At 41.9% G+C, this 72,089-nt stretch overlaps 1 protein-coding gene, 1 non-coding gene and 1 pseudogene across 3 annotated transcripts; 1 reads left to right on the top strand and 2 right to left on the bottom strand.

The window, feature by feature from the left end:
- Positions 1 to 21,074: 21,074 nt before the first annotated feature.
- On the bottom strand, positions 21,075 to 21,181 carry LOC136151960 (U6 spliceosomal RNA). Its single transcript, XR_010660122.1, has one exon. It is a non-coding gene; the product is annotated as a U6 spliceosomal RNA (small nuclear RNA).
- Positions 21,182 to 23,985: 2,804 nt separating this feature from the next.
- On the top strand, positions 23,986 to 43,964 carry MYLIP (myosin regulatory light chain interacting protein). 2 transcript variants are annotated; one of them, XM_065912824.1, is made up of 7 exons: positions 23,986 to 24,298; positions 25,359 to 25,549; positions 36,553 to 36,738; positions 38,018 to 38,215; positions 38,683 to 38,847; positions 39,749 to 40,169; positions 42,438 to 43,964. In XM_065912824.1, exons 1-7 carry the CDS (start codon positions 24,212 to 24,214, stop codon positions 42,525 to 42,527), a joined length of 1,338 nt encoding a protein of 445 aa, XP_065768896.1. In that variant the 5' UTR covers positions 23,986 to 24,211; the 3' UTR covers positions 42,528 to 43,964. The 2 variants fall into 2 exon arrangements, with proteins under 2 accessions (XP_065768896.1, XP_065768897.1); XM_065912825.1 differs by lacking the exon at positions 42,438 to 43,964 and adding an exon at positions 40,234 to 40,275 and having other exon boundaries at positions 39,749 to 40,190.
- Positions 43,965 to 52,075: 8,111 nt separating this feature from the next.
- On the bottom strand, positions 52,076 to 52,481 carry LOC136151755 (mitochondrial import receptor subunit TOM6 homolog pseudogene; annotated as a pseudogene).
- Positions 52,482 to 72,089: the final 19,608 nt, after the last annotated feature.

Genomic DNA, 72,089 nt, shown 5'->3' with positions numbered 1-72,089 from the left:
GCCACTTGCAAATTTGGTTAGCCAATGTAAACTAAGAAGTTTGGAGTCAAAATGAAGATTCTTGTTTCCATTATGTAGGCAATAGAGTGATTCGGTGTGGGGGTGTCAATTTGATTACTTCATTATCTGTTACCTAAATATCTCAAAAAGAAACAGAGTCTGTTTCAGTCTTATCTTGTAGACTGTTACAAAACCAAATGAGATCATGTCTGTACACTGTTTTGAGCTTTTCAGTGGAAAATACATTATAAACAGTGTGTCTTCTTATTATACATAATAACTTGTTGCTGGTAGAGAGCTCAAAATTCCCTTAAATGGAAAGTGATTAGGAAATTAATGTTAGTCTCCGTTGCACTTGCTTTGGAGATGGCAAATTTTCTAAAATAAGAAATGGAAAGTTCCAGGGTCAAGTGTAGACTATTACAATAAAGTTTTCCTTTATTTAAAATTCTTCCCTAAACTAAAGAAACAAAAGCAATTCTGCGTGTTGGGGGAGGGGGAGTGCCGTTCTCATGAATAAACTAGGTCCATTGATTTTGAAAACTATTCAGTCCCTTTGTGATGGAGGAAGGGGAGGGTTACTGCTGTTCTCCTTGTGTCGCTGTTATTTCTGAAGTACTTACTATACTGTATTCCTATCCCGCACACTGATACCTACCTCGAGTTTCTTTCTGCATTTGCAACAGGAACTGAGGAGCGAGCCACTCCTGAAGGAATCTGAGTGAGAGTAGTGTGACAGAGATGTCACAACTTTGTAAGCATATCAGATCTTGGCACCCTGGGAATAGGCAGAGGCCAGGTCTGGGTCTGCTGGCTTGGTCACTAGGATCCAAGGTCACCTGCAACCATGGCAGCAATGTCATGAGCAGAAGCCTAGAAGCCATGACTGATCAGGCAAGGCCGCCTCCGGGGGCCCTACCAGAGCCTTTTGAGGGACCAAAGCCCAGGAGGAGGAACCGGCAGAATGAGCCAGGACCTGTCATAGAGAGGCCTGTGTGGACTTAGCAGAACATTCTGTGGCCATTTTAACTGACTTCTGTGACTTCAGGCTCGCGCAGAGGCTTCCAGGGTGAGGCAATTCACAGGCACCAGATGAACGCTGGCCAGATACGTTGGGCAAACAGAAGCAATTGTCCAGATTAGTATAGGAATTGTTCTCTTTATATGGCTGACTAGAACCTGGGACCAGAACTTTGTTCAATAGAAATAAGGTTTTTCTTCCAGGATTTTCTGAATTTGTGTCTCTATCAATTTCATGAACCCAGAGCAAAGTCCCTCAACAGGGCAGATATGAGAAGCAGCTGATGTGAATGGAAAATCACCCACAACACTGTCTAGTGGATATCGATAACGCCAGTCCAAGGTAGGCCAAAGGTCTGTGTGTCCGGGCAAGGCTGAGGTCAAGCGCTCAACACAAGGTCAGAGGAGTGCTGGACTTTAAGTGACCCTGGCCATCAGGAAGGATCATTTTTGTCCATTTCACAATTTGACCTTGGATCTAAAGGGTCTGGGTGTGGATGGCCCTAAAAAAAAAAAAATTGCATTTCCTTTGCTTTCAGGCAAAGGTAGACACCTTTATATGTATTCTGAGGCTGGGAAAAAAAACTGACCTTAACCATACAATTAAAAAAATTTTTTTCACCTTGTAGAATAAATGAACTTGATTAAACCATGTGAAATTATCGTCTGTGACCTTAACAGATTCATATTACTCAAACTAATATTCCTATTCATCATCATGTTTAGTCACTCAGTCGTGTTTGACTCTTTGAGACCCTATGGACTGTAGCCCGCCAGGCTCCTCTGTCCATGGGATTCTCCAGGCAAGAATACTGGAGTGGGTTGCCATGCCCTCCTCTAGGGGATCCTTCTGACCCAGGGATCGAAACCAGGTCTGCTGCAATGCAGGCAGTTTCTTTACTATCTGAGCCACCAGGGAAGTCAGTATTCCTATTGAGTGTTGTTTAATCATATTGGTATTACTTACTGCATCAATGAAAGAAACAGAAACTAGTAAATGTAAACACATCAGATGTAATGGTCCCCAACCTTTTGGACACCAGGAAGCGGTCTCCAGAAAGACAATTTTTTCATGGAGTGGGGTGGTAGAGATGTTTTCAGGATAATTCAAGCTCATTACATTTATTGTGCACTTTATTTCTATTTTTATTATATCAGCTCTACCTCAGATCACCAGGCACTAGATCCCAGAGGTTGTGGACCATTGAGTTAGAGGATGTTTCTGACTCAAGGGAATTATTAGTAGAATGACCTTTTAAGTTGTAATTTTAAAGTCAGACAAAGTCACACAAAGAATCTGTTCAGTCAAATATAATGTCGTATGGTCCTAAAACATAAAAGACGGAAAGACTTCATCAAATTCCAAGATCTTTAAAATGACATTTCTTGTGATTGCATTAAGTTCAAGGTGTAGAGTTAGGAGAATGACCCTTACTTGTCTTAAGGACTTACCAACTTGAGTGGGAGCTGAAGGCTCTTAGGGTTTGCAGAAGAACATTTCGAGTGCTTAACGAATCCAGGGGAGGGGCAGGTGATCACCACTCCCCTCCCCCTTAAATTTAAGGTACTATTGACAAAACAACTGTAAATAGGTTTAGGCACCTTACCTTGGTGTCACAAGAGAATCCAGTCAGCCTTCCACCTAAATCTTTATTAGCAGATATCATCAGTTGCAACAAAACCAGCTGTTAGCAGCCTGAGGCCCTTTCATGTATGATGATCAAGAGGGCTACCTTTCAAAGAACTCTGGAGCTCAGCCGGGAAGGTTTTGATTCTTTTTCAGCTGATGCCTTCCAACACCTGGAGGCACATGCTATTATCATCAACATCACTTCTATTCCAAGTCTTTTCTATGCAAAAGTGTGGACTGCCAGGCCAAGCGTGGACTCTCACCAACACAGCCTTACGGGCCAGGAGCGCGTGTGTGCTGTTTTCTCCAGCTCTTTGCAACCCCATGGACTAGCCCAACTAATCCGCCAGGCTCTTCTGTCCGTGCAATTTTCCAGGCAAGAATACTGGAGCAGGTTCTCATTTCCTACTCCAGGGGATCTTCCTGAGCCAGGAATTGAACCTGCGTCTCCTGCTTTGGCAGTCAGATTCTGTACCACTGAACCACCCAGGAAGTCCACCAACCAGCCAGGAGATATGACTACAAAGATTCTGGGGAAAGATTGTCTTGGTCCCAGTGAACTGAGACCTGTGAAATTATCTTGACCATCCTCAAAGACACAAATATGTCATTGTGAGCTGTTTCTATGCCACTTTCAGACACACTTGAATGATAAGCTCCAACCACATCCAATTTACCATCAAAACTAGATGAGGCTAGTATCACAAAATATTCAAAAAAAAAAATGAACAATCTGGCCTTTGATATAAATAGGCTTATTTATTTTATTTCAGTTGAGAAGATAAGCTGACACACATGATACCATTAAGGGGTTGACAAACCCTCCTAAATTTGTAATATGTGCTTAGAACATTTCTCAGTAATCTGTGAGGTCCATACCAACTGGATCTAGAATGTCCTGCACATCAACCTATTGATTTTGAAATAGATGAGAAATAACTTTGTTAAGGCTTTTTTCATTATTCCTGTAGGGAAAAAAAGATGAGGCTGATTTATACAAATTTTGGAGGTCATTTAAGACCTCAGAAAAGTCCCAGAGGCTTTTCCACAGCCTTGTGGCAGCTTCAGATAAGAGGCAAAGTGACTGAGTAAAGACCACAACCAAACTTTGAAGAACTGGGTAAGAAGGCAGAAGGCATGATCTCAGGGCTATTAGCATAAACAGGAAAATCACCAAGCTGATACCAGTGGTGGGTGCACAAGTCTTGCTTACAGCTGTGGTTTGCTTTTCCCTACATGGAGGATCTACTTATGCACATCCATGCATAAGTGCATGCCTGATTAAATTTGCAGGGGGTCTCCCAGCATGTGCAGGGAAACTACTCAGAGACACATTGTTCTGCTTCTCACTTTTCAGGGCTGGCTGCTTTGTAGACAAGCCCACAGGTGTACAATATTTATATCTATACACATGGCTTCTACTTTTTGGCTTCACTGGCCATCCTGCAAGGGTCAAAAGCCTATGTTTTAGCATGAGTCAACTTGATGGCTCTTTAAGGCCAAACTAGGAGTTCCCTGAGAAGTACCAGACCATTTCACTACAGCAAAAGCACAGAGCCCCCCAAAATGTTCAATGTAGTTTTAGACTTACTTGTTTTACATGCATTCACTGCCAAGGGAGCCTCTTGGCTCATTACTTTTAAGTGCTCCAGCTAAATCATTTACATTTCACAGAAAATGTAATGTGTCATTTAAAATGTCACCAGAAAAAAGATATGCAAAAATATCACCACTACTCTCTGTCTCCTCTTTATTCTTTTTTTTTTTTTTTTTTTTTACTGAATTTAACAACTACTTTCCTTTATTACCTTTCCATTTTCTCTGCAATTCCCTAAAAAATGAAGTCAAAGAAAATGCTTTTAAGGGTCATTGGTTTAAATTCAAACATGCAAGGGAAACGTTGCCACCTGCTACCCTCAGAAACCACCTCCCCGTGTCTCTGTGTGACACCCCATCAAATATTCCAGTAGGATTGCTAAGGTGATGGCAGCCTTCTTCGGAAGTGCTGAGTCAGAGTGCCTGTCCCAAGCTTCTCCATCTATGAGCTCTGTGACCAGAGTAAGTTACTGAACCTGAACCCCAGTTTCCTGTTCTGTGAGATCCGGGCAGTCTCACAGGGTTGTTGTCTTAAATAACACATAGAACCCTCAGACAGAGCCAGGCATGGAGCAAGCACTGTGGCTGTAGCCTTGGGGTAGGAATACATGCCAACATAGATTTGACAACCCAAGCCCCACTCTGTAGTCCTTAAATAACAAAGCAATACGACTGCTCCCATGAAAGAAAGGGAGCAAGCTGAATGTGGTTACTCCCTTGCTGTATGGCAGGGAATATTCATTTCCTGCAGCTACACGCAGTGGTAAAGAAATTGCCTGCAACACAGGAGATGCAGGTTCGATCCCTGGGTCAGGAAGAGACCCTGGAGGAAAAAATGGCAACCCATTCCGGTATTCTTGCCTGGGAAATCCATGGACAGAGGAGCTTGGGGTCGCAAAGAGTTGGACAAACCGAGCAACTAAACAACAACTGGGTTGTAACAAAACACCACAAACTGGGAGGCTTAAAATAAGAATTTATTCTCTGCTATTCTGGAAGCTGCAAGTCTGAGTCTGAGGTATTGACAGGTTGCTTCCAACCAGAGCCTCTGAGAGACAATCTGTTTCATGCTTCACTCCTAACTTTTGGAAGTGGTCGGTAATCCTCAGCATCCCTAGGGATGAAGACCAGTGCCTGTAGCAGCTGTCTGAATTTTGTTGTGATCAGCAATGACCCAAAAGCCTGTGGTAGTAACCCTTACTGACATGTCTTAAAATATATGACATTTAAGGGACTTTACCTCCCCAAATTCATCTTGGGCACTATTTTAATTGAGGTTAAACTGATCTTACATTACAGATAATCAAAGAAAGGAGACCATGGGGTCTGCATTACTGGCTTGTTGAATGTAATTGTGCAACTTTTCTTTGTAATTATGAAAGGAGAATGAAAGGCATACAGCACAGAATTCTCTGGAAGCAGTAATGCACTTCTATTTTATCTTATTGTTGGTGGTTTAGTCGCTTCTATTTCCCATATGTATCTTATTAGTGTCTGACTCTTGCTCCCCCGTGAACTGTAGCCCACCAGGCTCCTCTGTCCATAGGATTTCCCAGGCAAGAATACTGGAGTGGGTTGCCATTTCCTTCTCCTGGGAATCTTCCCAAGACAGGGATCAAACCCAGGTCTCCCACATTGCAGGCAGTCTCCTGCATTATTGCAGGTGAATTCTTTACTGATAGTCACCAGGGAAGCCCCATGTAGCTTATTGGATTCTTTTAAACTGCTCAGAACCCTCAAGAGGCACAAAGTGAAAGTGAAAATCTCTCAGTCATGTCTGACTATTTGTCACCTCATGGACTGTAGCCGGCCAGGCTCCTCTGTCCATGGAATTCTCCAGGCAAGAATGCTGGTGTAGGTAGTCATTCCCTTCTCCAGGGGATCTTCCCAGCACAGGGATGGAACCCAGGTCTCCTGCATTGCAGGTAGATTCTTTACCATCTGAGCCACCAGGGGAGTCCTAAGAGGAGCAACATCCACATCAAATCAGTTTGACCAAATAAAAGTATAATGAATACTAATCTTTCAGCCCAGTTTGACAATAATATCTGATCTAAAGTCTGAGTATGAGGTCAGCCTACAAAAGATTAAAGCCAATGTACAATCTTGCTTCACACATGAGACCATGTCCAACAAAAGACCAACAGGTTTTTAAAGCCTGGTAGGTTAAAGATCTTACAGTAAATATAGTATTGAAAAAGTCATAGCCAAAGCTGTGGTTCAGACGTGTTAGTTAAGACAATAAGAAGTAAGAGTTGATTTATGATGTTGTTGTACTGTCTTAGTCTTTTCAGGGTACTAAAACAAAAATATTAATTCCATAGACTAGGTAACTTCTAAGCTCAGAAATTTATTTCTCCCAATTCTGAAGGGTGGGAAGTCCAAAACTAAAAACCAAAGTGCGGACAGATCCAGTGTTTGGTGAGGAAGGCTCACATCCTGGCTCCTAGGCATCTTTTCGCTGCCACCTCACATGGCAGAAGGCACAGGAGCATCTCTGGCATCTCTCTTACAGACACTAATCCCATTCATGAGGGTTCCAACCTCATGACCTAAGCACCTTCCAAAGGCCCCATCTCCTAATACCATCCCCATCTCCTAATACCATGGGGATTAAGATCTCAAAATAAGAATTTTGAAGGCACATAAACATTCAGCCCATAACATGTCCCAAGCATATTCTAAGAAGTCACTTTGTTTTTGCTAAGGCTCAGAGATCTTTAAGAGAATATCAGTATGGCTGACACATAAAGGGACGTGTCTATGTAGATTAGATCAAGAAAGGGCATTTTCATATCAGGAATAATGTACTGGAGAACATGCTGTTGTTTTGTATAATAAAATTTACTCAAACAATGAAAGCAGGACTTTGACAAGAGCAAATAATACAACATCTAAAAGCACAGGCCTTCCCCCATGGCTCAGCGGTAAAAAATCTGCCTGCAATGCAGGAGACGCAGGTTAGACCCCTGGGTTGGGAAGATCCAATGGAGGATGGCATGGCAACCCACTCCAGTAGTCTTACCTGGAGAAACTGTAGACAGAGGAGCCTGTCAGGCTATAGTCCACGGGGTTGCAGAGTTGAACACGACTAAAACAACTTAGCTCGCATGCACTAAAAGCACAGACTCTCTTGCCTTTTATAAACATCCTTCTAAGTTAGGAGACTTGATGCTGTTTTGTCAAAACTGAACTGCTCCTTCTTTTAGTCTAACATGTTATTGAAATGTACAGCTTTATCCTAAAGTAGGACTGATTAAAATTTAACATGTAGAAAAAGTATAAAGATTTTTAAACTAAGCATTTAAAAATCTAGGCGCTTAGAAGTTTCTGAGTCAGATATTTCACTATGGTTAGGGAGTTAAACAGTAGGCAATGAGGGGAAAACATTCCAAGGTAAGTTCTAGGTGATATCTTATTTCCTCATTGGTTTTAAGCAAACATGTGATGTATAAGGACAAATTTTTTCCATTCATTTGTTTTCATCATGAGAATATTTTCCATTATAGTCCAGGGAACGGTGGAAGAACATCTTTTTTTGGCAGGCCTAAAATGCCAAATAGTATCTACAGTCAAAACTTATTGTGGTACAAGTATACAGATCATAGACACACAGTGTGTGGTCTCTTCTATTTTTATTTTGTGTTGTAAATGGAAAATAACAGACTAGACGGTCTGGTCTTTACCCCCACAGATGCTCTGCTATAGATGTCTGAGAAATACATGGTAGATTTGCTACCTATGTTGTTGTTCAGTCACTAAGTCATCTCTGACTCTGTGATCCCAAGGACTGCAGCATGCCTCGTTCCTCTGTCCTCCACTATTTCCTGGAGTTTGCTCAGATTCATGACCATTGAGTTGGTGTTACTATCTAACCACTTCATCCTTCTGTCCCCTTCTCCTTTCACCTTCAATCTTTCCCAGCATCAGAGGCTTTTCCAGTGAGTCGGCTCTTCACATCAGGTGGCTAAATAAAGTATTGGAGCTTCAGCTTCAGCAACAGTCCTTCCAGTGAATATTCAGGGTTGATTTTGTTTAGGATTGACTGGTTTGATCTCCTTGCTGTCCAAGGGACTCTCAAGAGTCTTCCCCAGCACCACAGTTTGAAAGCATCAAATATGTTACCTAGGGGTTAGCATCTTTCTGGTGTCCAGTGTTTCCCTTTGTTTGTGGCCCTGGGTCTCTGAATCTGATGACACTGTGTTCCTATTTCAACTGGTGGATGCTGGTAGTGTGGATGCTAGAGGTTTTGTGAATTGCCATAGCAGACAGTACATGGTTCAATCTTCCCCAACAAGGACTGAGTTTTTTGCTGGCAAATTGAAAACAGATCAATGCGATAATCACTGACAAGGAGCTTCCTCCTCATTCCAACTGCTGTTTATTCCAGCATCTGTAAGCGTTCATTTCCTTCAGCAGACTGGGAATCACTGGTTATGGGTGGCAGCAGCAATGATAGAAGAACTTTGTTGACTCCTTTGGATCGTGGTAAGGAAATCCAATGAGCAAAAACTCCTATTGTGTTCTCAATCAGTGCTCGTTCTTCCTAAAGAAGCAAAAAAAAAAATTCATGCTAATTTCTGCCTTATTCTGCTCCTAGATGAACATCAAGTTGATGAAGGATTGTTTATTGTTGCTGAGTTGCTTAGCCGTGTCCAACTCTTTGCGACCCCATGGACTGTAGCCCGCCAGACTCCTCTGTCCATGGGGTTTCCAAGCAAGAATACTGGAGTGGGTTGCCATTTCCTTCTCCATGATTGGATTATAACAATTTTTTGTTGGAAAGGTACTAGTCTGAGCTGATGGAGTAGGAGGAGGAATGGGATTGATCCTAACATGAAACCAGAGGTTTGTTCTGAAACACACTGAACCTTTTTAAAGAAAGGGTCATTTTATGGGATTTCCCTGGTGAACCAGTGGCTAACACACATTCCCAATGCAGGGGCACAGGTTCAATCCCTGGTTAAGGAACTGGATCCCACATGCTGCAACCGAAGATCCCACATGCCTCAGTGAAAAGAGAGGATCCTGCGAGCCATAGCTAAGACCCAGCACAGTCAAATACATAGATAAATAGATATTTTTAAAAAGGAGACTCATTTTCTCATTTGCAGGTGAAGCTAGGAATAGGTTCACATTCTGCTACGCTGCTAAGGTTGTACTCAAAGAGTCGACTTATACTCACCGGGTACAAGGGAAACACAAGCAAACTTTGAATGCCACCAGCCATTAGGTCCCCAGCATGGAGTGGACTAGAGATTCTGTTTTTCACTGCTCTGTAGGGGGGACACTGAACATGCAAGGGGGTGAGAGAGGGAAATATCACTGCAGGCGTATCTCAGGGGACACACAGCTCTCCTACAACAGGCCCTAACAGTGGCTCTGACTGGGTAACTGCTGCATCACATTGGTCTGCTCCAGAGAGGGGGGCCGCCAGTTTCTGTCTATGGAGTCATTGAGAATCCCCAAGCACAAGCAACCAGTTTTTTAAGAATATATTGTAATATGCCGCTAACGTCCTTTAGGCTTTAATATAGCATTTGCAAGTAAATTAAAACTACCATTCTAAATTCAAGTTGCCTGGACCAGCTGTTTATGTTAGGGTCACCAGCTTCAGCTAACTCAGGAAAGTCAGCCAAGTAAGGAGGGAAGGAAGTCTGTTACAAAGTGGTATTTGAGAAAAATACAGATTCCCCCACCAGAGTTCCAGGATTCTTCTGCCAAAAGGCAGCCTTTACATCCACGTCGTCTGAGTTTCAGTGGACATTTGGAGAGTACCAGTTTCCATGGTAAATCCAAGGAATATATAGTTTCCCCAACTGTTTACTCTTTGAGTACAACCTAAAAATGGCAGCACATAGGAAAGCCTAACCCACTTATGTAAGAGGCATAAGTTCACTTTCTGATGAAAGCTACACTAATTTAGAGCTTCCTATGCTATTGTATACCTAGTAGATAATTAATGTTTGAATTCCTTTCCATAGAAACTAAAGGAAGCAGTAGAATATCCTGGAGAAAATTCTAGGAGTGGAAGCCAAGAGTTCTTCTGCTGGCCCCCAAATTTGTTGTGTGATCTTAGGCAAATGGCTTTAAATCTCTGGACCCAGTCTGCACGTTGAAAATTATGTCTGGGTCTCTAAGATCAGACTCAGTGCTAAAACTAGGAATGTCTAGTTGTGCTATAGCCTAGAAAAACTGTTCAGCATTCATTTTCAAGTCTTATATCTAGAAATACACTTTCCAAGTTTCCTTTACTTGTTGAATCAATATTTGCATAGGAGAGCTTCCACAATAATATTTCAGAGATAGTCACTCTATGAAAAGCTGCAGAACTCTTGTTTCTTCACATTACATTTTTGTGTGTTTGCATTATGTTTTTCGCAAGACTGTGTCTTCTTTTCACTCTTGAAGATTAAATATTAATAACTGTGTCAGCCACAAGGCACAACTGTGAACCAGAGTGACGTTTACCTGCATGAGAAAGGGTTAATGTTACCCTTCAGGAGAGAGTGTTTTACTCTCTGCAGTCATAATATTTGGATTTTTCAACAAGGTAGGATTAAGTAAACATTTTAAACCATCATGGGACGTTAAAATATACACACACATACATGCACATGTATGTATATAGGCACAAAAGTATATATTGGGTTGGCTGAAACTGTTGTTCAAGTTTTTCAGTAACATCTGACAGAAAAACCCAAATGAATGTTTTGGCCAAACCAATATGCCTATGTATGTATAAAACCATGCTAATTTTCATCAGAATTTAAAAGTTAATTACCAGATTTCACTTATATAATGCTTTAGAAATATCTATCAGACAAAACATGTAATTTTTATGAAAAGAAGCTTTATTGGACAAAGTTCATAAACCACAAGATACAATATTCAAATAAAGACTAGAAGTACATTTAAATCTCTACTTGTCTCATTTCAGATCACAGTAAACCAGCCTTACTCTCACTGGTCTTTACAACTTGCAAAATGATTTGGCTTGAGTTTCCTTGGGGATTCTGTCCTGAGAAATCTCTCCACGGTCTCACCATTACTGTGAAAGTCTCACATTTTAGAAGGCTGCTGCAAGCAAATCTCCTTACCCCAACCTTACACAACTCCAGACAGTTTTTAAGGGTGTGTGTGTAAGGCAATGGCACCCCACTCCAGTACTCTTGCCTGGAAAATCCCATGGATGGAGGAGCCTGGTAGGCTGCAGCCCATGGTGTCGCTAAGAGTCTGACATGACTGAGCGACTTCACTTTCACTTTTCACTTTCATGCATTGGAGAAGGAAATGGCAACCCACTCCAGTATTCTTGCCTGGAGAATCCCAGGGACAGAGGAGCCTGTTGGGCTACGATCTATGGGGTCCCACAGAGTCAGACATGACTGACGTGACTTAGCAGCAGCAGCAGTGTGCACACACATGTGTTTCCCCCTCTCCTTTTAGCTCGAGGAAACAAAAACAATACACGCCAACTATTTATTTACAATTCCAACATACCTAAATAAGATTCAATAAAAATATTTTAACCTGTTTTATCACAATAGCTATAATAACCAGTCTTCAAGTTGTATTTAGCATCTGTCACAAATTTTCTCAAATAGGAGTTGAATTTTATTTACATGCCCATAAAACAGAACAATTTAAAATATCTATGGTAGTATACTTATGCACTAGGCAAATATTTATGTAGCTCTTCATTTATGCTAGGTACTTTGCTAAGCATTGAGCACTCAAAAAACAAAAATAAAATAAAATAAAGATAATACACTAAAGATGTTACACTTCCTGACCCTGGATCCCTGGCTCAGGAAGATCCTCTGGAGAAGGGAATGGCAACCCACTCCAGTATTCTTGCCTGGAGAATCCCATGGACAGAGGAGCCTGGCAGGCTATAGTCCATGGGGTCAAAAAGAGTTGGACACGACTGAGTGACTAAGCACACACACACTAAAGCATCATCTCATAGATGCTCACTTCATCTAGAGCTTGCTTCTCATCCCCTTCAGAAACAAATCTTTAAGTGTATAGAATCCAAGCAACGCTTGAAGTTCTAACCATATCTTCTTTCCTTGCCAGGCTACTTAAAAAATATGTGAACTGTGTTGAGAAATATAAATAAGCTCACAATCTATTCAATGGGATTCCAATTTGCAAAACTAGAAACTTTATTTTCTTTAATGGATATTATCTTGCTCTTGAGCTCAAAAGTGCTCCATGTTTGGTCAATTAAAAAGTGACAGATCATTGTAACATACTGTTCAGGAAGAGTTAATGTGGCAGGCCTGAGACTGCTCTTTAGAAAGGATAGTTTGCAAGGCTAGCCCTTGCCTGGGGTCTGGGAATTTGGATTTCGGGAGGGTTCTCACCAGTCCTGGGCTTCCCCGGTGGCTCAGCGGTAAAGAATCTGCCTGCCTATGCAGGAGACGCAGGTTCAATCCCTGGGTGGGGAAGATCTCCTGGAGAAGGAAATGGCGACCCACTCCAGTATTCTTGCCTGGGAAATCCAATGGACAGAGGACCCAGGTGGGCTACAGTCCATAGGGCCACAAAGAGTTGGACACAACAGTGACCAAACAACAACTCAGCAGTACTAGAACTGACAGGAATAATTCATGGTACCCAGGCTGTCTGGGTAAAACACGGCTTATGCATCACACCTGCTTTGCTTTGGGGAGTCTAAGGTTTTAAATTTTTTTGCTATGCCACAGAGCATGTGGGATCTTAGTTCTTCAACCAGGGATTAAACCCACTCCCCTACATGGGAAGGACAGAGTCTTAACCAATGGACCACGATGGAAGTTCTAAGTCTTTAGCACCTGCCAGGCAGAGAGTGCTTATGTGTTGCTCTTGTTTAGTCACTAAGTCATGTCCAACTCTTTTGCAATCCCACAGACTAGAGCCTGCCAGGCTCCTCTCTCAGTGGAATTTCCCAGGCAAGAATACTGGCATGGACTGCCATCTCTTTCCCCAGGGGATCTTCCCAACTCAGGGATCGAACCTGAGTCTCCTCGATTGGCAGGCGGATTCTTTATTACTGCGCCACCAGGACAGCCTCTGCTTATGTGACCAACTTAAGATAAAAACCCTGGGCTGCAGGTCTCTAATGAAGTTTCCTGGTAGACAGCACTGTGCGTGCGCTGTCATGACTCCCTGCTGGTTGAATTGTGTTCTGTGCGACTCCACTAGGAACAAACCCTGGGAAGCTCATATCTGGTTTCCCTAAACTTCACCCCCTGTGTTTTTCTCTTACTGAATGTACCAGGTAGCCTTTCCCCATAAGCAGTCTTAGCTGTGAGTGACTGCTGCCAGTCCTTCTAGAAAATCACAGACCTGGGAGTGGTCTTGAGGGCCCCCAACACACATGTAATTAATGAGTATCTCCTCTCTGCCAAGCACTTTCTAACAGCTGAGGATATTTCAGTGAGCAAAACAAAAGCACCTGCTCCAGGGAGCTTACATTTTATTTGGAACAGTTAGAGGGAAGACAGGGAGAGGAAGAAGGAGTCAGGCAACTAAAAAACCAAACAAATTATATTAAGAAAATATGCTTGATGGCAAGAGGTGCTATGCCAAACAAGAAAGCGAGAAAGAGCTTCCGTGGGGGTCCAGTGACTCAGAATCTGCCTGCCAATGCAGGGCACACGAGTTCACTCCTTGGTTCAGGAGGACCCCACCCACCACAAGGCAACTAAGCCCGAGTGCCACAACTACTGAAGTTCTTCAACGGGAAAACCCACCATAATGGGAAGTCTGCAAACTGGAAATAGAGAGTAGCCCCAGCTCACTGCAACTAGAGAAAACCCCTGAGCAGCAAGGAAGACTCAATGCAGCCAAAAACAAGTTTAATAAAGGAAGCAAACAAGAAAGAAGGTACGGAGTTTAGTCATGGAAGGCTTTGAGTTAAGAACGGAAGGAGGTATGGAGTGAGTCATGGCAATATCCAGGGACAGAGCTTTCTAAGTAGCGGGAACCGCTGGTGCAAAGGCCCTGAGGCACGAGCATGTTCAGTTCAGGAATAGTAAGGGGGGCGGTGTAGCTGCAGGGCAGTGAGCAACCCCCAGGAGGGGTAGGAGATGGGGTGGGGAACGTGGAGGCCAGACCAGATGGGCCATTACCAACTTTCTGGCTTTTATTCTGAGTCAGACAGGAAACCATCAGAGGGTTATGAGCAGAGGAATGATTTGATTGTAAAGCATCATTGTGGCTCTTTGTGGCAGATACACTGTAGATTACTGCAATAGCCCAGAATTTGTGGGTGACTTAGATGCAGAGTGTGTGAAAAAGAGAGGAACCCATGGTTCTCGGGCTTCAGTTGGTGAAGTTACTGTGTATCGAGATGGGAAAACTGAGGAAGGAGCAGGTTTGGCAGATGCAGAATCAGAAATGTAATTCTCTCCTCCAAAAGGAAAATTTCATTTCTCTCTTGTGCAGATCAGCAAGGGAGATGGCAAAGCTTCCTTCAAAAGCCACTGATGCTTCGATGGTCATCACACAGAGATCTGGCAGCAAGGATCCCATATTCTACATGACTCTTAAAAGAAAACACATGTGGCTTGTGATATCATTGCATGGCACATTGTTTTTATAATTTTATTTCCATTATGTTATGTACTTTAATCCTTCAAACTTTAAGAAACAGAAAATTAAGTATATCTCCCATTGTGCATAAAGGAAAATATATCTTACTTCATATTTTGATAGTGCTTATATGTAATTGATCTCATTTAAATTGTATAACAACCCACTGTACCCAATGATAGGTCTTACCCCAACTTTACAGCTCTGAACACATCCTTGGGATATGGCTTTGATGTGATTTACAAGGTCAGCATTAAAATTGGCATGAGTATCATTTTCTAGCCTATCAGTCTGAAGACTGGTGATCTTCACTGACCATGTTTCCATTTTGCCTGTGTGGATGTTGCATAAAGGACTCTGAATGAGAACTTATAGCGGAATGAACTTATAGGGAGGAAGAGGAAATATTAGAAGTTAGTAACAAATGACCTACTGCTTAACTTAGCTCATAAGCTTTTATTTCTCTCTGGAAGTATCTCAGACATTATCATATTAAAATATGTACTTGGTGTATATATATACACATAAAGATACCTCCTTCCATATGAAAATCTCTTTGGTGTGGTACAGCTTGTTTCTCAAGTTAAATTGGCTGCTTCCTTTGTATCTGAAACTACATGTTGGTGTTACAAGAAACACCATCAAAAAGGTCTGCCTTAATAGTTGTCCTGGAGCAATGAGATAATATTATTATAATTAACAAGGTTCAAAGGACTTCCAGGTAATGAGAATGTACAATGTTTTAAAAAATAAGAAACATGGGCTTAATAGAATTTAAAGACTACAAAAACTCCCTACTACTTTTCCAGTAACCTACTTGTCCAAGCATAAATACCTGCTAAACAGTATTTGGGGAAATAACCTGAATAGTTAATGAGTACCTTGAATTGACAGAGTGGGTAGAATAATATAAATATTTATCCTTTGAAGTGTAACTAATGGAGCTTCAGTGTATTCATAGCAGAGCTCCATATCAAAGTTCCATTTCTTTGGTTAGTTTAAAATACCTCATTAGTATTTTGAGTAATGCTGAGGAACTACAAAACTATTTCTAACACTATTTTTAGATAACAAAAACAGTGGCGACTCATTTATATAAAGTTCTAAACTAAAGAAAACTAGGTGGTTCTTTCACATTTCTTTTTATACATTCTTGCTAACTGAAACAATTGCAGCCAACACTTTGGTATATTTCCTTCGAGGTTATTTCAGTTTGTAGATTGGGTGTGTATTTTACGTTCTAGTTATATTACCCCATGGGTTCCTTATTTATGTATGTATGTTTTTGGCAGGGCTAGGTCTTCATGGCTGCACGGGGTGGGGGGGGCTTTTCTCTAGTTGCAGAGAGCAGTGGCTCCTCGTCATGGTGGCTTCTCTTGTGGGGAACGGGCTCTGGAGCATTCAGGCTTCAGTGGTTGTGACTTATGGACTTAGTTGCCTTGAGGCACGTGGAACCCTCCTGGACCAGGGATTGAACCCATGTCCCCTGCATTGGCAGGCAGATTCTTAACCACTGGACCACCAGGGAAGTCCCTCCCCAGTGCTTCTTACACTTTACTCAGCAGTGAAGTAAGGAGGGAGGGGTAGTAAGGCCCTGCTACCCGGACAGATTCTGTCTGCTTTTTGTTCGCCTGTTAATTTTTGCTGAATATGGCGGATGCTGAGCCCCCAGTTGTTGGTCACCCTCAGAGGCCTGCAGGAGAATCTTCCCCTGGGGTGAAACATGCAGACAGAAGTTGAGAGTACCTTGAAGGTGAAGCACCTAAGGGCTAGACTGGACTGAGGTGTGATAAACCATTCACACAGGACTTGCCTGCTATGTGCCACTTGGCGCGTGCATACTTTTCCTTCTCCCAGGTGGATGTGACACTCATTTTCCATTGCCACAACGACGGGAAGGAGAGCTGAAAACAGGAGTGCCAGCAGGAGAGCTGCAGGGCAGGACGCAATGTCATCAAGTGACCGGAGTCTCGTTATTAGGAAATGTGAAACGGTTACTGAAACTGGTAGGCAGGCCACAGGAACTGAATAGACCCAATGATGAGGGAGGCCCTGGTGAACACTGAACCCTTTTTCATAGTCTGATTTCTTTTGATAACAGCATCCAGTGAAGGCTTTATAGTTCTGAAAAACCTCGAAATGAAGGTTAGTCTGGCAAGGGATGGCCAACCCCTCACAAAGCTATTAACCCATCTAATTGGAATTTGATCACGACAATTAAAGGCACATGTCAGTCTTTTCTTTTTATGACCTTCAAATAAGATCTATGTCTGAAAGCACTGTCTATGACGACAATTGATTTAGAAAACCTAAAAGTGTGTGAGGGGCATTAAAAAGAAGGTCTGGCCTTCAGTAAACCTTTTACCCTTCTTTGGAATAAGTGTGTTACATTGCGTTATCTTTGCTTTTACTTTTAAAATGATTATTCTCAACTTCAGGCATCATCTACAAGATCTATGCTCTTCAAAATACCAATGTCATAAAAGACAAGTAAAAGCTGATGAAGTATTTCAGATCAAAAATGGGTAGAGTGACAAATGAATGCAAAAAACAACCCCGGGTTTTTCTTTTGCTATAAAAGACACTGATGGAAAAAGTGGTGAGATATGAATAAGGCCTGGGTATTAGATAATAGTATCACATCAATATTAATTTGCCAATTATGATAATTGTGTGTGATTCTGCAAGATAATATCCTAATTTGGGACTATGTGGCTATTCATTTCAATTAATACTTATCCTTGAAGTATTTAGGGTTAAAGGTAGCATCATGTATGCAACTTACCCTCCAATAGTTCAGGAAAAGATTACATACACAAAGAGAAAGAAGAATAAAGCAGTGTGATCAATATTTGAGGATCTGGTATGAAATTGTTTGGAAATCATTGTATTATTCTTTCCTGTAAGTTGAAAATTATGTCAAGTAAAAAATTTAAGTAATGAAAGATAGCTTTTAAAACTTAAAACATGTTTAACATGGTCTTATTAACATTATATAAATATTGCAAGGCACCACCATAAACACTTAGGATAGTGTTTTTTCCAAAGCTTTTTATTTTGTATTGGGGTAAATCTAATTAACAATGTTGTCATAGATTCAGGTGAACAATGAAGGGATTTAGCATACACAGTCATGTCTCCATTCTCCCTCAAACTCCCCTCCCATCCTGGCTGCCATATAACATTGAGCAGAGTTCCCTGTGCTATACAGTAGGTCCTTGGTGGTTATCCATTTCAAATACAACAGTGTGTACACATCCATCCCAAACTCCCTAACTATCCTTTCCCTCCATCTTTCCCACCACCACCACCCCCTCAACAACCAGAAGTTCATTCTCTGTCATCCTGTTTCTGTTTTGTAAATAAGTCATTTAATTACTGATAATATGTGTTTTCCTTTTCATGACATACACTAAAATCCTAATGGTGAAAGATGATTTTGCATTTATAGTAAGAAATGAGATAACTAGTCTTACTATTATATATATATCACCAGGAGCAGCAAATCCTGCCAGTCATCCAACAGCAAGAATTGTCCCCTAAGAGAGCTGATTTACACAGCAGGACATCAAATAGATGATAAAGGCACAGAATACTGGTGAGTAATTTAAAGGAATACTATCATTTTTACCACTGTATATTTGAATATCACTTTTTTTTTCTAAGTATTTTTGCCCATATTATCTCATTGTATACCCTGCCTTATATTTAAAACTTGCCATTTTTCAAGTGGCCATTTTCACAGCTAGATGGGATTTTTAAAAAATCTATGTATATTTGAAGCTGGTTAAAAACAACTATAATCTGAGAAAGACCTCTTATTGACTGGCGCTAGAAAAGGAAGAAGGGGATTTTATTATTCTCAAAACACCTGGAAATTTGATGTTGCTTATTCTCAGTCTATATCACAATGCTGAAATCTAGCACTTGCCTTGGGCAGTCTATCTATGATAAATAATTTTTAGTCATGAAAAGAATGGGCTTCCCTGGTGGCTCAGACAGTAAAGAATCCGATTGCAAAGTGGGAGACCTGGGTTCAATCACTGGGGTGGGAAAATTCCCTGGAGGAGGGCATGGTGACCCTCTCCAGTATTCTTGCCTGGAAAATCCCCATGGACAGAGGAGCCTGGTGGGCTATAGTCCACTGGGTCACAAAGAGTTGGGCACGACTGAGTGACTTACACTTTCACTTTCACCCCCACCAAGTTCTGTGTCAAACCCATCCACACAATATATCATGTCAGCTACCTTTTTTTTTTTTTTCACAGAAGGTCATGTCCAGACACGGTGTGAAGGGCCAGGAAGAGGGGTGTCATTACAGATCAGCTGGTTGGAACACCTACCAGTTAGGGCAGGTTTGTGAGTATGAGCCTCAGGCACACTGGATCTGTTCTCTGTTCCATGGCTCCCAACTACATCCCTGGCATCTACTTACCCACTCAATCAAGATCAGAATGGCTATATACCTTATTGTGGGTGGATCAGCCCTTGCATATCACCAGACTTGAGAAGCAGTTGCCTAATCATTGATCATCTCCATAAATAAAAGACAGGTATCCAAAGAATGAACAAACTATTTTTGTTGTTACACAAAACTTGCCAAATTGGAAATTATTTCCCAGTTCTAAGCATCTCTCAACAAAATGATACATGCATTTCCGGGTATATTAGGAGTAAGAAGGAAAACAGAAGAAAGGGTAATATTTCAGAAAAACTTTTTTAAAAGAAGAAAGCTGAGAAAGAGTAATAATTGGAATTTTTTGTGGAGGTTATTCTTTCTGTTTATGAAAGTGAAAGTGTCAGTCGCTCAATTATATCTAACTCTTTGCCACTCCATTGACTGTAGCCCACCGGGCTCCTCTGTCCATGGAATTTCCCAGGCAAGAATACTGGAGTGGGTAGCCATGCCCTGCTCCAGGGGATCTTCCCCACCCAGGGATCAAACCCAGGTCTCCCACATTTCAGGCAGATTCTTTACCATTTGAGCCACTTATAATTATTTATAATTTTCCTAATATTCATAACACTAGATTTAGATTTGAAACTCCCCACCACAAGTGTCTCTTGATCTTTCTCCAGAACTTCATATGCAGTATTTGATTATGCAACAATCAAAATTTAGAGCACATTGCATGCAAAGTACAAAAGTAAAACATCAACACTAACTGGAAATGCCTGATAAAATACAGGTACTTCGTTCTTCCCTTGTACCTTTCAGTCTTTTCTAAGGAGACCACCATAAACATAAACTACTCTCACAACTAGGGGAAAAAACCATTTAAACCACCTGCTAGTTAAGACAATGCCATTTTATATGTTCCAGAGTCTGTAATATGGGCGTTGCTTCTCCTCTCCTTCTTCCAATCTTCAGACAGCCAGGTTTGGAAATGAGACGCTCTACTTTGATGGCAGGCAAACATCAAATTAAACTACTCCTGAATTTCACAAGTCTAACATTTCAAATGAGAGATTTCAGCTCACTCCACACAGTTTAACACGCTTGTGCTCGATAAAGCATTGCTGATAGAAAAATTAGCTTGAATAATGTGTGAGAGGGTAAAGACAGCTTTTTAGGCAGTCACTCTGTGCCCTTACAAACGAACGTTTGAGAGGTAAAGAGGGAGAAGGGCCTTTCCTTTGGCCCAGCACAGGATCTCTGCAGCGGTGTGTGCAGTGTTTAGAAAGGAATGCACACGGGGAGGTACCCAGCCAGCCAGATCAAACCTCATGCTCAGCCAGAAGAAATATTTTGAAGCCAGAGAACCATCGTATCGCATCTTACAAATCTTATCTAGTGCTCTGTCTTTAGCTTCGTACCTGTGACAGAAAGAAAAGGTGTGGATGTTGGGTGTATCTGAACAGCCATTTAAGCTATGGTTTCTATTAGTATTTTATTTTGCCATTTCCTTCTCTGGGGATTTTCTTTCTTTTTTTGTGTGTGTGTGTTTGTTTTTGTTTTTTTCCATTTATTTTTATTAGTTGGAGGCTAATTACTTCACAACATTGCAGTGGGTTTTGTCATACATTGACATGAATCAGCCATGGAGTTACATGTATTCCCCATCCCGATCCCCTCTCCCACCTCCCTCTCCACCCGATTCCTCTGGGTCTTCCCAGTGCACCAGGCCCGAGCATTTGTCTCATGCATCCCACCTGGGCTGGTGATCTGTTTCACTATAGATAATATTCATGCTGTTCTCTCGAAACATCCCACCCTCACCTTCTCCCACAGAGTCCAAAAGTCAAAAATATGGAACGTTTCACAAATTTGCATGTCATCCTTGCGCAGGGGCCATGCTAATCTTCTCTGTATCGTTCCAATTTTAGTATATGTGCTGCCAAAGCGAGCACTCTATTAGTATCTTTAAAATCTACCTTCCTGCAACCAATCCTTTTACTTTGCTGGTTAATTTTAACACCATCTTTAAGAGGTGATAGCTAATGGAGAGCATAAGAGAGCAGACACAAGTAAAATGTAGCACTTCTCTGGCTAATCCGGAACTGCCAGTCACAGCTCAATCCAATACAGTTACCACCCCCAGGCCCGGGTGTGCAGGCTTATTTTGGAGTTAGACCCAGCTGGGGCTTGAAACCGGCTCCAGACGTTTCATAGCATTGCCAGATGGTGGGATCCTCTAGGAAGCAGTTCTACTGTGGGCTTTTTACTCCCTAACCAGGTCTTTGAACATAATCTGCTTTCTCACCCAGGCACCAGCAAGCTCAGCCTTCTCATTCCTAACTAATCTGCTCTCTATATCTCTACTCAACGAAGAAATGAGGAAAGAAAAACCAGGGAGAGACAGAGAAAGAGAGGAAATGATTAAGGTCCCCTATTTCCTGGACATGCTAATAGAAGCCAGTGTTCTTTTTCTTCTTGGTCATCATGATTTCTACCCCCACCCCAAGTGCTGTTTTTCCTATTTTTAGCTTTGTTTTGTTTTAAGAAATCCTTCTCTTCAGTCTTATCTGATGATTCAATTTCATAACCCACTGACATCTTTACCAACCATCCCACAGTCAAAGCATGGTCTGGGTTTATATTAAGAAATATCCCTGGCAAACCAAAAATGTGCTATTTTTAAAGTAGTTTCTCCACAGCATGAGTATTTTGTTTCAGTGTTTGGTTGTTTTATGTTTAGGTTTTGGTGTTTGATTTTTGTTCTTGGCCAATTGATACGTCTCCCTTTCCATTCATTTTCAAGCCTCGTCCCCACTGATTCTGTGAGCTCCCCCAAATTTTTGCACTAAATTCTCTTTTGCTTTAATTAGACAATGGTTGGTTCACTGGCATTGGTTTAGCCAGTGTGGTCACTCAATAAGCAAAAATGTTTACCAATACACTTGGCCTCTGTCTTGCCCCTCACCTCTTCTCCCAGTTCTAAAATTTCTATAGATTAAACACAGATTAGATGACAATTACCCAAATGTTATCTCCTAGATAAATTTCCCAGATCACTAAACTGAAATTAACTGAATCAGGAACAAGAGTTGATACAAGACAGGACTATTTCAGCAGCTTATCTTGAGATGTATTATATATATACATACCTGGCTGTGTTTGGTCTTAGTTGCGGCACAGGGGAATCTTCCTTGCATCACGTGGAATCTTTCCTTGTGGAGCAGGGACTCTCTAGTTTTAGCGCTGGGGCTCAGTACTTACAGGGCTAGGCAGTTGAGGTGCACTGGCTTCTTAGCTCACCAGCATGTGGGATCTTAGTTCCCCCACCAGGGATAGAACCCATGTCCCCTGCATTGCAAAGCAGATTCTTAACCATTGGACCACCAGGGAAGGCTTGTGAGGTGTATTCTTAAAAGACACAAAGAAAGATATGCGTGTGCATGCCTTTCTGCAGCACTGGAGGTTGGGACGTGGTTTAGTTTTAGCCCATCGTGGGCTTTAGTGAAAGACTGTGGTAGGATCCTAACCAGTAGCCTTCTCCTCTGACAGTCTTACTTCTTTGTAAATAAATGTCAGTGGGACAGAAAGAATTGGAACTCCGAGAAGGGGAAAATGACGGAAGTCATCAGCAGGCGGTGACAGAGCTGGTGATATAGATGTCCTTACATATACCATAAACCAGGTCATTCAAATGCTTTCTTGAAAACTACCTCTGCTGCTCTTTCCAGCAATGCTTGGGAAAGGCAGTACAGACACTATAGTTTCCATCTGCCTGAAGAAACACCTGCAGAGAGAAGTCAGCTTTCAAGGGTCCGAGGCTGAAAGCCACATCTCTGGCTTCTCCTATAAAGAGACTAAAGATGTAGGCTGAGTAATGTGTTGGCTAAGAGAAACAAGTGGTAAATGAGGGAAGAGTTGGAGACCTTTAATCATTAATAGCTTCTATAGCGGTTCTGAGAGGAGTCCCTTACCCTGAAGTTGAGGATAACACCTGGTTGTCTGAGAGAAAGGGCTGGCATGGGGCAGGTGCTCAATTAATGTCTAATGAACAAATGAGACAGGGCAGAAACAACGATGGGCAACCTGAGAGAGGGCCTTAGTGCCCTGAACAGTGTTTTGATTCAGCACAACGGGTAAACAGAAGCCTTTGGAGAGGGTTCACAGAGAAAGCGATAGATGAGAAACTCCATGCCTTACTGAAGAACAACTGCACAAACTTTTACACTCAGATTTTTTTTTTCAACGACGAGATCTAAAATAATAAACAAAAATTCCGCCTAATAACCAGTCACTGTGGCAAACCCCAGAGACAAGAGTTTTTTCAAGCTTTGGAGCTGCTCTGCCTTCACCCCCGGAAACGTGCTATTGGAGCGACCCAAGGCTTCAAAAGAATAGCAGCAGCTTGCAGACGGTTAAATCACTGTAAACTCAACCCTGTCAAAAAGGCTTGCGTGCTCCGGGCGGTCGCGGGCTCGGAGCAGCGTCGCCCAGCGGGCAGACACACAGCGGCTGCGCTCCGGGGCCTCCCTCCTCTCCTCAGCGTTCCGGCGCCCGCGAGCTGCCACCTCCCGGGCGGCCGGCGTGGGGGTGGGGGGACACTCCGCTGGCGATGGGAGGGCGGGCGGCGGCCGAGCGGGCGCCGCTATTGGCTGGCCGGGCGGCGGCGGAGGGGCGGGGCCGCCGTGATTGGCGGGGGCCCCAGCCGAGGGGGGCGGGGCCGTTATATCTGAGGAGTCCCCGTCGCGGCGCAGGCAGTCGGGCTGCTGGAGTGCGGCGCCGCCGCGGGACCCGGGCAGCCGGCTGACGCGCGGGCTGGCGAGGCAGAGGGGGTTGGTGCGCGGGGCGCGGCGGCTGCGGGGCGTAGGGCAGGGGTCTACAGGGCTGCCGTCTCCTGGGGGCCAGCCTCGCCGATCCCGGAGCTGGGTCTGAGCCCCGCACACACCAAAGACGAGGCGGCTGTGGCAGCAGCGGCGGCCCCAGCCATGCTGTGCTATGTGACGAGGCCGGACGCAGTGCTGATGGAGGTGGAGGTGGAGGCGAAAGCCAACGGCGAGGACTGCCTCAACCAGGTGAGGACCGGGGCCCCCTGCCGGTCCCCTGAGGCCGGGGTGGGGGGGGCTCGCGGTGGTGCCGGGAGACGGCGGCGGTGGGGAGTGCGCCTCAGGCGCCCGGCCTGCGCCCCCTCCTTCCCGAGGCCGTAGGGGCGCGCGGCCCCCTTCCTGGCGCGCGCGAGGGTGGCCCGTTGGTGGGGGTGGGGCGGGGGCGCGGAAGACGGGCCGCGGGCCTGCCACCCGGTCCCCCAGCCCGGCACTTTGCCCGAAGAAAGCGGCCCGGCACACCTGCTGCAGGTGGTGTGTGCACGAGGCCGCCTGTCGTCCCCGCGGGGCCCGGCGGCGCCACCTGCGTCCCGGGATGTGGTGGCCGGAGGCGGTCGCAGGTCCCTCGGGTTGCTGGGCAGACAAGCCGGGCCCCTTGCCTCTCGCTGCTTCTCAAGCGGACGGTTCCCCGCCCTGCCTCTCCGGATTTGCTGGGGACGTGGGTTTGGGTCATAAACTCCTTGGTTGTCTGTCAGCACGCGCGTTTCCTTAGGAGTAAAAAACCGTTCCAAACAGCGCCTAGTGGTGTGGCAGACGGCAGGATTTGCTCTCAAGTGTGCCCTAACCCCCCTCGACCTGAGGTGTTTGGAAAGCCTTCTGTAAAGCTTAGCAGACACTTGTGGCGTGTTTCCTCACTGTGTTTATTTTTTTGGAACCCAGATGGTTAAAATTGTCCAAATAATAAGCTGCCAAATCAGCTGTGCAGATTGTGCTGGTGGAGGGAATTCCAGTGATTGGAATAAGAAGGAAAATACCCCGTGGATTCCCTTCCTCAGGCTTTGTGGAAGGCTACATTTTGAGAACTCCTTTTGTGCCTGCCTCTATACCACGTCTAGTGGTTTAGCATCACTGGAGCCTTAGAACTTTTTTCTTATAGCCTACAACAGGAATCATAACACCATTGTTGAACTTTGTGTTGTGTGTTTTTTTTTTTAAAAAAACAAAACATATGCAAGAATCTTAGATGGAGTCTTAGTTTGCTTTGACCACATGGACCGCTTGCTTATATATGCTGCATTCATTTTTGTTTTAGGTGTGCAGGAGATTGGGAATTATAGAAGTTGATTATTTTGGACTGCAGTTTACGGGTAGCAAAGGTGAAAGTTTATGGCTAAATCTGAGAAACCGGATCTCCCAGCAGATGGATGGGCTAGCCCCTTACCGGCTTAAACTGAGAGTCAAGTTCTTCGTGGAGCCTCATCTCATCTTACAGGAGCAGACTAGGTAAAATGATGCTAAAAAAAACCAATGTCAAATAGACCTTTGATTCCCTTTAGGGAGAGCCACTGCTTTCCGGAGATGCTCACGGGCATGTTTGTTTTGATACAGAGGTGGTTCATAACTTAGAAGTTTTCCATAGCACAGTTTTTTTGTTAAGGTGAAAAGAGAGCAGCATAGTTGGCCAGAGGTATATTTTCCAGCTCTTGCGGTATTTTCTTGTCTTTATAAACAATGGGAGAGCAAAGATGAATTCTTAAAAACATTTGAGATCAGCGTCACAATTCAAAAAAATTTTAAAAAGAAAGAGAAAAGACCCAACTGACTTCCTGATAACAGCGTCTATTGCCCGATAGTAACCTCTGCCTCAGCAGTGTTACTATAGGTCATTGCAGACTGTTCTAACAGAAAGCAGGAAACAGTTCCTCTTGGGTTACTTAAACTTGGTCAACTTCTTCAGCCTAGTGTCAGATTACAGTGTGTAGCAAAGAGCTCTTTCCAAATTTTTTAAGTTTTTCAGTTTCTTGCAAATTCAGTTAAGAAAACTCATCTAATGCCAGTAGTAACATGCTACCCCACAAATACTACCCCACAAATACATTACACATGATTGTTGAGTTTAGATTGTTAAATTTCTCTCTCTACTTCTAGAAAGCTACCAGTAGTGCAAGACAATTGGAGTGTGTGGTTTCCTTTTTCAAACAGAAAATGGATTCTCCCCTGGACTAGACGTAATACTTTTCTCAAGGATGAACTAAGCTAGGAAACTGGTGTTTAATATTTATTGCTGAAATGCAGGAGAACTAAATCTTAGAGTGGCATATTTATTTAAAAAAAAAAAAAAAAGGAAAATAGGTACTTTTAAACACAGCAAACTTTGGATCTTAATTTTAATGTTTTCCTACTTTGGCTTGGAAATTTGCCATGCCCATAAAAAATGTGAGTGTGACAGTTTTGAGTAATGATGAGTGAGCCATATTCTTTAACATTTTTTAGCGTGTCATTTTATTTTTTTGGTTGTTTACCAGAGGATGGCTAGACACATTTTGAAATACTGTTTATTTAAATTTGAAATCTCTGCTTTGCCTTGTCATGGAGCTTTAAAGGGTGAGGGAAATGTTCAATTTTGTATTTGAGAGAAGCTAGTATATTGAATTCTTACTGCTTCTAAAAATGTCTTGCAAAATATTCAAGTAATTCCATGTTTAGGAATGTCTTAGCTGTCTGTATGACATCAGGATAGGTTGCACTTTTTGTTTTTTAAAGCTGATTTGTGAATGCTTCTACTTTACAGTTCAGTTTGATACCTTGCAATTGAGTAAGAAAAAATTATTTGTATATATAAAACACAGCATCTTGGAATTTTCATTGTTTAGTTTTATCCTGATTTTGTAGTTATTTCAGGGCATCCATTTACAAATCTGTTTTGATGACACAAATTTATTTTTTAAATCTGCAGAAGCTTGGAGGACTAAATACATCATTAAATGGCAGCAGTCATAGCAGTATAACGTGCATTTGTATTATAAATGCTTATAGATTTTACAGTTTGCTACTAGACATTATTTATCTGTGCTTTCTTTTTAATAGAGTTAATAACTATTATCAAATCCATTTTATTCATGCAAGAAATACAGATATTTTATGAATTAGAATTGGAATCAAATTTCCTACTTTATTGACTCAATTGACTTTGACTCTTGAGATTCAAGCCTAATAGCACTCAGAGTATACATACCTGGTTAGACTGGGTAATTTTAATTGATTTGAAATCATACCAAAAAATTCAGGTGATCCAAACTTTTGTTTTTAAAATATTGGTGTATTTTACTTTTCTGTGGGGTTGTCTGAAGTAACAGAATTTTAAGAAAATGCCACCTAAAGTTTATATAGCATTCAGCTTTAATAAATAGATAAAGTGATTTATAATTAGTTTTGTACCTTTTCATTAGGAACATAAGTTGTACTGGGCCCAGTTTTGCTACAGTTAGCATTGTGTTTATGTACCAGATACTACAGAACAGGAACACTCATTTTTCCTAATGTTATGCTAACAAGATAAAGCTGGTTGATTAATGTTTTTGATGTTTAATCATTTGTTATAAAATACTGATATAAAATGCCATGGAAGTAAAATAGATCTGTTTACATAGTGAGTAAGCTCAGCTTTCGCAGTCCAGTTATGAGAGGTGATATTTTAGCATCTCTCAGTTGAGTCATGAGGGTACACTTAGTATACTGAAAGTGTCTGGACAGTTTATTAAATGGTGCTGCAATATCCTGGCCAAGTTGTCCTCTGTGGACAATTAAAGCAGCCTGCTTACAGTAGAGCTGGCCTAACTGGAGGCAGTTCATACATTAGTTTGCATCAGATTAGGGAGGCTGCTAGAGAATGACAGGCAGGAGGGCCTGTCTGTAATAGGAGAGTCCTAGGGGCCACACGGAAGCCCTGCATTCTAGGTTCAACTCAGCCACCAACCACCAACGTAAACAGCCTTCTAAAACTTGAGCCCAGCTGAAAACCCTGAAAGAGTTTCTTTGATCCCTTCTAGCAGATTTTTTTTTCTTAGCTTCTGCTTCTCTTTATATCACTTTCCTAATGCTTTTTCTAGATAACATTTCTCTGAAGACAGAAAAAACATTTCCAGTGTCTGCTTAGATTGGTAGATAGAGTTAGTCTGGTCTCTCATGTGGCCTAATTTTAGATTTGATTCTTTACCCAGACTATTTTGTTTGCTCTTGAATGAGGAATTCTGGAAAGTAACCCGAGAGTTTTGTTTAGACTCAGCTGGAACATTTCAGAGAGGAGGACAACAGGTATTTTCAGCAGATGTTTGCCATGCTGTGGATTAAAATGAAATGTGAGACTAATATATTCTGAAAGTGGATCTGAAATCACAGTGATCTTTGAAATTCTTACCTTTCAGAGGCTCTTAGTTATTCACAGCAATTCAGACCAGATTTTGTCAACATTTTCAAAACCAGAGATTAGAGAATTATATACTTCATCTTTAGGGATGGTATTTATACCATCCACTGCCAATAAAATCTTTCTGTTTCTCCTGACTTTGCCGTGTTTTAGCAGAACTCTGTGTTATTTGCTAGGGGGCACCCTTTTTAGTTAAGATTCACCAACACCTGAATCCTTTATCCCAGAGAACAATCCTAATACAAGCGCTTCGTGAGTGCTGAAGTACATGTTCAAGGAAATGCCATAATCCTGAACGTCGCATCCCATTAAGGTCTTAAAGTTGTGAGCAGTGATGAGTGTGACTGCAGACCCCAGCTCACTCATCACTCCTTGGAAAAATCTGTTCTAGGCCCACTTAGGAGACTGAACTCTGAATATATTGTGCCGCTTTCCTTTACATTTAACGAATGTGTAGCACTCATTTACTTTTATGATCGTTTGCTTATCGTCAGCCACTCTAATAATCTGAATTCCATTAAGAAGGACCTGATTAACCTTGTATCCCCAGAGTCTGGCAAGTACCTGGTGCATAAATATTTGTTGAATCAATGAATTAAGAACTTGTAAGTCAGTAAAAATGGGGTTAACTGATACTGATAATATAGATTTTCTTGTAGATATTGACAGGTTTTGCCAGTTTGCTTCTATAACCTGAGAAGTTTGAGACGATCTAAAAGAAGTCTCACCATTAAACGTTTTCTAGTGTTTCTTCTCGGTTAATAATTTGCTCAGTGCTTGGCATTCTTCTGCTTGCTTGCTTCCTTCGTTTGCCCCCTCTACTCCACTCAAAGCCATTTGTTCATTGTGGCTGTTTGTTCTTATCAAGGATGAACTACCACCCACTTGGACCTTTTAGGAAGTTCGGATAGTTTTCAAGCTGCAGGCTGGCTTTATCTAATTTCAGCCAATTTGTAGGTCCTTGGTACTTATTAAATTCAGTTTTTCCCTGTCTCCCAACAGAAATCACTTAGACATGTGAAAGGTCAGGAATGATGGCATCACTGAAGCCCACAAAGCAAATACCACATGTAAACTATAGGCAGAGATGAGATGATAATATCAAATCGGTCCACAGCTAAATCACATTGACCCTAGCCCATGCCTGTAATCATGTTCAGAATCTTATAAAACATTGTCATGAGGGTAAATGTTGATTACAGAACTTAGCTTTGTGTGATTCAGGATGGGTAAATTCCATAAGATGCATTGTAGGAATATTATGTTCTTCATATCAACTGCATGTCTGAGAGTGGAACAACACATTCTTTTTTTTTTTTTCTTTTTATGCACAAGTATAACATAGGCCCCAGGAAAGTAAAAAAGGTTAAAAACAGACATGTATATTATTTTCAAATAAAGTATTAATTACATTTCTGAATTCTAATTTATTAAGTCTTTTTGCTCAGTATATGGGATGTTTGTGTGGTTTTATGTTTATTTTAGCCACAGGATGCCCACCTGGGCACCTTCAGTCTCTTTTTGAACTTCTGATACTTATATATACATATAAAAGATCAGAGAACATTGAGAAATTGATTTTTATGTAGCCAAAATGAACTTTTCATTTTGAATGTCATTATAAATAAAATCTGACTATTTAAAGGGCACTGGGGGTCAGACCCAGGGTGACCAGTGGGATTAGGTTCCAGGTATATTTATTCTCTGAGTTGTGTCCCTGATTCCAGGCCTCTAATCTCGATTGCTGAGAAAGAGATCATAGTTGACACTATGAAGCTCTGTGATCGCCTGGATTGTTATTTGCCCAGGGACAGCTATCTCCAGTGAGTGAGTAATCATACCTTTTAGAAATGAGATTTTATGCTTCCAGGTATTTTTCTGGAGTGAGTTGTAATCAATTTGAAGTTAGGAATTTCTCTCACCTGTACCCTCCTTACCGTTTAACTGCTTTGGAGACTGAGGAGGAAGCAAATTTATCAGTGATTCCCATTTTACATTTTGGGCTTTGGGAAAGATTTCCTTAAGCCTGAATAGAAACCTGACTTGGTAATTATTGGCTGTGACAGGTTTCTCAGTTGCTAGCTTTCCATGAAGTGTGTTAGATTTGATGATTCATTTTAGTTATGGCTCCTCATTTGAATTCTGAACCTTGATTTTTACTAGTATTTTTACTAGTTTTATTTTACTAGGATTTTTACTAGTATTATGTTCTCAATCTCTTACTATAAAGATTTTCAAATGTACAGATCAGTTGAAGATTTTTACATTGAACACCAAAAGCACCTAGATTCTGCTATTAACAGTTTAATATACTTGTTTTAGTGCATATTTATACACTTATTGGTCCCTCTACACATCTATCAGTCTATTTATTTTTGATGCCTTTCAAAATAAATTGTAAGTACATATCCCCCTAAATACGTCACTGTGCATACCATTAACTAGAACTCAGTCTTTGCCTCCAGTTCTTTTTTCTTTTGATATAAAATCTGTATATGATGAAATGCATAAATCATAATATTCCACTTAATGAGTTTTGGCAAATAGATGTACCTGTTTAAACGAAACCCTTATTAAGATTTAGAATATTACCATCACTCCAGAAAGTTCCCTCATGACCTTCTGCAGTCATTCCCCACTTCTCCACCCACCCTACTCCACAACCAGGTTGTATGTTTTTCCAGCGTAGATTAGTTATGCCTGTTCTACCTCTTGTCAGTGGAATCACACAGTAGGTATTCTTTTGTGTCTGGTTCCTTTTGTTCATCATAAATTTTTTGAGACCCATCATCTTGTTTTATACATCAGTGACTTATTGCTATTTATTGCTGAATAGTATCCCATTGTATGTACTGCTAGTTATCCATAGTCCATTGATGGACACCTGTTTTCCAGCTGTCATGAAGAAAGCGGCTATAAACATTCACGCACAGGTCTTTTTTTTGTAGATATGTGTTTTCATTTCTCTCGAGTAAATAAGATTGAAAAGCTGGGTCATAGAGGAGGTAATTGTTTAACTTATAAGTAACTAACTGCCAGACTTTTTCCAGAAGCAGTTGTCCCAGTCTGTGCTCCTATCAGCAGTGTATGCGGGGCCAGTTCCTCCACATTCCTGCCAGCCTTCTGCTGGGTTTGCAGTGCTAGCACATTGTGGTTTTAATTTCTACATCTCTATTGATTAATAACACTTTCTCATCTGCTTATTGGCCTTTCAGACATCTTTTGTGAAATACCTGTTTGGGTCATTTGCCCGTATTTATTGAGTTGTTGCCTTTATTTTTGAGCTGCACACATTCTTTGTATATACCAGTTTTTTGTCAGATATTTGTTTTATAAGTGTACTTTTTTCTGTGATTTGCATGGTCTTTTTTTTTTAATGCCTTTTGACTGGAAGAAGTTTAAATTTTGGTGAAGTTTCAAATTTTGGTGAAGTTTCACTTAATGCACTTTTTTCTTTTATGATTTTTGCTGACTGCGTCCTGAGAAACCTTTGTCTGTCTCCAAGTCATAAAGATAACTCTCCTGTGTTTTGTTCTAAAAGCATTACCATTTTAGCTTTTATATTTAGGCCTGGATCCATCTTGAACTGATTTTTGTTGCACTGGAGTTTAAGATACAAAACAAACGTATAGCAATTCTGTTCTGGTTTGATAATTTTTAAATATAACCTTGCAGTTAGAGCTTGTGGTTTAATGACTCACTGAACTGAGGCAGGCATTCAGGTGACCGCAGTGGGTGTCTCACTCTGTGAGGAACTAACCAGCTGTTAAAATGGAGAGCCAGGTTCAGTCAGTCTCTTGGGGAGAGATTCACTTCAGTTATTGAGACTGGAGAGTTTAAAAAAATAACTATTTAGCAATTTGCCTGCAATGCAGGAGACGTGGGTTCAATCTCTGGGTCTGGAATACCCACTGGAGAAGGAAATGGCAACCCACTCCAGTATTCTTGCCTGGAGAGTTCCATGGACAGAGGAGCCTGGTGGGCTACAGTCCATATCTCAGAGAGTCGGATGCAACTGAGCAACTAACACTTTCACTTTCAGCCATTTTAGAGATGTTTTAGTTGGTTACTTCATCTGGAGTGAAATAGTGAATGTGGATATACTTGTCTTATATTTTTGTCATGAAAAGCTTTTCAAAATTACATAACCGGCAAGATAACTGGAGGGCAGTAATAGAGAGTAGCTGTCTGTGATGAGCAGATCCACAACTCCCGATTGGTTTGCAGAAGATTCTGCTTTGATTATTAAATGATTTCTTTGTGAGACAAGCCAGAGTTTAGAGGAGAGTACTCTGATTACAGTTCTTAAAAGATAAAAAACCTGATTTTATGGCTTAAAATTGTGGAAAGGAATTCATTTTAAACATAGAGGAAATTCTAAATACGTACTTCAAAACCAAACATATAAAGGATGTGTGGCTCTTTCTTTTAAATTAAAATATGATATATCCTTATATTTATTTGTATTTTCTTTTTTTTTTTTTTTTTAATCTTCCCTAATGCTGCAGTAAGTGTGAATTCATGAATGCAAAGACATGACTTAACTAGAACTTTTCACTTTGGGCTTCCAAGCCCCATCCTGTGCTGAAAGTATCCAATTTCTTAGTAACTGAGTAAAACTCGAAGAATCATGAATTTCAAGGTTCAGCTAAAGGAATGTTTAGAAAATGAGCTTATGTCTGTTAGGATGTAGTCATAGACATTAAGACAAATTATTTTTTCAAAGGCTTTCTTTCTGTTTATGCTTCTAGCATGTAGCCTAAATTGAATCAGATATGCCAATCACGTTTGATCTTTAGTTAAAAAAAAAAAGCAATTCACTGCAGGTCTGACTCCTTTGAACACATCTACTTATTTTGATACTATTGGTAACCTTTAACCCAGCCTACAGAAAAGGAGAGGGTGAAATCCATGAACCAGTCAGTTACAGGCCAGATGATTCAAGGGAAAATAATAGAAGAAAATACTTGACTTAGAACCACACCTAACTATTGAGCCATCCCTGGATTCCTTGCTGGCAGTGGTTCTGCATGCTCTGTCATCCTCCTTCTTGGGAAGAGCACATTAAATAAAATCTGCAGATGGCCTGCCGCCACTGTGAACTTTGCTGTTGCTGCTCCACTCCTGGAGAGCATAAACTTGTCACCTAAGTGCCAGTTTGCAGCCAGAGTTATTTTGATAGGATACTTTCCTTCACACCAAAAGGCTGTAAGTTCCATTGAAAAAGAAATTATCAGATATATTCACCCTGGAACCCCAGAACTCCAGCATAGGACTTGGCACAGAGATGATGCATGACGGACTTGTTGACTTGAAAAGTCGCTTGATAGCCGTGAAATGACAAAATGCAGGAAGCGCCCTACCAGAATGTTTCTGTACAAAAGGGGATTTTTGTACTTAAGAGGGTAGCAGTTGCAGTACAACCTAAAATGTGGAGTATGTAGAAAAGGCTATAGCCCTCCACCCCCATTTTAAAAATTCCAACTCACATGCCAAGAAAGGATCAGTGTTACTCTCAGGCCGCTGACCACCTGTTAGTATTTTGTTATTGCTTCTCTGCCTTTGATTTTGGCAGCTGTCTGTCTAGAAGTTGGCATGGATAGTTTAGAAAAAGAAATTGGATTGATTTTGAACCTCTTCTTTTGCCGGCTATACTAGTCACTAACTTATTACCTAGGAAATCAGTTAAAAGACACTTTCACATAAGCAGTGATTAAATCGAGAAGACTTAGTTTGTGTAATACCCTTAAAAATCTTTCAGCACATACTTTCTTGTTTAATGTAAGCATATGCTAAGGTTTTTGTTCGCTGCTAGCATGTCCTCTGATGACTGCAGAGACAGAAGTACATAAACCAAGATGAAGTTTACTGAATGATTGTCTAAAAAGCCTTCTGGGGACTGAAGAAGTGTCGCAACACCAAGATTTCGTGGGACTGCTAGATCTCAGTCTTTGGATATTTCAAAGCAAGTTATTTTTGTAGTCATTTCTTTCCCCCAGTAGGGACCCCCTTCTCAGTTTAGCAGTATGTCAGAAATACTTTAAAGACAAGCACATGTTTGGTTTAATAAAAACCATGCTTATCTTCTCTCACTGCTATTATGCTTTCTTACTGTGATTTCTTCATAGGGGGCTTTGGATGAAAAAAAAAAAAAAAACTGCAGTGTTTGGCAGAGTCTGATAATTTTAAACATTTTTTTATCGTTGTAGAAGGTACAAAATGTTGAATTTAAGCATTTTTTAAAGGAGGATTAATGGCTCTTGTCAACCCAAAGTTTTGAGGCACTCAAAAGTGCCCCTCCTTGTTTGTTCTAGCATCAGGTTCTCCTACCTCCTTTTCTTGCATTGTTCTCATTATCCCTTCTACCTGGATGTCAGACAACAAAACTAACATAAATAAAATGACTTGAGGACTAGAATAAGGATATCCAGCCGAAGGGGGAAGCTGAGTGTAGGAGCCCTGTTCAGAGATTTACAATGATGATCATAATTCATTTGTTAATGGAGGGAGTAGTGTGGCATTTCAGCATGTTTGAGAGGATGTATTGAGTCATCAGGGAAAGTTATACTTCTACATTTGCCAGAGACAAATTTCATAACCCTGGCCAATCTGTCTATGACAGTTTAAACACTCTGTTCAGAGTCTTAGGCAATACAAACTGTCAGGTAACAACATCTGAAGTTCTCAAGGATTCTAAGTTTCACTTACTTTTTGGTAAATGTGGAATGCAGTGTTGTACAATTAGGACAGGGTCAGATGGAATGAAACTAGGATGGGAATATGAACTAATTGCAGACAGTGTGTAGTTTTATGTACATTTATAGAACTCTCTGATGTTAGACGCACTTAGAAAGTCAGTTTACGTGCAGCTAAATGGTTTGTGTGTGAATTAGACAAACAGGTATCCAGATGAGGGGATAGGAAGAGTGGCCTTTCAGGACAGAGGGAACAGCAAGACCAGAGACGTGGGAGTGTGAATGAGCTTGATTTTTCCAGAAAAAGAGAGTTGTCCCTTTCCTGAGGCATAGTGGCTGGAGGGAATGACAGGAGTGCACGTGTGTTTGCTCAGTCACTTCAGTTCTGTCTGACTCTCTGTGACCCTACGGACTGTAGCCTGCCAGGCTCCTCTGTCCATGGACTTTCCAGGCAAGAATACAGGAGTGGATTGCCATGCCCTCCTCCATGGGATCTTCCTGACCCAGGAATCAAACCCGCCGTCTCTGATGTCTCCTGCATTGGCAAGCGTGTTCTTTTATCACTAGTGCCACATGAGGTGGCTGGAAATCTGGGGCAAGACGTTGAGAACTCTGGGTTCATGCTGACAGTGTGCTTCCTTGGCAAACAATGGGGATGTCTTGAAGGATTCTGAGCAGAGGAGTGGCAAGTCTATATCAGAAGCAAGCAGCTTGGAAGATGGATTCATGCAGAATCTAGAAGAGAGATCAGCTTAGGGGATACTGTAAATTCTCTGAAAGTTGAGAACTACAATAGGACAGAGGAAGTAAAAATGGGGAAAATGGAACTGGATTTAAAGAATTTTCAGAGACAAATTAGGCAGAAAGAAAATGAAGAATCAAAAATTGAGTCTGTCGTAGAAGTAGCAAATCAGTCTCTGGTTTCCACTGGGAGAAAAAGTGGGTTTGGGGAGGAAGACAGTTTGGCTTCGAACAAGGTGAAATTGGGATACTGAAGAACATCTAGGGGAGAAGTCTGTAAGCTCTTGCACATTTGAGTATGATCCTTAGGAGAGAAGTTAGGGTGAAAATGAGAGATTTGAGTGTCATTTGAATAAGATATCAGTTATACATCAAGATAAAGTTTTTCTGATTAAGATCATTTCTTTTGAAATGTATAATGCAGAGACGTGTATATAGTTATTATGTGTGAATGTAATCTTTAGACTTATTTTGCCTGACTATTCATGATTTTAATAAAAGGTCTGTAAGTGTAAGCATTTCCCAGGTAGCTTTCTCCCCTGCTCTGTTTTCCTTACTTAAAAGGGGTTATGGAATTGCCAAACAGTGGGTCTGATAACCATGTTAGTTCCCCAGCATAACCTCATTCTCATATTACTTTGTAGGCATATCTTTTTCTTGCATATCAAGGAAGCCCTCCTGGCAGGCCACCTCCAGTGTTCCCCAGAGCAGGCAGTGGAACTCAGCGCCCTCCTGGCCCAGACCAAGTTTGGGGACTACAACCAGAACACGGCCAAGTACAGCTACGAGGAGCTGTGTGCCAAGGAGCTCTCCAGTGCCACGTTGAACAGGTGTGGCCCCACTTCAGGCTTCTTTTGTTGTCATGGATCTAGCAGATTTATAAGAATCTCCAGGAGAAACATCAAACTATGATAGATACAGGTATTTTGTGAGGTTGAGACTAGACTATTGCCCACTCTAACCAACTGTTTTCAAAAGATTCTTATCCTTTTCTTTGAGAAACTAATAAACACAAAATATAATCCACAAAAATAAATGCCCTTATACAAAATGCTATATAACAGAAATTATAAAGTCTCTGGCCTTTTAAGAATGTGAGTCTCTTAAAAAGTCTATCAGGTATATTGACCTTTCCTTCCTCCCAGAAAGGATTAAACCAAGAGACTAACATAGGTGTTTTAATTATCTATTCCTGGATAATGAGTTGCCCTCCAAAACTTAGTGTTTTCAAACAAGAAACATCATCTCACAGTTCCCTGGGTCAGGAGTCTGGCCGTGGCCTGCCTGGGTTCTCTGGCTTCAGATCTCTCAGGAGGCTGCAGTCAAGCTGACCGTGGGGTTCAGCCTCATCTGAGGGCTCAGTTGAGGGAAGGATCTGCTTCCAGTTGGGCTCAGGTGGTTTGTTGTTGCCTGGCCTGTGCCCTCACCACATGGGCCTCTTTCCAGGGGCTGTTTGATAACATGGTGACTTGCTTCCCCCAGGACAGGCAATCGGGTCAGAGCAAGAGCGAACACCCAAGATGGAGTCTTTATAAATTAATCTCAGAATTGAGTGACAGCCCATCCCTTCTGCCATAATCTGTTCATTAGAAGCAGGTCATTAATCCAGCCTATACTCAAGGAAGTTACACAGGGGCATGGATACCAGGGGGTGGGGATCTTTAAGGACTATATTGGATGCTGTTCACCCCAATAAATAAAATAAATCCTGCGTAGTTCAGTTGCAAATGACCTAATCAATGCCATATAATGCTATGTTATAATGAAACTTAGAAAGTAAACCTAGACAATAGCATGAGACATTCCTACGTATAAATTTCTTACACATATTTTTAGAGATTTTCCATAGTTCTTTAAATTCATCCTCATCTGGCATCCCCAGTAGTTTTTTCTACTAAATATTTAGTAGTTGAGATCTTGAATGGTGCCTTAAAAGTAGTTGACAATAAGTTTGCTAAATAGATGAAACATCAATAATATATAGCTATAAGTTTTTATGATTCATAAATGACAGTGTCAGTCTAATTCACTAGTGAAAATAATAGATTTCTCTCTGAAGATTGCATCAGTTAACCTCTCTGTACACTCTGGCCTTTTGGTGTCTTACAGCATTGTGGCAAAGCATAAGGAGTTGGAGGGGACCAGCCAGGCTTCGGCCGAATACCAAGTTTTGCAGATTGTGTCAGCAATGGAAAACTATGGCGTTGAATGGCATTCTGTGAGGGACAGCGAGGGGCAGAAGCTCCTCATTGGGGTTGGACCTGAAGGAATCTCCATTTGTAAAGATGACTTCAGCCCAATTAATAGGTATCCCAAGTCTTAAATTTGTTTAGACCTAAGTGTGTATATACTCTTGTGATCGTGAAAATAGGAAATGGAGAGGAATTTATTAGACAGTCATCCTTTAGGGATAGCATGTTTCATTTGGGGTAGGTGCATTCATTTTATTCAGGCCTTGATAACCATTCCATTATTTTTTTTAATGCAGGCTTAAGTGTACTGATGTGGCAGAGTTAATATTTCTCAAATGTCATTCATATAAAATGTCATTTCACCTACACACAGTCCCCCAAAACTCACTCCAATGCTCCTCTTCACTTAGCCCAAGTGCTTTTCAATGATCCTTTATAACTTGCGAGCAGAGTGCTTATCTGACGGTCTTATCTGAACACCTGGTTTTATGGCTGGGCCACAGCACATGGGAACCTCACTAGGTGCCTGTGCAGTGGCGGACCTCCCCTGAGCTCGCTCACTTTTCTCTTACCCCCTTTCAGGATTGCTTACCCCGTGGTGCAGATGGCCACCCAGTCAGGGAAGAACGTGTACCTGACCGTCACCAAGGAATCTGGGAACAGCATCGTGCTCTTGTTCAAGATGATCAGCACCAGGGCGGCCAGTGGGCTCTACCGAGCCATCACAGAGACGCATGCGTTTTACAGGCACGTACCCCTCTGTGCTCCATAACCCCAATGTCTGCCTCGGGGCTGAGGTTTCCAGCTGACAGCAAGCCTCCTACAGTTCCTGGAATCATTGTGTCAGTGAACTGTGTACAGTTTAAGAAATTGTTTCTGCCCTAGCAGGGGTCCTTCTCAGCATCATCCTGCTTTCCTTCAGGACGTGTGCATGTGGCATGGAGGGTGTGAGTGTGAGCTGCACAGACTCACTCCACTGCTCAGCTCTCAGCCCATTTCCTCACCCTGCGCCTGCCCCGCCGAGGTAACCCTGAGCGAGGGCTTGTTCAGCCGCTCTTCTTGCCCTTTCCCTGCAGGAAGACCCAAGTTGTTTTTCCTCCCTGGGAGAGTAGCTGCCCTGAGTCCTCAGTGTGTGGTGAGGATCCCTCGATAACCATATTGATTCCCTCATTTCTGAGGGTGCTTTAGCGTTGTGATTTGACTCAAATATTTGGAAAATCAAAAGCTACAAAATGTAATTGGCAGGCAATCGAACTTTTTTATGTTAAAATAGACACATTGTGAAGCAGAATGAAAAATTTGTAGAAATTTTTAGCATAAATCCAAGGTTACAAAGAAAAACATCCCTTTTCTCGCCATAAGCTGCTTTCGACTGTAGCTACTGTCCCTGGAGGGGGAGGTGCCCTCTGTGTTCACCGCTGCCAGACCAGAGGTCCTTCCTCAGGAGACATTTGAGGAGACATAGAGGTGGCATCATTGAGATGCTTAACACATACGAGAGTGGAAGGATTTATTTACAAGCATGCAGACAAGCATGTTAAATATCTGAGGACATGAGCCTCCCTGTTCACTGCAGCATTTAAGGTCCCGCTCATGGGGACCCCCAGGCCTGTCAGCACTGAGTTGGGTGTTGCGTCTCTGTCTGTAGGTGTGACACGGTGACGAGTGCCGTCATGATGCAGTACAGCCGAGACCTGAAGGGCCACCTGGCTTCTCTCTTTCTGAATGAAAACATCAACCTGGGCAAGAAGTATGTCTTCGATATTAAAAGAACCTCCAAGGAGGCGTACGACCACGCCAGGCGGGCTCTGTATAACGCGGGTGTGGTGGACCTCCTGCCCAGAAGCGACCCCAGCCCCCCGAACTCTCCCCTGAAGTCCTCGGAGAGCAGTACCAGCTGCAGCAGCTGCGAGGGCCTCGGCTGCCAGCAGACCCGTGCCCTCCAGGAGAAGCTGCGCAAGCTCAAGGAGGCCATGCTGTGCGTGCTCTGCTGTGAGGGCGAGATCAACTCGGCCTTCTGCCCCTGCGGCCACACCGTGTGCTGCGAGAGCTGCGCCGCCCAGCTCCAGGTGAGGGTCCACTGGCTCCAAGTGAGGGGGCCCCTGGCTCCAGGTGAGAGTCCACCGGCTCCAGGTGAGGGGGCCGCCTGACTCCAGGTGAGGGCCCACCGGCTCCAAGTGAGGAGGGCCGCCTGGCTCCAGGTGAGGAGGGCCGCCTGGCTCCAGGTGAGGGGGGGCCGCCTGGCTCCAGGTGAGGGGGTCTACCTGGTTATAGGTGAAGGGTCCACCCGGCTCTAGGTGAGGGGGCCGCCTGGCTCCAGGTGAGGGTCTCCCTGGTTACAGGTGAGGGGGCTGCCTGGCTCCAGGTGAGGGTCCACATGGGGGGCTGCTGCTTAGCTGGCTGCCACGGGCCAGGTACTGACTTGTGGAGGCACTGATGGAGAATGTCCATGTCCACCCGGGGAAGGTCTTTGTATTTGGTGACTAGGAAGGTGTGGCCCTTAGGAAACAGTATAGGTTAGCACACTCTTCTTGACAATGTAATTACTAAACCACATGCTTCTTTCCAGTCCTGGAAACGAGGCTCAGTTTTACACGGTAAGACATCTAGTTGGTTGGCTGAGCTGGGTACTGGGATCCAGGCCTGTTGGGCTGGTCAACTCCTTTTCTATTTCATGTTTTCTCTGCTTCCTGACATTTAGGAGGATGGTGTCTTTTACTTATTATTTGGGGAAGAATTCTTAGAGTTTTGGGTGATGATTAACTCTCAATAGGTTGTTGCCTGATTATTTATGATTCATTTCCTTTTATTACCAACTGTGCCTCTCAGGTCCCCTTGGATTGGCTTTCAGTTAGCAAGTCAAATTACTTTTAAAATTTGTACACAAAATAAAAGTACCTCTTACATAGTAGGTTTTCCTTTCTTGCACCTTGTGTTTCCTTTTACAATAATTTTTTCAGTTTGTTTTCATCCTCCAGAACTGTTAGCTACATGTTGCTGTGGTTTTATGTAAAATTAGCCCTAAATAACTTCTAGTCCTTAAGAAGCTGCTAATTTCAGAACTATTTTTAGGGCTACACATGAGCCAAGAGGATGCCTGCATCCTTCCTTAGACTATGCAACACACTGTTTCTCCAGAAGTGGTCGTGAATTTGCCTTTTTCTGTCCACATAGTCTGACCCTCACACCTAAGGCTCCCGCTGTGGTTGAGAAGGGGATCTGCTTGCTGAGAGGCCAGCCTTGGGGTGAGGCGGGGTGGGGAGGGTGAGACTGTCCTGTGACTGGAGCAGCCATGCTCTCTGGCCACGTGGCATCTGCCCAGTGATGTTGCCCAAGCCAACTAGCCAAGGACACAGTCTCTGGAAGGGTCTGACTGAAAACCTGATTAATTTCCTTCAGTTTATACTTTTTCATAATCTTTAGTTTTATTTACTTTTTAAACTTTTTATTTTGTGTTGGGGTGTAGCCAATTAATAATGTTGTGATAGTTTCAGGTGAACAGTGAAGGAACTCAACATTTATAGATATGTATTCTTTCTCCCCCAAACTCGCTTCCCATCCAGGCTGCCACATAACATTGAACAGCGTTCCCGGTGCCATATAGTAGGTCCTTGTTGGCTATCCATTTTAAATGTAACAGTGTGTACATGTCCATCCCAAACTGCCTGACTATCCCTTCTCCCCATTTTTCCCCCTGGCAATCATAAGTTCATTGTCTAAGTCTGTCTCTTTCTGTTTTATAAGTAAGTTCATTTGTATCATTTCTTTTAACTTTTTACCTGTAAAGGATGTCAGACTTCCCTTGTGGCTCAGATGGTAAAGAATCCGCCTGCAATGCAGGAGACCCAGGTTCGATCCCTGAGCCAGGAAGATCCCCTGGAGAAGGGAACGGCAACCCACTCCAGTATTCTTGCCTAGAGAATTCCATGGACAGAGGAGCCCTGGTGAGCTACAGTCCATGGGTCGCAAAGAGTCGGACATGACTGAGCAATCACACTTGCACTTTCATAAGGGATGTCATGCGATATTTCTTCTCTGCCTGACTTACTGTGTATGACAATCTCTAGGCCCATCCATGTTGCTGCATATGGCATTATCTCATTCTTTTTAATGGCTGGGTAATATTCCATTGTATATGTGTATCATAATCTTTATTTTCAATCCTTTGTCAAGTGCAAACTTACAACCTGGTCAGAAAGCAAAGATCTCTCCCACCCAGTGAAAAGCTAGAAATAACAGTGTACTTAGAAAATGCACTGTACCAGGAGCCACAGGTAAACCCTGAAGACCCAGGTCTGTGAAGGGGTCATAACCGGTAGTGCCGGCTTCTTTTCCAGTCGTGTCCCGTCTGCAGATCACGGGTGGACCACATCCAGCACGTCTACCTGCCTACGCACACCAGTCTCCTCAACCTGACTGTGATCTGATCTGCTGTGCACTCACCGGACATGCCATGTCTCCATGAACTGCACTAGTATAAGCTATAAGAACGATAGATTGTGGAGAGAAAAAACTACTCCAACACCCATCTGCCATGCAACGTATAGGAAAAAAGAAGAATAGAAAGAATATAACTACTACTCAACGCCAAAATGTACCATGTGTAGAATCAGCACCTGTCGGGTGGCGACCAGGAGGAGCTCTGGGACCCAGACACATTCCTTGGACTTTCCTACTTTTTATGATCAAGTAAGGAATCAGGAAAAATCTTTGACATCAGTTAAGTGGCAGCCTAACCCTAAAGTGGGTACCTTTTAGAAAATGATGTTTTAAGTCTCCTTAACGTATCCCAAGGTAAGTTTCCTACCTGAAGCCAATTTTGTAAGAATTCATTTTAAGGATTTACTTGGTTCTTTTTATACGGGTCATGGAGCTCCAGACATTTTTAATAGGAAAATTTTTCTTAAAGAGATAGTCATCGTTTTAATGTCATTTCTGTTTTTTCTAACTTGCTCAAGAATGATTGGGAGGCAAACAGATTTGAAAATCGATTCGGGGACTTTTTTTTTAAAGTGGGCAACAGCGTTGTCAGATTTAAACCAGTCTGGCCAGTGGAAAACAGATCACTCCACATGGATGGTTTCCTATCCCTTCTCCCTCCCTTCTTACCACGTCCCCAAGCCTTTCAATGATAAAATGCTACCAGTTTAGTTAGATGATTTCTGTGTAGTAGTTGGCACTCCTTGGGCCTCTTGAGTTGGGGGAACATTTTGCTTTAAGATTGAGGAGGGAGCACATGTTCCTTGGAAGGGAGAGCATTCCTCACCAAGACGAAGCTCCGTGGCATGCAAACTAGGAGTGGTTTGCGAGTTCTCCCACGCACCCTGCTCCAGCTTCACCCAGTGGGGTTGCTTTTGCTTGAGCCATCAAGCCTTTTACAGCCTTATCATAGATGTCCTAGATGTTGTATGCTTTTTTCTTTTTTGGTAGTAAATGCTTAAGTATTAACTTTTTGTTGACCCTCTATCTTATAGAGGGGTTTCGGGTTTTTTGTTTGTTTGTTTGTTTCTGTATTCTTAATCATGTTTTTCCACTCCCACTTGGGAATTTTGGACGCTGGTCAGCTTGTGGGTTTTCTAGGATGTTGGGAAACCTAGATGACCTTATTGGGTGCAATACTAGCTTCATTAAAGCTAGAAACCTACACTGTCACTTTACTGAGATTTCTGAGTATACTTTCCATATTGCCTTAATGTAGCAGTAATGTGTTTATGCATTTGTTTCTTTGCACAGACATTTTGTCAATATTAAAACTCTACTTTTTTATGGCACATATTAGCATATAAGCCTTTATTCCAAGAGGTATTTATTTTTTCACTTGTAAAAAAATAATGTTTCCACATAAAGAACTCTGTTATATCCTAGAGGACTTCTGTCTTTTATATTCAGGATAATAAAGACTTTAAAGCAAACATGGGTGCTTGTATCATCATAGTGATTGTCATTTAAGCCAGTTTTTAATCATTTAAAAATAACGTGGATAATATCCTGGTTGGTATCTACTGTGGTCCTTCGTGGAAAGTTTGAAAATGTTCAGGGTATTGGCTCTAACTGAGGAGACTGTTTACCAGTTACTCATTCATCTATGTTTTCTGGTTTATAGGATTGGAATGTAGGTGACAGTGGGGTCATATGCACAAGCAGAAGAGAAGTTGGGAAAAGGACTATAAAATATTGGAGAAGGAAGGGAGTGGCAAAGTCGGAAGTTAAAAATGTAAACCCGGGTGGTACCACTAGTGTGTGGCCTAGTCAGGACAGGTGAGTGTCTTCCTGAGTCCCAGCAGAGACAGCCCCAGGCTGCAGACACAACAGCTGCCTTCCGTAGGACAGCTTGCCTGCTTCTGCCAGCACCTTGCTGCCCTTCATGTGCCAGTGTGTGCTCACGAAGTACGCTGTGGAGCAGAGAATAGCACACGTGATATAAAGAACTCAGAACTACTATGGCAGTTGAGTGATTTCAGCTGCTGCAGAAGTTCAGTACAAGTGCAGTGACTTCAAGTAAATAATTTTCTAAAAGTCAAGAAAAGCAAGATTTGTTTTCCACAAGTCAGCACCCCATCAATTTCTAGGGTTAACTCATTTGTTCAATCAGTATATTTATTGAGCACCTGCTAGGTTATTATGCATCACTGGAAATTTAATAATGATCACGGCATGAATGATATAGGACTTAACTTATAGTTTACACTGTTTTCTCTCTATATAGAAATTAAATAACATTCAGAATCATAGACTGTTAACACTGGAGGGAATCCTAAGGGTGGTAGTCTCAAAATGGTGGCCAGAATAATGGATAGATGGATGGATGACAGGCCAACAAATGGATGAGATATTGTTCACTCCTCTAAACCATGGACTCCTAAAGTTTAATGACTAATATGAAAACCACTGTTATTACAAGGTGACTTAATAGAGCTATAAGAAAAGTGCCATGGAGGCACAGAAGTTGATGGTTAATTCTCCTTAGGAGCCAGAAACCCTTTAAGCTAAGCCTCAACATTATAGTGGAATTTTACTAGGTGGTAAAGAAAGTATATGGTGTACACGGGGTTAGAGTGCAGTTTGGGGGTCTGGACCATCCGCTGTTGTCAATGATGTGGTAAGAAAAGAAGCTCAGAAGGGAACATGGTTAGAATTACAGTAGTGGACAACCTTGAATTCTAGGCTTCATTTGGACTTGGTTCTCCACTGTGTTCAGAACCGAGAACTTTTGGGGATGAGAGGGTGGCAGTCAGATCTGGTTCTTGCACAAGGAACTCCTACCTCAGAGGAAAGGATGCATAAGAGCAGGAAGAGAACAGAAAGCTCAGTTTTGATCATCTGTCGACATTACTTTGCCAACAAAGTTCCGTATAGTCACAGCTGAGGTTTTTTCAGTAGTCATGTATGGATGTGAGAGTTGGATCATATAGAAGACTGAGCATCGAAGAACTGATGTTTTTGAACTGTGGTGTTGGAGAAGACTCTTGAGAGTCCCTTGGACTGCAAGGAGAACCAACTGATCAATCCTAAAGGAAATCAGTCCTGAATATTCATTGGAAAGACTGATGCTGAAGCTCCAATACTTTGGCCACCTGATGCAAAGAGCCAACTCATTAGAAAGATTAAAGGCAGGAGGAGAAGGGGACGACAGAGGATGAGATGGTTGGATGGCATCACCGATTTGATGGACATGAGTTTAAACAAGCTCCAGGAGATGGTGAAAGACAGGGAAGCCTGGCATGGTGCAGTCCATGGGGTCAAAAAGAGTTGGACATGACTGAGCGGCTGAACAACAGTTGACATGGAAATGAGACAGATCAAGAGACTTCAGAAGTATGACCAGTATTTAGTGAGACAGATGAGTCATACACCAATTCTAATTTGTATAAAAACCTGGGTTGGCACTTCCAGAGGATGAAAATGGTAAGGAGAAGCATTTGGACCATTACATTTAATTGCTATTTGAAGACGTGACAATTTTAAAAGTCGTGCATAGGAGAGCCTTAAAGGGAGGAAAGAATAACGCTGGAGAGGACCCTGAAATGACCCAGATCTAAGGTGAACAGTGAGACTAGGAAGGAGTCTGAGAAAGACAAAGGGATGAGGAAAAATCAAGAGATTGAAAGCCACGTCTGGAGACACCTTCAGTCAGGTCTGCTGCATCCAAACAGGCCAACAGAGTCAAGGAGCTGGGGGATCGAGAAAGGTCCATACAGATGTGGCAGTATTAGGTGGTCCCAGGTCCCAAGAAAGAATTGGTGCATTGTGAGACTGAGGGGATACTCCAAGATTGCTAAGTTGTGGTGCGCTGCGTACAAATGAAAGATAGAGACACGGCAGCAATACAGCGGGGCCGACATGCATTGATGGAGAGGTAGAGTCAGTCAAGGTGGTACATAAAACTTTATAAGGGAGTATGAATCAGCAATGCCACATGAGAGGATGGTTGTTCCATAGGTTTCTATCCTGTCACTGCTATTTGACACTCCCAGTAATGCAAAAGCAGCGTACCATTCATGCTTCACTGGGTTGTGTGCTTTGAAAAAAGTTTCACCATGCTATTTCCTTTAGTGTTATAAAGCATTATAGAAAGCACTTTTTACAAAATCTAGGAAGGGTCCACTTTAATTTGGAATTCTATGTGAGCTAAGAGCCAAGTTACTGCCTCTTTCCAACTTTTAAGTTTTTTTAATTGTTAAAGCACCTTGCTTAGAAAATTTTAAATATTTATGTCTGAAATAGTTTTCCCAAAATAAGGAGCTGTGCAGTTCTGGACATTAAAAAAAAAATGTTACCATAGGAGGAGGCAGACTCCAGAGAAGCATTTGGGTTTTGCATTTTAAATGGGAGGGTGTGGAAGACATAGAGGAGGGGGCCCTGGAGAGGGTGAGTCAGAAGGTACAACAGAGAGGAATCAACTTTGGAACTCTGAAGAAGCTGTGGCTGTTCTGCCAAAAGTCACAGTTTATGAGGTGTTGAAAAAATAGCATTCTTTCATCTTTTTATTAAGGGCCACAAAAATTAGCGGAGAAGCTAGATCCCACCTAACCCCATTCCGGTGGGCCTGCACAGACCTGTTGCAGATGTGGAGCTCAGATGCAAGGTGGGTACATTCTGGGGTTGTCCCCTTAACCCTGCCATTGAACACTAAGTATCAGAAGCCCCACAGGTTCCAACTGTGGGGCAAGGCATGAACTACATTTCAAGAAAAACGTGAGAAAGAAATGCCCCGTAGACCGGAAGTTTGAACAAGTTCCAAACTCAAGCATGGGGAAAGTGCATATATAAGTTGCTGCAAGTATGCCTAAAGCAGGAAGGTGCAGAGGATACTCAGGGGTTGAGAGAGCCCAGAATAAACCAGGAAGTCAACATATTTAAGGTAGTTTTATCAAGCAATGGGAAACGAAGCCTAGATGGAGTCTGAGCACAGTCAGAATTTAAGACAAATGCAGCTACTGTTGCCTTTCTCATTGCTTTATTGTATTTAGTCCTTTCTGACAGAAATCCTACAGCATTGCAAATTACTTTTATTCATATTTGCAGAATCTCCTTGAAATGTTTTAAAACTACAAGATTAAAAAAAAAAAAACCACAAAACTACAAGATTTTGTTAAAGATGGAGCCCTATGCCTTTTAAAAGCAAAACTATGTCAAGACCACACCAATTATACAGAGTTAACACACCTGCCAGAGGTTTATGGAAAATAATTCACTTCAAACATAAGCTAAACATTTGTTGCTCATAAACTTGGGCTAATGCTAAGGGGAAGGAAAATTTCAAAGGCAGAAGCAAGCGAGTCATTCTTCTAGTTGAGAGGAAATTTCCTGTACATGTGTGTGAAACAAAAAGATGATAATAGCTCTAAGACCAAAAATACTGCACACAGAAGTATATATATATATATATATATATATAAGCATATATATGCATATGCATATAATTTTTCATCAGTGAAATAGAGTCACTGTGGATTGGGTGCACTTGGGGAGGCTTTTTGAAGTAGATAAGTTGTTCTCTGTCTTGCAGTCAGTACAGAATTTGAATTGGTGGCAAGGAAAGCAAAGCGTGAGGATCTGGAATTGCCTGCAGATGAGGGACAGAGAATGTGAGAGATGAAATAGGAAGAAAGTAGAACCAGTTCATGCAGAGACTTCCGGAACAAAGATCTTAAGTTTGATTTGGTGAGTGTGTCAAAGATACCGAGAAAGCCTTCCTTATCTATGGTTCACTCGGTTTCTATTCATTAATTTGGATGTTGATTTATTAACTCAACAAATATGTATTAAGCACTTGGTATACATCAGGCTCTCTGTTAGGGCCAGAGCTGTGGTTCTCATCCGGACTGACTTTCTCTCCCAGGAGGTGTTGAGCAGTCTCTGGAGATGGTTTTTTGTCATCACATTGAGGATCACGTGCTACTGGTATTTAGTGGGTGGAGACCGGGGATGATGCTAAACATCCTACAGTGCTCGGGACAGCCCCCACACCAAGGCATTTTCTGGCCCAAAATGTCAATGTCGCTGCTGTTGGGAAACACTGGGCTGAAGAGTTCAGATATCCCAGGGAAGGTCCTTGCCCTTTCAGGATCACAGGGAGAGCTGACACTGTGAAATATTCATGATAATCCCGCTGTCCTAAGCACCACAATGAAGTGGGTGCTATGGCAGAGCAGAAGAAGATGTCACTGACCGCTCGGGGTTGAAATGATTTCTGGCAGAAAGCCACATTGGAGATCAGTCTTAAAAGATAAGTTGAAACTTACCAGGAAGTTTAGAAGATAGGAAGCGTGGGTGGAAGGAGAGTATTCAAACATGTGGCACATTTGGGACCAGTGGCTGGTGTGGCGTAACTGGAATCCAAGGTGTGTAGTTGGAGGTGATGGTGAGTGATGGGGCTGGGCAGCTAGGTTGGGGCTACATCCAGGAGGGTGCTCCAGGCCCTATGCCTCTCTTCTCCAGTGTCCACCAAGGTCACGTAAGGTAACCTAGAAGGGGCTGGGTTCCACAGTTCTCTTCACGGCACTCTTGTCTGTAGATTTTATTTCCTCATCTGGGCTCCAGTAAGCGTGTGTCCTCTGAGTTTTGAGTAAAAGTAATAGAGAAATAAAACCCTTGCTAGTAATTTGCCCTAAAGATGGAATCTGTCAGATAATCATTCAGAATTTAAAAGCTCGTCTCAATATTCCTTCAGATGAAGAAAATGGTAGGATAAAAATAGAGCAGAGCTTATTAGTAACATCTTACCCATTTTTCCCCTAAATGGTTAGAACATACTGCCTTTCCCTGCTCTTTACATCAACGTTCCTGTTATTAAAGCTGTCTATATTTCAGTTCTAAATCCTGGGAGGATTTTCCCCATGAATTTAACATGACTGAGGAAACTTGCTCCAGGGTAGAACCTTGCTGCAAATTATCTAACTGAGACTAGGCTGCTTAATAAAGAGACTAAAAACGAATCACAGCCTTTTTGTAGCTTCAAATGTGGAGTTACCTTTCTCCTTCACCCTCAATTTGATGTTTATTCATAATAGAAAGAGACCACCTTTATACAGTGATTGCATGGAACAAATGTCCTTTGTGTTCAAAACTGGAGGCTGCCGCTGATACGGGCCAGGAGGGAGTATGTGGGAGAGAGTTAGGGGTACTATCTAGTTCTAGTTAGGGGAGCCACCATTTCTAAGATTCTGCAAAGGCCATTCCTGCCCATACTGCCTGATGCTTAGAGGGGGGCGTGTATGACACCTCTAGGGTCAGGCATTGTCTTCTGAATGACCCTCAGGTTATCTGTTCAAGCCCAAATCTCTACTAGTGTATAACCATGACTTTCCTAGGTTTGAAACTGAAACTGAAGTTGCTCAGTCATGTCCGACTCTCTGTGACCCCATGGACTGTAGCCTCCCACGCTCCTCCATCCATGGGATTTTCCAGGCAAGAATACTGGAGTGGGTTGCCATTTCCTTCTCCAGAGGATCTTCCCAACCCAGCGATCGAACCCAGGTCTCCTGCATTGTAGGCAGACGCTTTACCATCTGAGCCACGAGGGAAGCCCTTCCTGGGTTTAGATATTATGTAAGTTCTGCCAAGAGTAGGTGTATACAAATAACCCATTATGCTGGAAAAGGAAACTTAAAGCAACATTACAAATGTTTCTCAGTGCCCCCTCTTCTGCCCTCTGCATCTTTGCAGGGGAAAGTGTAAGGTAAACCCTACACTCCAGTTTGTGGGAGCTGTGAGCCCCACCCCCATTTCAGTCATTGATTCTGGAAAGCTTTTCCCTCTTCATATCACCCCAGTATTTGAAAGGTGTTTATCCTTTGAGCAACCACCAAACTTCCCGTCTCCCCGCTGGTATTTAACCTCAGTTTATATACAGTATCACCTAAGACTCTTCGGAGAGTCTTAGCACAGGTGTCAGCAGCGGTCCAGTGTCCGATGCTAGACTGTACTAACGGCTTTTAGGGGAATCAACTCGTTTCATCCTCACAACGTGCCTGTGAGTAGGCACTCTTTTTGGCCTAATTTATAGATGAGAACCTGAGGCCCAGAAAAAGGAAGTGACTTCTCAAGTTCACAGAGCTAGAAAGACAAGAGAGCCAGGAGTCAAAGTGTGATGTTGTGATTCATAATAAAAGTATATATTTGGTCTTTGTCACCATTTCTGGCACAGAGCCCCCGAAGCCCATGGGATTTCTTCAGTGATGAGAGCAATAAAGATGTCTTCGGTTTTGTTAATGAGGTAACGTTGGAACCACACCTTGCCAGGGGCCCCAAGCTTGAGATTAGAGGGTCAGAACTTTCAGTCCCATCTGCCAGCCTCTGGGGAGGGGAGAGAGACTGGAGCTGGTATCAATTACCAATAGCCAATGAATTGGTCAATCTTGCTGATATAATGCCAAAAGGAGAGCTTCTGGTGGTGAAGGTGGAGATAAGGGAGATTCACAGTGCCTAGAGAGGGCATGGAAGCTTGGCACCGCTTCCCACACACCTGGCCCTATGCACCTCTTCCATCGTCTTGTTCCTGAGCTATGTATTCTTTTTTTTTATAATAAACCAGTGATCTGGTAAGTGAAATGTTTCTCAGAGTTGTATGAGCTTCTCTAGCAAGTTAGCCAAACCTGAGGAGGGGGTGATGGGAGCCTCTGGTTTGTAGCCAATTAGAAGCACAGGAAACAACCTGGGCTTTCAACTTGCATCTCAAGTTGGGGAGAGCAGTCTTGTGGGACTGAAGCCTTACCTTGGGGGATCTGACGCTGTCTCGGGGTAGATAGTGTGAGAACTGAGTTGGATTCTTGGACACTCTGCTGGTATCTGAGAATTTCTTGATGTGGTGTGGGAAGCTTTCCTCCATCCCCAACACCCAGTGGAATCGGTGCACAGATGCAGGCCAGGGGAGTTCTGAAGCCCCACCCAACACTGCTGCAAAGGCACACAGGGCCTCAGATGCTCTCTCCCAGAACATCTGAAGGGACTTAATGGGCAAATAAATGGTTTTGTGTCTCTGTTTTTGTTTTTTAATGAGCATGACTAACAGTCCAAATTCTCTCCACCCCCTTAAGTTTGAGGGTACAGCTGTTGATTTCAAGAACCCTTACTGTTAATGATTCTTATGCTTTGAAGCAGCCTAGTTCCACCCCATGAAGCAATTTTTTTTTCTTTTGAACTTACTTTGTATTGGGGTATAGCCAATTAGCAATGTTGTAATGCTTTGAGATGAATAGCGAAGGGACTCAGCCATACATATACATGTATCCATTCTCCCCCAAACCCCACTCCCATCTAGGCTGCAATGTAACAGAAACAATTTGTGTGTGTGTGTGTGTGTGTGTGTGTGTGTGTGTGTGTGTGTGTGTGTGTACACGCTTTATTTGTTAAAATACCATTAGCTTATTCCTCAGGACAAGAGCAAAGATAATCCCCTGCAGAAACTTAGGAACTATGTACAGCATTTTACAGAAGACACCACTTTAGCTGAAGGCTGCCTGCTGACCAGAGAAGGGTGTTCTGAGTGGACTCAGCAAAGAGAAGGAAGGCAGGCAGGGAAGGCAAGGTGCCCTCTGGATCAAACTTCAGCCACCAGGAGGGCAAGTCTTGTGATGGTCACAGATTGGAGGCTGTTTTTGAAGGGGTTGAGTACAGCACAGGGGTTCCATGTGTCTTCACAGGCTAGACCCCAGGCTGAGGTGCCATTAGGTCAATGTCACTCAAATTTCTGGCCAACCAAACTCCAGCAGCAAAGAGTCCCAAATTAAGAATCAAGTTCCTCCGGAAGTCATTCCTGTCGGTGGCGAAGCGGTAGATGCCCCGAAGCCAGTCCCCCACGTTGTCTGGAATTTCGGGAGCTTCATTTGCTGAGCCCGCAGCGGTCACGCATGCCCCACTGGAAGCCATGGCAGCAGCTCCACGCTTCATAGGAGCGCTCACCACGCACCGGGCGGGTGCCCACAATTTTTTTTTTTTTTTTTTAACCTGTGTTTTCTAGGAAATAAAAAAATTTTAGAAAGTATACAGGTAGAATCAAATGGGATTAGGAGTCTGGGATTTCTAGCACTGTGTTTTTTGAAAGGATTGTTGAAAACAACTGAAGGACTTAAATCTTGGCTGGCTTTTTCCCTTTCAAAATATCAGTGTTAATGCCCATTTCTTTGCTAGCCCTCCTCTACTGGCTTCATGTTACCACCACTAATCCCAAGGAAAGAACAAGAGCCTGGGCATGTTAGGCCTTCCAGTTGGAGGGGAGAATGTGTACATTGCGTCCTCGTTCTGGAACTGGCACAGTGGACCCCCGGAGGGCCGCCCCTCCAGGAAAACAGCCAGCATACTAGAGCCAGCTCCACAAAGCATTCCTGAGAAACGGATACGTCCCTCAAGACTGAGGAAAAATGGAAAAAGACTCTCATCACATATAGAGTGTGGCAAAAACGTCTACAAACCCTCATGCAATCGTTATACCATAAACAGCAACAAAGAGAGGAAGCAAGAAAATGAGCCTCATAAATTTAGGGAAGGAAACTGTGGAAGAAGAAAGAACAAAGAAATGAAAAATATTTTTCTTTAAACTCAGGTGAACCAAATATATCTGTTTGTCTGAGTTAGCAAAGGAGAGGCAGCTGCGGGGCGGGTGATAGTGACATAAACTTATGAAATGGAAGCACTGGTTTCTTCTGTTCGCGCGCGTGCGAAGTCACTTCAGTCATGTCCGACTCTGAGTCTCATGGCTCCTGCATTGGCGGGCAGGTCCTTTATCTCTAGCACCACCTGGGAAGCCCTGTCTTCTCTTTAGGGTTCCTTATTACTTATGACCCATGAGGGTCAAGTGCAATGTCAGGAGAGGAAAGATGGCAGAATTCATTCCTTATCATGTGTCTCTGACCATCGACAGCCATCCCTCAGTATCCACAAGAATTGGTTCTAGGACCCTCCACAGATTCCAAACTCTGCACATGCTCATGTTTGTTATGGTGTCTCAGATGGTAAAGAATCTGCCTGCAATGCGGGAGACCCAGGTTTGATCCCTGGGTTTGGGAAGATCCCCTGGAGAAGGGAATGGCTACCCACTCCAGTATTCTTGCCTGGAGAATTCCATGGACAGAGGAGCCTGGCAGGCTACAGTCCATGGGGTTGCAAAGAGTCGGATACAACTGAGCAACCTTCACTTTTAAGCACACCTTCCTGTGTGCTTTAAATCCTCTCTAGATACTTATAATACCTAATTTGATATAAATGTCATGTAAATAGTTGTCAGCATACAACAAATTTCAATTTTACTCTTTGGAGTTTTCTGGAATTTTTTTTTCAAAATTTTTAAATGTTTTATTTTATATTGGGAGTATAGCCAATTAACAATGTGATAGTTTCAGGTGGACAGCAAAGGGACTCAGCCATACATATACATATATACATTTTCCCCTAAACTCCCTTCCCATCCAGGCTGCCACATAGCAAATATTTTTGATTCACAGTTGGTTGAATCTTACGAATATGGAACCCACAGATACTGTATATGCAGTTTGTCAAGAGAAGCCACACCTTTTATTGCAGGCCACCTCAGAGGCTTGGTGTAAGAAATCAGTAGGCTATCAGTAGATCTCAGCTTTTCAGCTCCCTAGTTGCTCAACTGCCCTTTAAAAGAAGAAGCTGTGAATCTGTCAGGGCCTCAGTGTGTACTGCCCTAAAACTTGAATATCCGTGGCTTAGGAATGAAGGAAAGATCATGTTTGAATGTAAATGTCTAACTTGTTATCCTGAGCCATCTGATTCATAAGATAATGTCATCTGTTTTTTAAGGAAAACCAAAGACTGCTTGTGCTTCCCTGGTGGCTCAGTGGTAAAGAATCTGCTTGCCAATGCAGGAGATATGGGTTCGATTCCTGGGTGGGGAAGATTCCCTGGAGAAGAAAATGGCAACCCACTCCAGTATGCTTGCCTGGGAAATCCCATCAGAAGATCCTGGTGGTCTACAGTCCATGGAGTTGCAAAGAATCAGACATGACTTAGCAACTAAACAACAAAGACTGCTTATCTCAATGTTACTGGGTATCAGCCACCCAGCAGGCACCAGCCCAGGTATCTCCTGCACCTGGTCAGTGCATCTATCACTGTCTGACACATTGCTATCTGTAAACATGTTAGTTCGGGGTGCTCTCCACTGCCAGGAGAACTCAACATATACTCCCTGAAAGTCAAAATGCTTCATCACTTGGCCTCTACATACCTCTCCAGACTGCATTCCTGTCCCACCTGTTATCCCACCAGTGCTGAGACTGGACTAAACTATTCAGCTCTTCTGAATGTGGTTTGCATCCCCTGTCTTCTCACTCCTGGACCTTTACTGAAATGTTTCATAATGCCTGAAAGCTTTTTCTTCTTGCCTGTTTGCATTGTGGCTATATTCACCTGATCTGAACTTTCTTCTGAGTCCAGCTTAGATCTCCTTACTTGCACAAAATCTTCCACAAATCTCCCCTCCTCTGTCAAAGTGAATTTCTTCTTCCATTGTAATTGAGAGCACTGTGCACCAACACATAGCATCAGGGGGTTTTGGTTGCTTTCCAGTATAAATGCCTGAATTCCAATAGTTCCTCCTTTGTACTTATCATTATCTAGCATGCTGTATATTTTGTCTGCATCACCACAAAGTACTGGGACCTTATTGGCTTTTTAAAATGCTGTGTCCCCATTGCCTGAACAGGGCCTAACAGGTAGTAGGTGCTCAATAAACATTTATTAAGTTAATAAGGGAATGACTCATGGGAGCCTAGAGGTCCCAGAGTGCCCTCATCTTTCCGTCACCTCAGAGTGGCTGGCAAAGTGCTTTGTACATGCTTCTCAAATCCAACTGCATTCAAGAGCCAGCCACCTGGATCTGGCTATGTATATCTCCTCTGCTTTGAAGAGAGGATGTGGATTTAACTGCAATTATACAGCTGTGGTGCCATGAGGCAGGCAAACACGATGGAGGACGAGTCTTTTATAGGAAAATTCTAGGTTAATGGGCAACCCTAATTGCAAAATCTAATTAGGAAGAGGAAATCAGTTAAATTAAGAATCCTTCATATAAGAGAACCAAATAAGCTGTTGGGCAAAATTTTTCATTCCTTGTTCACTTCAATCAGCTTCCTCAGAGAAGATGGCGAGACAGCAGGACTTCTGCAAGAGGATTTTATTGGCCCAAAAACTATACTTTCATGACTACAGAAACTAAGAAGAAAAGAAAACCTGGCCTTTGGTCACCAGATTCCTCTTTGGCATGTGCTCAGGAGGAAGCTGCCATGTCGCCTCTCCTAAGATCGAGAGGATTATCACTGTGAAAGTCAAGGCTCTCATGCTTGAGTCTCTGCCAGCATGCTTCCAATTTGAAGAACTAATCCTCCTAATTGGTCACAATCACACCCATCTCCACTGAAGCAGGCAACACAGAAGCCCCATGCAATTCACCTCTATTGCTGAAACAGTTATTTGTCTTCTTCAGTCATTGGTCTGAAAAGACAGATTTTTTTCCCCCTTAATATTTGCAAGTATAAAGTGTTTATATCCTCATCTTCTGTTGCACCTTAAGAATCACAGAATCTATTCCTTTTTTCCTGAGAAATCCAATGGAAATACATTAAAATAAAGAGATAAGATTAGATGAATGTAAGAATTACCAACATCAATTCCAACAGAATTATTTTATGTAAATATATGTAGTCAGAAGCAGAATGGTAACCTTAATATCAGCTCCATCAAGACTCTAGCTAAGCTTTATCACTAATGGTGTGAATTAGGGCAAGCAATAACTCTGATCTTGTCATATGTAAAGCAGGGATAAAAATAATACCTGTTCACAGTTGTTCTGCAAAGATTAAATGAGATGACACTCACATAGCACTTACCACTGCACCTGGAATATAGTAACCGGTCCATTAGAGCTGAATGAATAAATTAATAAACTTCCAGGCATCCTTCAAACCACTGATCCAGACCTGCTTTGTTTCTGAAACAAGACTTATTCTCATACCCCAAGTAGATCCCAAGGCTTCTCTTTACAGCTGTGCTACTGGTAACTTAAGGGGCACCATTCAAGGTTCACACCCCAAGGATCTGTATATTGACTGTTACAAGTTTACTGCATATTACAATGCTTTTCTAATAGATGGGGAAGTATTGTGAGGAAGAGGAGACTTTTTCTACTTTGCACAAAGGCACTGTAGGGACAAGGGCTGGCCCTGGATAGTAGAGACAAGCAGTGGCGCCAGCTCCCTGGATGAAAGCAAGCCGGGTTAGATGACTGGTTTTAGCCACAGTTGGGCTCATTCACAGGACTCTAAACACTGTAAGTATTGTTGAGAAGAGCTGAAAAGCTGCTCTTGCTGGTCAGTCATTTGGTTTGTAAATGTTAGCTACTGTGTTTGCTGTCCTTATTATAATCATCATAGCATCTTACTGTGTGATTTATTATGTTCAAATTCATCACAGAGGCCATGCTTCTCTTCTAAAATAGTCTGCCAGCATCATCTACCTGCCATATTGAAGATCAAAAGGCAAACCCAAGTCAGCATCATGTTGTCCTGAAACCAGCCATTCCTCCCTGGAATCAGACCCTCTACAGATCCACTTCCCTCTTTGAACTGAAAACAGGTCCTGAGTCTGGACAGAGTACTTGAACTACCCCCAGCTCCCTAACTGGTTGATGACAAGTTCAGTTCAGTTCAGTCGCTCAGTCATGTCCGACTCTTTGCAACCCCATGAACCACAGCACGCCAGGCCTCCCTGTCCATCACCAACTCCTGTGTTGTCCATTGAGTCAGTGACGCCATCCAACCATCTCATCCTCTGTCGTCCCCTTCTCCTCCTGCCCTCAATCTTTCCCAGCATTAGGGTCTTTTCAAATGAGTCAGCTCTTCACATCAGGTAGTCAAAGTATTGGAGTTTCAGCTTCAACATCAGGCCTTCCAATGAACACCCAGGACTGATCTCCTTTAGGATGAACTGGTTGGATCTCCTTGCAGTCCAAGGGACTCTCAAGAGTCTTCTCCAACACCACAGTTCAAAAGCATCAATTCTTCTGCACTCAGCTTCTTTATAGTCCAACTCTCACATCCATAAATGACAAGAAGGATGGGCAAAATTAAACGAGGGTTGTGAGTTCTTGGAAGCCAAGTTAACTCTCAGGACAACCACAGGGCAGCAACCAGAGATGGCCTTCGGAGTGGCTACCTGAGCAAGGTGTCCTGGGAATCAGAAGTAGTCACAAGGACAGGACAGGCTATATCTCCAGAACCAGGAGTCTCTCCCTTCTTTAAGCCCCCATGACACGCTGTTTGTACCTCCTTATATCAGACTTGTACATGGCCTGGTCATCTTCTTGGAAGTGTGTTCATGAAGGACAAAGGTGGGAAGAACCATGACTCCTCCTTCTCCTTGCTGCTACCATGAAAGCAAGTCCATGCTGGTTGGTCAGCCCACTTTTGTAATGCACTTTTCTATACCTTGATTGTCATGGTGCTGGTTACACAACTCGATGCACTTGTGAAAACCCACTGAACTGTACATCACAAGAATGACTGTTACTGTGTGTAAATGAGGAGAGGTGATGACAGACACCATTGTTGCCTACCCAGTAACCTTTCTCCCACACCCTGCTCCCTTACTAATTTTGTTGTTCAGTCGCTCAGTCATGTCTGACTCTTTGAGGCCCCATGGACTGCAGCACTCCAGGCTTCCCTTACTAATATACCCTGATTGTATTCAGGTATCTATTGGATTTAGGGGAGGCTGGACCCTCCCAACCTCCCTTGGAGATAAATTGTGATTAACCTAAAACAACTGGGAATCTAATTCCTCTTGTCATTGGTTGGTTTAAGAATGACCTTTGAGAATGAAAACACTATGTCAAAGAGATATTTGTACCTCCACATTTACTGCAGCATTATTTACGATGGCCTAGACGTGGGAGCAGCCTAAGTGTCCAGCAACAGATGAATGGACGAAGAAGATGAGTTCCACCTTAAAAAAGAAGAATATCCTGCTATTTGTGACAACATGGATGGACCTTGAGAGCAATATGCTAAGTGAAATAAACCAGACAGAGAAAGGAAAATACTGTGGCATTTGACATAATTCTTACCAATCTAATATGTGAAGCTCTGTAAGCTTCTGCTTGAGTTCTGCCTTTTCTTTAAAAAGGGGTTTAGGGTGCTCCTGTACCCTCTTCTTTTGTGACTTCCAGTTGTGTGAGGATGTGATGCCTGGAGCTGCTACTGCAATCTTGTGAAGATGAGAACTAGCACACAGGCAAAGGATGGCAAATCAGACAGATGGAAAGAATCTAGGTCAACCTGACAGCATTGAGCAGCTGAGTTCACTGCTCCTGAAGACCCAGCCCAGCCCTACCACCCCCTGACTTAACCACTATGGAAAGTAATACATTTTTTTTCTTATTGTTAAAGCTGCTTTATTTGGTTTTCCTATTACCTACAGCCAAAAGCATCATGATTAATACACTGGTGCCACGCTGCTAGAAATGGGTCAGGTTCTCCTGTGGGTTGTATCCAACAGTATACCCACGTCAGGTGTCTATTACACCATCGCCAAGATGCCTTGTTTGTTTCGTTGCAGAATTGTCTCTTGATTACAAGTTGAATTTTGCTACCTAAGGAGCCACTTGCAACCTAATTCAACCAATGACAGATGCTAGAAACTAAAGCCAAAAGCACCTTTAAAGCTGTCGAAATTTGTCTTCATTTCTATGATGATCTTTTTCTTCTTTTTTTTAGGCTCTTTCCTGCTGGATAGAGCATTTCAGCCCTTCACATGCACAGTGTCTGACTGAGTCTGCTCTTAATGAAACTTTCTGAGGACTTTTTGTTATCTTCTGTCTAAAGCTTCATCTTTCTTTAGCATTCATTTTCATCTAAAAATTCTATATTCTTCCTTTCCCTCTTTTCTCAACTTTACATAAAATCAAGGTTGTCCACTGAAAGTAATGTTTAAGAATAATGTGAAGAAAGCAATCTTTAAATCCTTGATGTCTTTTTTAAAATCACTTTATTCATCACCTTATTATTTTTATTTTCATATTCTTCTCTTGGTTGAAAATGTTTATCATCCAGGAAGACTTTTTATTCCTATTGAACTCTTTCAGATTTGACACCTTTGTCCTTTATTAACTCAGATTTGATGATTGCCTTATTAATCCAACAGAAGGGGCTCCTCCCCTATCCTTCCAGCTCCACAATTGCAAGATAAAAAATTATCTGCTGCTGGCATCTTTCAAGCAGAGTGCCAAGCAAGCAATACATCAGGCAGTCAACATTTTTCATCAGAACTCACAACTGTTTCATCAGAACTATTTCATATATCTCTCCATAAAATGCCTAGTGTAATAATTTGTTGAGTAGATGCTCAATAACTTAAATTTTTTTAATAAAACAAAGTTGAATGTTTATAGTCACTACCAGATGACAAACGACACGTGTGAATTTTGGCTGTTTTGGAACGCATAGTAAAAGGACCTCAACACTGGCAGCATCTTGAGACCCCAATATAACTCAAGCAATTCAGGACCATCAAGGTCTGAATATTCATGATATGAGTTATCTAGTTCTAGTTACTTCACCTTCTGTTGCTGACACCTCTAGCACATTTTATTCTAATATTTAAAATATCATCTGGACTTCCCCGGTGGTCCACCAGTTAAGACCTCGTGCTTCCACTACAGGGATCATAGGTTTGATCCCTGGTTGGAAAACGAAGATCCCACACGCCATGTGGTACAGCCAAAAAGTAATAAAATTATTTTTTTTTAATTATTATAAAATATCTAGAATGTATAAATTAATTAGTTAGATGCCAGGAGTTTGACCCTGATAGTAAAGACTTGCAAATGTTGGAATTGCAATACCTAGGATCTTAGTCTTCATGTGGAGGAGGCAGGATGAAATTTGTATGAAGATTCTCAAAATGTCGACTCAGTTTATTATATTTTGTTATTGCAATATGATATCATATAGCCTTTTCATCTCTTGGTTTTTATTCCTTCTTACCTCTGATGGCAGCTGGATTTCATTTCATTCATTCATTTTTGTCCATTCATTCAACAATTATTTTTGTGCATCACCTGGGGGACCAATCACAGTTCTGGGTGCTGAGTATATAACAGTGAAGAGAATAGATGGAACCCCTGCACCACTGGAGTTTAAATTCTAGTTTTGGAGACAGTAGAATGTAACACAACCATAAACTCATGAAGTGCCCTGTTCTTTTCAGATAAATGAGGCTGAGTAAGGAATGGAGCAATGGCCTCTCTAAAGAGGTGCCATTTGAACTAAGGCCTGATTTTAAGAGATGTCTTGTTTTTTGGACACTTTTGATAATCCCTTCTTTTGTTTCTATTACAAGTATCTTGCAGCAAGGAATAGAAAGACTGAAGTCTAGTGATGTGATATTCTCTGGTCCCATGACAGCAAAATAAGGAGCCTGGATCATCCAGAGCCTATTTGCAGCTCTGAAAAAATAACACTTTGTTCCCACAGAACACACGCGAGAAATCCATCTCATTACTTTTTCAGTATCAGAAATCTAAGTGGCCAATACTCTTTTAATGACTTTATCTCTGCGATCACTTTGTTTTGTAAACTGTGTAATGACAAGTTGGTACTACCCTAGCATTTTCATGACATAGAAAACAGGATTCAGGCATGTTGGCAAGATACCCAATACTGGGGATATGTCTTCCTTTGGGGTTTGGATTGTCAACTAACTAAACCAGAGAGCTGTTTAAAGGGGTTCTGATCTTGTCTACTTCCACTTGCTCTATTATTTTAAGGGATAAAAAGTTCAGAAAACTCAGGAGAAAAATAAGTGAAGAGATAAATATTCAAATTTCTTAAGGCAGCTGTTTCTGATCAGGAAAAACCACCATTAAATGTTTGTCAGGGCAGGGGTCAGTGTGGACAGGGGAGGAGGGAACAGTGTTGCTATTTACAGACCTCTCGTGCTCATTGCTATTTACAGACCTCTCGTGGTCATTTTACCTCGGGGAACTTTATGGACAGCAGATGCCAATACTCAACAACAGTCAGGACTGCCTGGTTAAAAGTCAGGTCTCATTATCTCCTGGTTAACAATTCACATTTTGAATCAGACGACCTAGACTCAAATGTAATCCTGTCTTCAGGCTTGAAAGGAAGTAAAACGCTATTTTAATCTAACACGTAAGTAAAAGCAGGAAAATCCTCGCCAGAGAGTGGAAGAGGTTCATGGTTCTATTGTACTTCCTGACTGTAAATGTGTGAAAGAAACCTTCAGGAGAAGATGTTCCCCAAAGCAGCCTTTTTAAATGTTAAATCACTGCACTTTGGAAACCGAGATAAAGAGCTTTGTACGGGGAGCTGTTTCTCTGTTCCTTTCTCCCGAGCTAAACCTCCTGTGTGATAGCTTCTTCAGCGTGCTTTGTTCTGTAGAGACGTTTCATATTGCTGCAGTGCCTTCTGTCAGTAATCAAAGGCACACTGAGTCAGACTTGGCCTTTGGAAAACAACCAGGATAATGACTGCCTGTAATTATATCAATGTTTAAATAACAATGGGTTTTTCATTTAATTTAATGAAGGCAAAACTGAGCATATTCTAACACAATGTCTCTCCTTCTAAGTGGCTACCTTGTCCTTTGGGTAACCTTAGGACAGAACCTGGTAGCACAATTAAAAACATAGTAGGTGCTTTACATATATATATATATTTTAATGAATAAATGAATGGATGCTTAATAAATGTGCTTGGTCTGATTCTAAAACACCCTTATCTTCCCTTTAGAAATTTGGCCTTTTAGTCATCACTTTTTTAAGTGTTTATTTCAAAAGCATCTGAATATTGAAGAGTAATTAACAAGTGAAAGTAACATACAATATGCCTTCCTTAATGCTGCTGCACCCTCCCACATAAATTCATGTGATATGACTCTCCAGAGATTGTTGTTGTTCAGTTGCTCAGTTGTGTCCAACTGTTTGCGACCCCTTGGACTGCACCAAACCAGGCTTCCCTGTCCTTCACTGTCTCCCGGAGTTTGCTCAAACTCATGTCCATTTGAGTCAGTGATGCCATCCAACCATCTCATCTTCTATTGCCCCCTTCTTCCCTTGCCCTCAATCTTTCCCAGCATCACGGTCTTTTCCAATGAGTCAGCTGTTAGCATCAGATGTCCAAGGCATTGGAGCGTCAACTTCAGCATCAGTCCTTCCAATGAATATTCAGGGTTGGTTTCCTTTAGAATTGACTGGCTTGATCTCCTTGCTGTCCAAGGGACTCTCAAGAGTCTTCTCCAGCACCACAATTTGAAAGCATCAGTTCTTCAGTGCTCAGCCGTCTTTATGGTCCAACTCTCACATCCGTACATGACTACTAGAAAAACCATAGCTTTGACTATACAGACCTTTGTCGGCAAAGTGATATCTCTGCTTTTTAATATGCTGTCTAGATTTGTCATAGCTTTTCTTCCAAGGAGCAAGCATGCTCGCCTAGGCAGCACTTATACTAAAATTGTAACGATACAGAGAAGACTTTAGGGGCATTAGTTCTATAAGAAAGGGAAGCAGTCCCTGACATTTGAGAAGTGGCCTGCCACAGCTGGACCTCAGAGCTACCAGGAGTTTGCCTGGTACTGATGGCTAGATGGGTGTCCCCCGCATTGGATATAAAAATCACAAAGAACATTAGCATCAGATAGCGTCAATTTGCAACCACGACAGACAAAGCAAACCAAAACAAAACACCATTTGAGAATCTTGTTTAAGCACAGACAAAAACACAAATCCTGTGTAAACCACAGAAGCAAAACCAAAACCAAAACCCATGGACATCTTCCTATACTGGTTAACACGAGTAACTGCTGCTTCTCTAACAATTATGGCTTTAGCCTTGATTCATTTCTCCTGCCCTAGAGATAAGGTTAATAGGATATTCAGTAATAGATTTGCTACTGTTTCCTGACAGGATCCAATGCAGAGCAAAACTCCACTTTCTTGAATGTTCTCCAAAGGTGCCTAACCAAAGCCCAACTCCTACAAAAAGTCTCTTTGAAGACAATCTTCCTGAATCCCACTGTGGTGGCCCCTGGCATACAGTCTCCATTGTTACAAGGGGCTTAAATCCTAACTCATTCATCTGCAGGTGTGTGTTCGGTGGTCTCTGACTAGAAGGTATTGATTACATTTTGTGATTTCAGTTGCTGATATTTTCCCCAGTTCGTCATTTTCCATTTTACTTTACCAAAGTCATCTTTTTCACTATGCAAGTCTGTATTTCTAAGAAGTAAAAAATAATTTTAAATGCTCTGGATTCTGAATCATAGCAAAGGAAAATTTCCCCACCCCCAAGCTATAAAGATATTTATTTGTTTTTGCTTCTAGTACCTGTATGGTTTCACTTTTTACATTTAGATCTTTGATTCAGTTGGAATATATCCAGATATGTGGTGTGAAAAAGACATTAACTTTTTCTAAGTAGTCATTCAATTATCCCAGTACCACCAATAAAAAATCCAACTTTTCTTCTCTGATTTGAGAGGCCACCCTCATTACATCCTACATTTGTGTATGTAATTAGGTCTATTTCTATATTTTCTATTCTCTTCCACTGGTCTATCTGTCCATTCTTGTGCAATATCACACTGCTTTAAGACAGAAGCTTCATAATAGTTATTTCTGGAAGGGCTAGCCCCATGCTCTGCATTATGAGGTTTGCCTACTATTCTTGTTTTTGTATTTTTCCCCTTCTAGATGAATTTATAGGCAAGTTGTCTTGTTCTAGGGGAAAGCCCTAATGTTAACTTTATTGGGATTATATTAAATTTATAAACTAATTTAGGGAAAATTAGCATGTTTATGCTGTTGAGTCTTCCCACCCAAGACCATAGTGTGCCTTTCCACTTTTTCAGGTCTTCTTTTATATCCTGAGCCGAGGTTTAGAGATGACCTCACATAAGTTCTAAGTGTAGGTTCATACCTATTTCTTTTTGTCTTTTTACTGTCAAAAAGAGTGTTCTCTCTTCCATTGTGTCTTATATTTGATTTTAATTAGCATATGAGGTGGTTATTGGTTTTATATGTTAATTTTATAACCTGAAACTCTATTTTTATTGTTTAGGGTAGTTTTTCACTGGATCTTTGGAATTTGCACATAGGTAAAATCATCACCTGCAGAGAGTTTGGCCTCTTCCTTTCCAATTTTTACCCTTCTAACTGCTTTTTCTTATCTGATTGTATAGGCTAGCACCTCCATCCCAGTGTAAAATAGTAGTAAAGATAATGCATCCTTGTCTTGTTAATCATGTTATTGAAAAGTTTTTAGTGTTACCACATTACTAAAATTTTGGCTTTCTATCATAAAAAGGAAGTAGTCATCAATTTCTATTCTATTGAATACTTTTAACAGGAGTGAAATTTCACATAATCAGATGCCTTATCTACCTCTGTGGAGATGATTATATATAATCTTTCTTTTTAGGTCTCTTAAGATAAAGAATTATATTATTGAATTTTCTAATAATTAATCACCCCTGCTTTCTCAGAATAAATCCCAGTTGCTTGTTATATATTTTTAATGAGCTGATATATTGTGTGTTTTAATATTCATTTAAGATTTTTTCCTATGATATTCATAAGTGATATTGGTCTGGAGTTTTCTTTTTTATGCAATCTAGTGTACTTATTAGTATAGTCTTTCCAGATCTGGAAGATACAAAAACAGTACTGGGAAACAGTATTAAAGATAAAACCTGATTCCTGTAGCAATTAAAATTAAAAATGGAAAATGACACAAATTATTTCAGAAAAAAATCCATATCCGATATTTGACAAGGAAAGAGAATTTATATACCATTCATGTTTGTGACTAAAATAATCCAATGCTACTTTAAAGTTTTTAACTCTCCCTGCACAGCAACTATAATTAGAACTGAGTTCTATATACACCTTTTTTTTTTTTTTTAACAGCTATCACCAAGCACATCCCCAATTTCTAAAACTGCTTTTATTCTTTAGCTGAGTAAACAGCAAAAAGTGCTGGAAGGCAAATAATCATAAATGTTCAGGGCACAGATCGGCAGCTGCTCTGGGTAAGTTTCTTGCTGTGTAAAACAGTTTGGTGTTGAAGAGAGTTAAAGAAACAACCATCTGATGTTCAGAAGTTAAGACGACAAAGTTAAAGAGCTGCCTCCCCCAAACCCATAACCCCAGTCTAAACATAAGTAAAGCATCAGTTGAATCCTAATTATGGGACAGTCTACAAAATTCCTGACCAACACTCCTCAAAACTGTCAAAGTCATCAGAAACATGGAAAGTCTGAGACACTCTTACAGCCAAGAGGTACCTAAGGAGTACTGAAGACTAAATGTGACCTAGATGGGTTACTGGAACAGAAAAAAGACATTAGGTAAAAACTGAGAAAACATGTAAATTATGGGCTCTATTTAATAACAATGTTATTGCTTCACTAATTGTGACAAATGTGATATAAAAATGTAAGACATTAATAATAGAAGAAAATGAGTGTGATGTACAAGGCAACTTTCTGTACCGTTGTCACAATTTTTCTGTAAAGCTAAAACTATTCTAAAGTTAAAAGTGTATTTTTTTAAGGTTAAAGGAGCTTAAAATGTAATATAGGTGTGCCTTTTCTCCTGCTGCCCAAAAAGTACAGAATTAGACCAACAGGTACATGCAGAGGTGCTCATCACTAATCATCAGGGAAATGCAAATCAAAGCCACAATGAGATATCGCCTCACACCTCTTAGAACAGCCATCATTAGAAAGACAAACGATAAATGTTGATGAGGATGTAGAGAAAAGGAATGCAGATTAGTGTAGCTACTATGGATAACAGTGGGAAGTTCCTCCAAAAATTAAAGACAGAATTACCATGTGATCCAGCAATTCCACTTTGGGTTATATATCCAAAGGAAATTAAAACAAAATCTCAAAGCGGTATCTGCACTTCCATATTCATAGCAGCAATATTCCATTGTATAATGGACTATTATTCAGCCATGACAAAAAAGGAAATCCTACCATTTGCAACAACATGGATGGACCTTGAGAGCAATGTGCTAAGTGAAATAAGCCAGACAGAGAAAGGCAAAATAAATGACATTGCTTGTATATGGAATCTTAAAGAAAACAAAAACAAAAATGAATCAAAGCAGATAACAGATTAGTGATTGGAGAGGCAGGAGACTGGGGTAAGAGAAATGGATGCAAGTGGTCACAAGGTACAAACTTCCGGTCATAAAGTAAATAAGTTCTAAGGATGTAAAGTACAGTTTGTTGACTACAATTAATAATACCGTTTTGTATTTTTGAAAGTTATTGAGAGGATACATCTTAAAAGTTCTCATCACAAGATAAGAAAATCGGCCACCAGGTGAAGCAATGGATGTTAACTAACCTTCCTGTAGTGACTACTTTGCAATATGCACAGGTATCAAACCATTATGTGGTATGCCTTAAACATATACAACTTATATGTGCATTATATCTCAAAAAAACCTGGAAAAATGTAGAATCATATTCTCCAATTCTCTACCAGATTTTTCAAACTACTTACTAGTGTCAGCTCAATTTGCAGTTTGCTTTTTCACTCAGAAGTATATTTAGGTTTATTATGGTGAAGACAAATGGTGGGTGGAGTGAAATGGGGAAGTGGTTTATTTGGAAGAAAATCAAAATGCAGAATCAGAGTCCCAGGAGGGACAGACTCGTTTCCTTCCTTTTACAAGAATTTGTTGATCAACAGCCCTCTCTCTTTTCTTTCCTCTGATCCTTTTCTGCTGCTCCTTTCTTTTTTCATTTTGGGGACTTGTTGGGTCAAACCTGCAAAGTAAAACAGAAACAGTCCCCCCTCCAGGACTTGCTAGCTCATGATCATGAGAATGTGGAAGCCTGCCTTGAGGCCAGTCTGGTGGCTTCAGGTCATGACACACTTTCTGCGTTCCTGTTTATCATTGGCTCTTGTTTTCCACAATCTGTCCTAGAAAACAGTCAGTCCTTAACCACGTCTCTGAGTTAGTATTTTCCAAGACCCTTAGTTTTGATTGTCCTTCTATCCTCCCCAACATAGAGATAAAGCTCTCTTGTTCTTTTGGAAGCAGCTGGAGTCACTACCCAGAAGATGTAACTGCGTCTTCCTCAAGATATCCACAAAGAGGAACCAGGCCCAATTCCTCAGATGCATTTCAAAGACACGCAGGCCACTTTTGCTCTAATAGCCATTTAAGTATATGGTGCTTGTTCAGGAAACCTGGGACAAAATCCATTGCAAAGGAGTTCATTGTTTTAACTAGGAAGCAAAACTATCCTGAGTTTTGTGACATATCAAAGTACATAAGGGAAAAGATTCAAACATGAGGCAGGTCTAGACATCACCCACGACGGCTGTTGTCCAGACAGCTGTGGGGCCTGGGGCATAGCCGGCTGCCCAGGCCAGCTGTACATTTCAGTCCCCTGGGGATCTTAACCTTGGCCCTAGAATATACTTACTGTAGTTTCGTTCCCTTTCCTTTGCATTCAGATTCCATTCAGTTCCTTCTTATCATAGAATAAAAAAGAGGACTGTTTGTGGTTTGATTCTGGAGTGAGACAGGGAATTTGTTTGAGTTAACACAAAAATGATGTTAGAAGGGGAACATTCTCTTAGTCTTTGGGGATACCTACCCAACACCATCAGACTTTTAGAGAGGATGGCTCTGGTGTTCAAAAGATCACAGCATGACATAACAGGGTTTTGCCATTAACATTTTATTATGGAATATTTCAAATATATACAAAAATATGTATGTTTTGATTGTGCTGTTATCCTGGCCAACATAGAGATAAAGCTCTCCTGTCCGTTTGGAAGTTGTACCTATAAAGAACCCCCAACCTCAAGAGTTATGCTCTTAAGGCCAATCTCATTGAACATATGCTTTCAATCACTCCCTGAAAGCCTCCCTCCCTCTCCACCTGCCCCAGTATTCTGAAGCAAATCCAAGACTCTAATCTCTTCTAGAAAGAGTAGGGCTCTTTTTCACAGCATAACCACTATTCTGCTATCACATCTCACACATGGACAGTAATTCCTTAATACGATCACATATCCTGTCAGTGCTCACTTTTGCCTATTGCCTCATAAGTATTTTTTGAATTATTTAACTCATTTATTTTAATGTGGATCAGAATAAGATCTGTACTTTGCAATTGTTTGGTATGTCTCCAGTCTCTTTGATGTACAAAATTCTCTCTTTGTACCTCTCTTGCATTGGGCACAACTTCTTTTTTTCTAAGTGAAACCTGATCATTTCTTCCCAGTCTGGACTAGCTGGAATTTTTCTACAGTCTAGATTTTGCTGTCTACATCCTGACATTGTTTAACATTTTACTCCTTCCCCTTGCAGACTTCCCCCCCCTACCCCCCTCCACCCCCACATACCTGTTTCTTCTTTTTTAACTTGGATTCAGTGAAGTAAAGCTTTTGAGCTTAAACTCAAGGACAACAGATTGCACTGAATACATTCTCCTTTTGAAAAAGGCGGGGCTTCCCTGGTAGCTCAGCTGGTAAAGAACCTGCCTGCAATGCAGGAGACCCCAATTCAATTCCTGGGTTGGGAAGATTCCCCTGGAGAAGGGAAAGGCTACCCACTCCAGTATTCTGGCCTGGAGAATTCCATGGACTATACAGTCCTTGGGATCGCAAAGAGACACAACTGAGCCACTTTCAGTTTTGAAAAAGTGTTTCACTTCTTTCCCACAGACCCCACTGGTCTACCAGGTCACTCCTTAATTTGTCTGGAGGGTTGAAAGGAGAGCAGTAAATCCCAGAACACAAGCAAATCTATTTATTTTCCAGAGTTTTAAATAGAAGCACTCAGGTCCTGAGTTTCAAGCAATCAGCATTTGTCTACACAAAGTGTACTCTTCTTTATGGCAGTATTTAGTTTTTTAAAATAACCTGTTTTAACTCACTCCACCCCTCTCCTGCTTCCCATCCGTCCAGCCACAAGGGGGGGGCGGGGCGGGGTGGAGGGGAAAGGAGAGGAAAAAAAAGTTGAAATATTTAGCATGTTGCCACCTGAGTCCATTTTAGTTACATCACACAAACTTAACACAAACAACCTGCAATGTTGATCTTAAAACAGCACAACAGGCTCCTTCCGGACTCGATGCCTCTTTTTTCCTTTCCCTTCCTGTCCCGTCTACCCCTCAATCCCCAAATGGTTTCATGGAAAAGCAGTGGACCAGCACTGTTGAGGAGGAAATGCCAAGCTCTTTCCCAACTTGAGATTTGATTCAGATACCTGGTCTACACTCCCTGACCTGATAGAACACTGACCTCAAAAAATTAGGACTGCCGTCCAAGCACCTGAGTTTTCCTGTTCCATTACAGACTGATTATCATCAGTTCAGTTCTCTAAAACCCCAGGGAATGATTTTTTTCTTCCTTCTAAAGCAGGGTCTGGCTGGAAGAGGAGCTTTTCTAGAGCACTTGGCATAGCCTTTAGTTATGCCCACTGCAAAGCAGGCTTAGCTACATCCTCTCCAAGGAGCCCCACCTGGGGGCTTCTGTGCCCTCTTCCTCCCCACCTTCCTCAACACCCGTTGTCTCTACTCTCCCTCCCCACTGGGCTGCACTTTGGATGAAAGATTCTTGGTTAGTTGAAGGAAAATAGTAGCTGGTCAAGAAGCCTGCCCCCATGGTGTTTCTTCTAAAACAGAGAGCAGCTCTTGAATTAGAATAGCGGAGATAAAAGAAATGGGTTTCTACTAAGATCTGCTAGTTCAGGGGAATTATTCAGTGAGGGGTGTGATTCCCACTCTAGCCTGCCGTCTTGTGCTGGGGATTCCAAGACCTTTGTGATCAAAAGCCCTGACACTTTTGTACCATGTTAACGCCTCCCACAGTACAATGGTGAATGCTGTATGTGATCTGGAATCTTAAAAACCTGAAATCAGATTCTACCTCTGCTATTTATGACCTTTCCTACTTTGGGCACCTTTACCTCTCAAAAGTTGAATTCATACCGTATGACTACTTTTTGGAGTCTTTAAAAATTACACATGAGCCAGAAAGAAAAAATACTCTAGTTGACATATTGCCACAAAGACAACTTAAAATAGATGTTTAACGCTTTCAGCTAATTTTCCTAGGCAAATGAATCTTTCATTTAACAAATGGCAATATCAAAAGCTTATGACTTGAATTGGAATAGCTATACCTGGTTTTCTCCAGGGGAAAAAAATAAGTTAACTCTCCAAAGGACCCATCTTTGAGAAGGAGCCAGTCCAAACCTGAAGATATGTAAAGTTGCACCCTTCAGGCAAATAGGGGAGAAGGGAACTAACCCAAGTTTATTTCCATGAAAGTAGAAATATGTTGGGATCGAGTTTACTGTAATGGTTGCAATCTACCATTTAGTTTAGTCTCATTAGAACTGTAGATTGGTTGTATAAAACATACATATGGAACCTATAACACATCCTCTATTTCCTCATCAGCAAAAGGAAATAAAAACAAAATTGATATGCCTCTTAAGCACTCGATTCTTCATACAACAGTATGGAATTAGATTGTGGTAAGAATCCCATTTTTCAGCCAAGGAATCCTATGTCCAAGAGCAACTTGCCTGAGGTCAGTAGGTTAGTAGGCAGCTTAATCAGGAGTCCAACTCCAGTGTGCCAGTTCCAAAGTTCATGCTCGTTTTGTTGCAGTGACACAAATGAACAACATAACAGAACATTGTTAGTAGGCATTTAGTACTCTTGCCTGGAAAATCCCATGGACAGAGGAGCCTGATGGGCTGCAGTCCATGGGGTCGCTAAGAGTCGGACACGAATGCGCGACTTCACTTTCACTTTTCACTTTCATGCATTGGAGAAGGAAATGGCAACCCACTCCAGTGTTCTTGCCTGGAGAATCCCAGGGACGGGGGAGCCTGGTGGGCTGCCGTCTATGGGGTCGCACAGAGTCGGACACAACTAAAGCGACTTAGCAGCAGCAGCAGCAGCAGTAAATGTAAATATGCAGTAAAAACACATTCTACTGAGAATCAGGGGGAATAAAGGTGATACTGAAACCAAAAGAGAGCAATCCACTTCCTCCAAGTCCTGTCAATTAACACTTTAAGACCCTGTACAGCAATCTGAGGACAGCCATTCAATCTGGTCATAAAAACTGGTTGGAACCTTTACCACCACCTAGAGGTCATTGGCCTGAACTGCAAAAACAAGGGGAAAATGTTATTGAAGTGACTGTAAAATCCCGCGCATGCTATGGTTTTTCCATTACCATGTTGAACTGACATAATATTAGATCCCTGGGAGAAACAGATGATCCTCAGAAAAGAGAGAGTTTCCAGTCTCCGGAACATAAAGTAGGTCAAGGAGTGGGGAAGACCATCTGGAGAAAGAGGTTGTTCCAAGAATATTCCTGCCTTAGTTTAAGTTGCCACTTCCTGTACCAGCAGCTACATTTTGAACAATATGTGTTCAACACGTGCTCT

This window comes from Muntiacus reevesi, chromosome 20, assembly GCF_963930625.1.
Source record: "Muntiacus reevesi chromosome 20, mMunRee1.1, whole genome shotgun sequence".
Classification (NCBI taxonomy): Eukaryota; Metazoa; Chordata; class Mammalia; order Artiodactyla; family Cervidae; genus Muntiacus; species Muntiacus reevesi.
Note: the sequence above shows the minus strand (reverse complement) of the source record. Positions and strands in the feature narration are given on the sequence as shown.

Coding starts and splice junctions, on each gene's coding strand:
- MYLIP (XM_065912824.1), top strand. CDS start 24,212: ATGCTGTGCTATGTGACGAGGCCGGACGCAGTGCTGATGGAGGTGGAG. Junction 24,299..25,358: donor GCGAGGACTGCCTCAACCAG/GTGAGGACCGGG, acceptor TTTTTGTTTTAG/GTGTGCAGGAGATTGGGAAT. Junction 38,216..38,682: donor GACTTCAGCCCAATTAATAG/GTATCCCAAGTC, acceptor ACCCCCTTTCAG/GATTGCTTACCCCGTGGTGC.